This window comes from Rhinolophus sinicus, linkage group LG02 (genome assembly GCF_036562045.2).
Source record: "Rhinolophus sinicus isolate RSC01 linkage group LG02, ASM3656204v1, whole genome shotgun sequence".
Lineage (NCBI taxonomy): Eukaryota > Metazoa > Chordata > Mammalia > Chiroptera > Rhinolophidae > Rhinolophus > Rhinolophus sinicus.
In genome coordinates this window covers 136,447,060-136,519,148 of record NC_133752.1, presented here as the reverse complement: position 1 = coordinate 136,519,148, position 72,089 = coordinate 136,447,060, and the positions used below count along the sequence as shown (strand labels likewise).

The window sequence follows — 72,089 nt, the reverse complement described above, 5'->3', positions numbered from 1 at the left end:
CTTATAAGAACACCAGTCATTGGATTAGGCCAACCTTAATCTAGTATGACCTTATTTCAATTTGATTATATCTTCAAAGACTCTATTTCCAAGAAAGGTCACATAGACAGATACCAGAGGTTAAAATGTCAACATATCTTTTGGGGGTACATAACTCAACTCTCAACAGGCCACACAGGAAACCTCAATACCAAAAGCAGGACTCGTATAGATCATATTCTTTGATCACTATCCAGTAAAATTAGAAATTAATAACAAAAATAGAAAAGAAATACTTGCCAGATGAAAATTTTAGAATATCTCTCAACTCATGAGTAACTCAACATGAAAATTAAATCTAATACTTCAGAATACCTTAAAAATAATGATAAATAAAAGTTTAATGTATCTATAACTCAGAGGAAAATTCATAGCCTAAAACACAAAAATTACTAGACAAAAAAAAAAAAAAAATCTAGAAAGGAACCTCAAAATATGCTAAGGAAAGTAGAAGAAAGCAAATACTGAAGACAAAATTCTAAAAGTAATGAATCAGAAAACAGAAAAGAAATGGGGCTAATAAATACATAAAAAGCTGGTTCTCTGAAATATGAATAAACATTAAAATATATAAAGCATGCATTATGTAATTAGAGTGGGAGAAAATAAAATTGAGAAATAGTCACAGAATAGAATCGTAAGATACTATGGTCAACTTTGTACATATAAATTCAGTGATAAAGAACTGGATGATTTTTAAGAAACTAAAGAGTTCCCAGCTTGATCCTAGAAGAGAGTTACAATCCAACAAATCAATTGCTGTGGCAAAGTATTGAGAACTTCCAAAGTATACCCTTTAAAAGTCACTAAGAACATGTAGTTTTATGGGTAAATTCTATAATAGTTTTAAGAAGCAAGTGACTTCAATATCATTTAAACTGTTCAAGAGCACAGAGAAGAAAGAAAAGTTTCCAAACTATTTCTGTAAAATCATCAAAAACATGAAAACACATCTAACAAAAATGGCACAAAAAAATTAGAGGTAATATTACTTAATGATTGTTCTGCAAAGAAGGAAAACTGCAGTAATAATGAACATTGGAAAATATTCAGCAGCATATTGAAAGAGTAATTTACCCCAAAAAGTGATTATCATTATTATAACCCTCAAGTTCTAAACGTCTTTGAATCTAGGAAAGAATAGTACTATTCCACAATCCCACACCACCATATTTTTTATGAGTGCACATTGATGGTGGAATCAAAATGCGGTTACTCCACTGTGTTCCAATCTGCATGAGAGAAGTTGCCACATCATTACTGTATTTGTTCTCATACTGTATTTGTGTCATACTATTAACCAAACTTTTTGATGGGGGCCCTGTTATGGAATAGCTAAGATCATTGCTCAGGAATCAGTGCTACCTGGTGTCAAAGCCTGGCTCTACCACCATTATCTATGCAACCTCAGGCATATCATGACCTACTCAACCTCCTGAGACATGTTCTTTCTCCCTTCCACGAGAATTATGTTTTTGGTAACTCTGGGCAACTTTTCCTCATCCACTATTCACACTGAATTGATGATTAAAACATAAGAGTTTCCATGTTAGCTTGGGACTTTATTTCCTGGATCGAGACAAGGAAGAATATATGTATTTTTAACAGGATGAAAGGAAATAATTAATTCTTTTCTTCTTGCTACCTCCCCTTCCACCTTCCTCATTTCTTCTTGCTTCTTTCTGTCTCTAAATCTGTGTGTGTCTCTCTGTCTCTTTCTTTCTCTGTGTCTCTTTCTTACACACTTACACACACACACACACACACACTATCCTAAGCAATATATATGTGTCATTTTTCAAGGTGCCTTGCTGGAACAAAATTATTTTTAGAGATAAATTAAGCCATATTCAATGCCTAGATTCAACAGGATCTAGAATTGGTGGAAACTAAGCGTGCATCTGAGGCTAGCTAACCTGCTAAGGTGATTTATAGAAGTGTTTCAGTTAGGACTTTGAGCTCCCTCCTTAAAAGTAACAGATAGCCTTGGGCTGCACAAATTTAGAAATGGCAAGATGAAAATCTCGTACAAGGAAATTTTTTTAATTTCCAATTAGAGCCCCAGGTACAAATATTATATCAAATGTTCTCCCAGATATGAATTTAAGGCAGGACTTTAATCCTAGAATATATGGCATTCCCATGAGCCTAATATATTTTTGTGTGTTGAGGTAAAATAATATTTATGGATTAAATTATTTAAATAAATTATGTAGTAGTTGAAGACCAGGTATATTCAAAGAAACACTGTAAAAAAACTTTCATTGAAAGAAATCTTGAAATGCTAAAGAAATGAATCAAATAGACATTTAAAAATGTTTATGGAAAGCAAAAGAAAAGACAAAAGCAACTCAAGTTTGTGCCAATAATAATAATAATGCCCAACATTTATTTAAGCACATTACATAGATTATCTAATTCGATCTTTATAATAAGTCTGTGTTGGGGTAAATAATCTTAGCATCCACAATGTACAGGCATGGAAACTGAGACTGAGAAGAGTTAAAAACTCATCTGAAGTCACCCATGCGGGAAATGGTGAGACTGGGACCCAACTCTTGCATACTTATTCCAGACAGAACTTGTAAGCGCAGGTTTGGATTTCTGAGTTGGGAGAAATGTTCATCCATCTACATCGTAGAAAACATGAAGTCTGTCAAGCTTAAACTTACTCATCTTTGCCATATCATCCTTTAATGTAGCTATATATGTGCTCATTTATCATATATGTATCTCCTTCGCCACTTCTGTCCATCAACCTAACCCTTGAACATGTGTTCTTGTCTCTTCTCTACTTGATATATCTCCATAACCTCTCTTGTACCTCTATTTTCATTGTCTTCCTCTCCACAATGACTCTTTCTCTTAAATTATAAAGTGTGAAAGCCACTGCCATTACCGGGGAAACAGGTCTCTCTTTCTAGTGACTGTATAATTTCTTGCATTCTATTTACAGCCAAACTTAATGAAATAATAGCCTGTATTCATTTTTTCTGCTTTCTTACTACCCGCTCACCCTCATCCCTTTTATCTGCTCCAGCCTTCACAGACCCTCTAAAATTGCTCTTGGAATCTAATATTACTTTCTATCTGCCTGCATAGTCCAATAAACTTCAGGCCTTATTTCACTTGACACTAAGATACTTGACATCAATGTCAACTCCTTCTTTCTTGATATCCTCGTATCTCTTGACTTCAGTAATACCTCTCTTTCTTCCCTTCTCTGCCTCCTTAGCTGGCCATTCTTCTCACATATTGGAGTCTCTAGGGTTCTATTCTTGAATTTCTCTTCCTACTCAGTGTGTTCTCTATGGATGATCTCTTTTTTATGGTAGTTCCAGGTCTGAATTTTAACGGCATCTGGCCTCACCACCACAATGTTCCAAGAACTACTCAAACAACACAGTCCAAACTGAAACAGTCGCCCCACCCCCACTCCACCCTTAATTTCCAGGCATTCCTTCTGGTTTAATTATATCACAGGAAAGTCAACCTTGATTCTTTCCTCTCTTTTACTCTCTAGTTCTTATTCGTCATGAAATCTTTGTTAATCTCAATTTCTAGATATCTTTGAAACTCATATGCACCTTTCTCTCCTCATTGTCACATTTTACTTTAGGGCTGTACCTGGATTATTGCTACGGCTTATAGTTTATTTTCCTGAACTGTATCACACTTGTTAAACCAACTCAGCATATGATCTCCAGAGTGATACTTCTAATACACAAATCTGATCATGTGTAGTAGGCTAAATAATGGTTTCCCCAAAGATGCCCAAATCCTAATCTCTGAACCCTGTGCATTTGTTACTTTACAAGGAAAAGGGACCTTGCAGATATAATTGAATTAAGGATCTTGATATGGAGAGATTTCCCCTTATTCCTGCATGGGTCCAATGTAATCACAAGGGTCTCTTATAAGAGGGAGGTAAGAGGGTCAAAGTGTGTTCTAGAAGATGTAACAATGGAAACAAGAGGTTACAGTGATGTGAGGAAGAGGTCATGAACTAAGGAATGAAGGTGGACTCTAGAAACTGAAAAAAGCAAAGAAACAGTTTCTTCCCTAGAACTCCCAGGAGTGCTGCCCTGCTGACACCTTCATTTCAGCCCAGTGAGATTGATTTTAGACTTCTGAACTCCACAACAGTAAGATAACAAATTTGGGTTGTCTTAAGCCATTAAGCATGCTGTAAATTTATACAGCAGCCACTGGAAACTAATACATTCATGCCACCCTTCTTTCAAAACTGTCTGGTGAGTCTCACTACCTATAAAGTAAGTTCTTGGCTTCTTAAAGCATATTCAAGAATCTTCATAGTCAAATCACTGGAGACAAATCTTTCCGTCCTCTAAGGACCCTCTACTTATATGAACCAAATTTCCTTTCAAAATTGGCCCACAAGTTCTCATAAAGAATCCTGTGCCACTTCTACATATAAAAATGGGGGGGGAGATATAGTTTAGACATCAAAGTATTAGGAATTGATTGATATAAACAACAGGACAGAATATGTGAATAGCCAAGATATATTTCCACTACAATCACATGAGAAAGAAAATGGTTTGCCATTCTCCAAATCGTTTTATTGTAACAATCCTTGAACTTGTACATGTTGTCTCCTTTCACTGGATATCTTCATCCCCTTTTCTACCTGGTGAACTCCTTCCTACTTATTCTTTAAGACTCAGCTTAATCATCATCTCTACTGTGAATCTTCTTTGACATGCCTGGCAGTCACTTTCTTTGCGCTCCTGTAGTTCTGATCATACATTTACTAGGATATTTTACCCTGTCCTGCTGAATGCTAATAATGATCTACTTATGAATCTGTCTTTCCCATGAGACCGTTTGCTTCTGTGGTAGTCTCCAAAGATGGCCCCTCTTCTGGTGTGTTTGCCCTGACCTAGTCCTCGCTCACATTGAACCTTGGTTGGTTGGTAGATGCCAATGATACGCTGTAGCCAGCTCATACCAGCTCTCAAGAGCCAGCTGTGCACTTCTCTTCCCAATTCTGTGGTCAGTGATGTCACATTGGTAGCTTGAAATCAGGCAAGGTGGGAATATTGACACTAGGAAAGTCAGTAAACAATAAAAATTAGTGGGAGTTTTTGTTTGTTTAGAGAGCTGGTTTCCCAACACACCTCTGATTTTGATTTACAGTAACAAATGCAGTGGAAATGATGCTGTGTCAATTCTGAACTTGGCTTCTAAGAGAACTAGCAGCCTCCATTTCCCCTCTTTTGAAAGCTGATTTTTGCCACTGTGTAGAAAGATCAGTTACCTGATAGATGGGCATTGAACAGGTCCATGTGGAGAGAAAAAAATCCTTGGAAACTATACAGAAAAAAATAGAAAAGCCAAGTCATCCCAGTATCCCAAATAAACCTTCAGCTGATTCCAGCCATAGCCATCATTTCTCTGCAACCACATAAGAGACATCAACCAAGACCAGCGGAAGAACAACCAGGTCACCTATAGAATGATGATAAGTGATAAAGAGTTGCTATTGTTTTAAGCAACTAAGTTTGGGATTGGTTTGGTTAGAACAATAGTAAATTAACCTAAACAGCTTCTCATGTCAAGATCCATATTTCAGTCATCTATGTATCCATAATACCTGGATAGGTACCTAATAAGTAAATGCTGGAGAGAGAGTGAATATTGTCTCCTTTTTCTTCAGTACTTCCTTAAAGCAATACCTACCTAACTATGATGAAAACATATGCCTCGTCATAATAATATAACACTGTATAACAAGTTAGAGAAAGAAAATTAATTCCTAACAAAGATAAATCCTTGCTAGACAAACACCGTGTCCCCTTTCAAAAGTTTACTACCAATACTCCATTCAGATAGCCTTTCAAAATTGGCTAACATGTCTACCTTCTCCCCTGGATAGTATCAAAGTCTCTATTCTTCTACCCGACTTTCTTGAGGGTCCCTCTCCCACGATGACCTCAAGGCAAGTTTCCTGGAGGAAGCAGATGTCTGAGATTTCTGAAATATGTACAAAAGAAAGGCTGTGATTTTGATCTGTTACAGAATGTAGATGTGGTTGTGTAATAGTCCAGTTTCTGCTTCTGTCTATGCAGGTCTTGGTAAATGACAAAATCTTATTTTGAACTCTGAACCTACATCTTTTTTCCACAACAATATCTGTTTCTCTTTTATCTGTATACCATTTGATTATTTCCTAAACTTTCTGCTCCTTTCCTTTGTTCTAGTCTCTTGTTTTTCATGCCTACATATGTTTCCTCTTTTATATGTTATGTTCCCTATCCCTGTAACTTACCTACTATAAATTAGTCATTTTGCAAAATACATTCCACACATTATCTCATATAACCCTCCTATCAACCTCATGAATCAGGCATTATTATTTTAAATTTACAGGTGAGGAGATCTCAGGTCACAAAGGTAAGTAACTGGTTCAAAAATCTCACAGCCAACTGCAGAGCCAGATGTGCAGCTGGGACCAGATGTACCCAGAGCAGTAAGGCTCTAAAACACAAGAAGTAGGAGATCAGGGAAGGACTTAAGTATAAAGTTAACCCCTGTCTTTTAAAAAAGAGGAAATTAAAGAAAACCAGCAGATGCATTTTTTGATTGAATAGTAAACATAGAAACTTGTTAAATATTGTACAGACAGAGTTACCCAAGAAAAAGGAAAATGTTTCTGTTTCCACTTATACTCTGGGGTGTATAAAGAATCTATTTTTCTTTTTCTTAGAACCCTTACTCTGCAGGATCAAAATGAGCAAGTGATGACCACATCATTGAGAAGGTGGATCAAGATATGCTTATAACTGCATTCTTGTGTTTGGCATAAAATTCTACACCACAGCCATTCCTTGGAAGCCAATTCAAAGAATCAAACAAGCAGGCAAGCCCACTGCTAAACTCTGTACCCAGAGCCCCATGGTGTTCTGTATTGGAGCACACTGGTGACTTCCTCTGTACCCAACCTCAGCTACTGTTCCACCACAGTGATAGCAAACTGCCAAAAGTTTTGTCAAACTCACTGCTATGGACTCCACCACTGGCAGAGACCTGGTGTATTGTCATCAGGTGTCCAGGAGAGACAGATAGTCCGACAACTTGATGGAGATATGGATTAGCACCCTGGTGAGCTGCATAACCACCAAATGCTGCAACGCAAGAAATGGGCCCAAAAGCCTTTCAAGAGGGTACAGCTTTGTCTTTGCAATTCATTTTCAAGTGATAATTAAATATTATGGCAAAGTCAATGCACAGACTTTCATGGAATTACAATGTACTTATGAATAATAATGCCATACATATTTGGATGCTTATTACATCCATCATCTCACTCCATCATCACAATACTTCAGCGAGGTTGGTATTCTTATGTCCATATACTAGTAGGAAACCCAGGCTCTGAGATGTTTGGTGTCTCTCCTAGTCACCCATTGATAAGCGAGAGAGTCAGGACATGAACTCCATTCGTTAAAGAAGCAGAATGATATGGTGATTTAAAAAGCAGGATTCTGGACCCAGGCTGCTTACACAAAAATCCCCGCTCTGCCACGTGCTAGTTGTATGACCTTGGTCAAATCTCTGTCCCTCAGTTTTTTCATCTGTAAATGGGGATCATAATAGCATCTACCTCGCAATATTATTATTTTACTTTATTTTATTGTTATTGTAAGGATTGAATTAGTTAATATATATACATCAGTGTCTGACATATGCACTAGGGAGGCATTACCAAGTATTATTATTGATTCCAAATCCACTGTTTTACTTCTACCCCCACCTCCCTACTCTCCCTACTGTGTGTGTGTGTGTGTGTGTGTGTGTGTGTGTGTGTGTGTGTGTGTGTGTTGTTCTAAAATCTGGGATGGAGGTGGAAGGCAGAACCCAGAGAGAAGAGAGGACAGGAGATGGCAGCAGAGAGCTTCTAGCAGGTATACTTAGTCTCTGCCTTGATTGCTGACTAAAAGACTTGTGCAGCTCTCTGAAGGCAGGAGCGTAAAGAGGTTCTAAGCTGTGCAGTCATGTTTTGGGGCTAAATCAATATAACGTTTTCTCCCAACCAGGAAAGAGATGGAGATTCCAACTCATATGATGTAAGTCTTTGCTGAGGCTTCTCAGTCCAGCTACAGTAGAGTCAAATTGAGATCTCCAAAAGCTCTGAAAAACCTAATTGCGATTCAGATCAGAAAGTCAATTTTCTGACCTCTTAAGCTCAATATCTGTGCCCCTATCTTGAACCATTTACCTACTTATATATATGGAAATCTTTGTTGATATAACTGATTATGTCATATCCCTAGACATATAATTCAGTAAGAAGACTTAACATTTTAAGCCTCATCATGCATATTGCTAAACTGCTTTCCAGAAAAGTTTTGCCAATTCACATTGGTTCAGCCATACCCCCTCACAATGGAGTATTATGATTTAAAAAGGGAAAATCTTTGCTAATGTTAGAGGAGCAAATACTATCTGGTTGATTTAAATTGCATTTCTTTTATTACTACTGAAGTCAATATTTTTGGAAGCCATTGGTATTATTTATTTTAACAGTATTTCTTGTGTCTTTAAAACCTTTTTTCTGTTAGGGGACTCTGCTTTATTTAATGATTTATGCAAGATCTTTATATAGTAATAATATTATTCTTTGGTTAGTTGGATGGAAAATGCTTCCCCAGTAAGTTGTTAGCCTATTAATACATTTACTTTTTAAATATTTTTTAACAGAAGCTTTGGAGGTCTTCTTATAAAAATTCCTATATCAAATTGAAGTATTCAAGAAACATGTCACTCATTTATTTTCTTTTGGTCAAAAATATATATTTCTTAAAAGAATACACAGGAATGTAAGTTTTACCAGAATACCAGTTCTTTGAGAAAGGAGATCTAACCTGTTCACTCCCTACTATGTCCCCAGCCCCATAACTGTTCCTGCTACATAGTAGGTGTTCTATTTTTTATATAAATAACTGCATCATTATTTTGCAATTTGCATGAGAGCAGCAAATCTGACTCCCAAAGACTTTCCAGGAACAAAGGACAATTATTGCTGGCATGCAAGATACACAGTGAGAATGCCTGGTTTTCTAGCTAAAGTACATTTTATTGTTGGAATTTTAGAATGCGTAATCTGGGGCTTTTGTTTGCTTTGTATTTCTAATTTTTCCACAACATAGAGAAATGAAAATTCTGCATGTCACCCGAGATCTACCTGATGAAACTACTTTAAAAACGTTACCTGCCCTTCCTCTTCATCTCACCAGTGATTGTCACCACTGTAGTGTAAGCCAGCATCATCCTGACCTGGATTCCTGCAGTGGTGGCCTCTGCATTGATCCCCTGCTTCCTCATTTGACCTCTTCCAATACCGTTTCCTATACAACTGGATCACAAGCATCCTATACCATCAATCTGATCATGACACTCCCTTCCTTAAAACCTTTCATTGCTTCGCAGTGTTTTTAGGATAAAATTTGAAATCCAAACCTCCACATGATCTGATGCAACCCCATTTGGGAAAGTCCCACCCTACCTCCCTATCTGTGCTCCCTGTGCTCAGCCATACTGGCTGCATTCTGGCTCCCTGAGCAGGCCTGGCCCATTCCACTTGGATCCTCCCCACTGGCTGCTGCCTCTGCCCAGATGGCTCTTGCACTTGCCTGTCTGGCCAGCTCCTAGCCATCTAGTCACTTTCTGAGCATCACCTTCCCCATGACCCATCCCTCCCCCAAGCTATATTAGGTCTTAGACTCTTCCAGTATCATGTGCTACACTGTACTTGTGGAACATTCTTCACGGTTTGTGATTTTGTGTAATTCTTTACTTTACGTCTGTCTCCCCAACTAGGTAGTAAGTTCATGGACGCAGGTTTTGGTCTGTTTTGCTCGTCACTATGTCTCTACCACCTACCACAGAGCCTGGCACCTACTTTGCATTCAACAAATATAAGCTGAGTAAATAAATGAATGACAAGCGCCCAAACCATCCTGTCCAGAATCCTTCCTCACTTGTGCCCAGGCCATAAGGAGACTTCGCTTTTTGAATATTTAATTGCATTCTTGTTTATGACACTATTTTGTCCTGGGTGATACATTATGCTGTAATACATAATGTTTCCTGTTTTTAATTTTCTAAGTCTGCTTGTTTTCTCAAATATGGTGTTCTTCTAGGGTAAGATCTGGCCCCGAGCTACTTCTAGAACCTGATTTCCGTCCACGTTCCCCTTCACTGCCTTACAGACACACTGATCTCGCTGGTTCTCAAACACTCTTGGCTTGTCCCTGCCCACGCAACTGAATGTGCTGTTCTCATTTGGAATACTCCTCCCCCAGATATTTGAATGACTACCTGCGAGTTCATTCAGCCTCTGCTCAAAGGTCATCTCCTCACACAGACTTGGCCTCCTCTGTAATAACTGACCCTACTTGATTGTTCTTCCCAGCTCTCATCACTACCTCCCATTACAGTATACATTTACACACTTGCTTATTATCTGGCTTCCTCACCAGAACAAGGTCACATGAAGATATGAGAATCTGTCTGATTCCCACTGTATGTAGTATTGATTATATATCTGGTATATAAATACTTACTGAATCCCAGCTCCAGTGAGAGTCTAAAGCTCCAGCTCAGATCAAAATGAGCATGAGTAGATTTCAGCTGGTTTAAGAAGCTAATCCAAATTTCACTTCAGGATCCTACTTCAGGGGAGGAGACAGGCATTCCTAAATTGATAAACTGCTTCTGATGCAAAGAGACAACTAAAGGCTAGGGAAAAGTTAATGAAAAAGAAGGTAGAGAATAGAAAAGGGGAAAAGTCATTTGACATGGATGAAAGGAGAAAATATCAGAATTTTAAGGATTTGAAAGCCTTTCAGCAGCTACATGTCAGAAAATCAAAGTTCTAAGTTGCTCTTCCCTTTGATAAGCATGGCTCTGAATGACATGCCACCTCCCCATACTGGTAAATGAATTCAGTGCTCATGTATTTGATAAGATACACCACGCAGAGATAGTAATCAAAGGAAACTACAGAAAGCAAATATAAACGAATAAAAGAGAGAGAACTATGGATGTTAATGAAAAATAAGTTAGATGCTAATGTGGGGGCAAGACATTTATAAAAATCCCATAAAGAAAGTGAGAGAATATTTTCTTTGTTAAACATAACTGATATTATATCATAAATGGATCTGTCCAGAGCTCCCAAAAGGAAAAGTGATTGAGATGTTTCCACATTGAAAACCACCCCAAAATCTACCTTTACATTTGTATGTACATAAAAATGTAAATAAGGTGTGGGTGGTAGAGCCTTGTTATAATAAATTGGTAAGAACTGTGGTGAATTGGAAAGGAAGGAGGTTTTCTGTTGTTTGATTGCCTGACTCAGAAAGCGAACCCTGAAACAGTTCTTTCTCTGTACCTGATCACCCCATATGAGATTAGAATTGTGCTGGCAGCTTAGCATTCAATTCTTGGGGAGAAAATAGCTATGTGCATAAAAATATCAAGTATAGTTTCAGAATCTGTGATTATCTGAAACAGGCTAGCTTCCACCACTAGCCATTTAACTAAGTTACATATCCAAAATTTAACTCTTATCCGAAATGAGGTCTTAGATTAACTAAAAATCCAGGTTATAAAAATTACCAAAAAAAAGTTTCCTTTGTTGTTATAAGGTTGGTATTTACATCACAAACCAAGACTTAGAAAAGAGAAAGAAGTATGCATAAAGTCAAATTCAATAACTGAAGAAAATGCAGAATATGGGAAAGTAGAGAAAATACTGTATTAAACATGACTGGTATCTATGCATTTATCTTTTCATTCATCTTACTCTCTGAAAAACCTAGCCATCCATTGATAAAAATCAGAAGCATACACTAATTATTTTAACTCCCTTCTCAACAAACACTCAATGTAAACTAGAAAACTTTTAAATGCCAATAGACTCAAAGCACATAATTTCACTTATGGTTCTAATTTGCGAAGCCCATGAAATTGGATGCAAAGTCTTTTTCATCACTCCCTGGAGCTCCAAAAGCTTTATCAGTCAACATCTTCTCTTTTCCTGCTTCTCCCTTGCTAAAATGAAACTTACTATGCCAAAGGAAAAGAATGCAGATCAAAGGATCAATTCTTTTCTTCACTCATAGTTGAAAATTAGCTATGAAATTTTGCTTACACATGGCTTTTATAATCCCCAGCATGATTTGAAAAAATGGGAAGTGGAATGGTGAAAAAATATACCAGCATCAAAGCCTAAAAATAAAGCCATGTCATAACCCTGGGTCATATTAAAGTTTGAAGGGTGGGCCCTCGGCTCCACACTCCTGACCTCTGGGAGTCTGACAACTCCAAGAAAGAGGTCAAGAACCCAATACCTATTCCAAGACACTACAGAAGGTTACGCTGGCAGACATTCCCAATGTAACAGTAGAGGGCTTTAAGCAAGTTCCCTAAAACCATTTGCAGACTCATCACTGCTGCTTCTGGAAGATTCAGAAACAAGTTCACATTCGCAGCATAGGAAACACGTAGTTGTCCAAGTCCCAATGGACCCAGAAGCCATTTTAAATAGAGAGACATCAGAGACTCAATGGGGGCTGGCTGGTACTGATAGAAGTTCCTGAAAGCTTCTGACACAAGGAGCCGATGGTAGGAGCACATGACAAAAAGACTGGGGGCATCTTCCAAGGCCAGCTGCAGAGGACACTGACAAGGCCCAGAAATGGTCACGGCAGCAATTGTGCCTGGTCAGGCTAGCAACTGACAACACCGGCCTCAGTTCTTCTTTTTCCAGAGCAATTGTCTCAACTGCACTTAGTTAATTATGTAATTACATGGTTAAAGTCTGTCTTCCCAGCTAGATTATAACCCCACACGGTCAGAAACAGTTGCTATCATCTTCATGTTTTCCCCAACACCTAGATTAATATCTAGTCTATGGTAGCTGCTCAATAAATAGTTGTTCAATGGAGGAAAAAGAACAGCAACTACTTTTTAAAATATCTTTGCGATGAAGAATGCAAAAGGCAAGGAGGCTACGAAGAGAAAATAGAAATTGGTAATCTTTCATTACATTCTTCCTGGAGCAGTTTGTCTCAAAATATGATGAAGTTGGAAGCCCCGAAATGGATAAAAGCTTGAGTAATAATAACAACAACAATAATCATTCAAAACTCCAATTTGCATCTTTATAGCTTTTTATCATTCCAAAATAATATCATACACTTATTATTATTTGGTATTCATGCTATAACTGTTCCCATTTTAAGATAATGAGGCTGAACCTCAGGAGATTATACCTTGTCCTGCATCACAAAGCCAATAAAACTGGGGGGCAGGATTCAAACCCAGGTCTCACAATTCCACATCCAGTATTTTTTCCACTTCAACTACATTAAAATAACAAAAATATTAGTAAATGCTGATGTCTGAAATAAATGGGGGGAATATGCATTTTAAGATTAGCAAGCTGCTTTGTCTTCTATACTAGAGATTTAAATGTATCTTTGTGGCAGACAGTCCCTTTGTTCTGGGAAAAGAAAAAGAAAATGAAAAAAAAAAAAAAAACTTGAGAGGTGCTCTGTTGTTGTGCAAATAATGAGTATCCATTCATCTTGGAGAAGATCAGAATGCAGTGAGCGGTCCCTAATACTGATGCTACCTGAATTTACTTTATTTATTGGGTACCTGTGTGTGTTGGTCACTGCTCATGATGAGATACTCTGTGCCATCGGATAGTGTAAACTGGGAGTGTCTTTTAACAAAACTTTATTCCTGCTAATTGCATTTCAGAGAGAGAAATGTTTCCTTCCAGTAAGTATTTTGTCTGCTCTATTTAACCTATATCTTATTTGGGCCTCTTTGCAAAGTAGGGTGTGTTGATGTTTGAGTTCTTTGTAGGAGCTGGGATGTTGGGAGGAAGAGACCTACACCAGGAAGGGCAGGCTTGAACCTCCGTTCATGTCATTGTGCTGAAGACCATGAAAAGGACAGTGACGGGTTTCGGGGCCACATGAGCCAGGCTAGCGTGCAGAGTCCCACTGAAACCTTTATTCAAGAAGAGCCCATTAAGGGGCTGGGTGAAAAAGGTGAAGGGATTCAGAAGTACAAATAGATAGTTACAAAATAGTTACGGAGATTAAAGTACAGGATAGAGATTATAGTCAGTAATATTGTAATAACTATGTATAGTGCCAGGTGGATACTAGACTAGTGAGGGGAATCACTTCATAAATTATATAATTCTCTAACCACTACGCTATACACCTAATATTAATATAAAATAAAATAATATTAAATGCCAACTGTAAGTAAAAAAAAAAAAAAGATCCCAGAGGCTGGGAAGCATTGATGTCTGATTCAGGTGTTCTGATGATTTGCAGAAGCTGGAGGCTACACCTACACCCTGACAAGTAGGGTTAGGGTTTTTCCTTAAGGAAATAGACACGACGCAGTCGGTCATTGTGGACAGATAGTAATTCCTGTACAGAGAGTGTGATCAGGGTGGTAGACTTTAGATAGAATGTGGGGAAGTCTGTTTCCTGTCTCTTGGGGAATTTTGCGTGGTTTTGGATGCATGGGACCTTCTGACAGGTGGGGTGATGAAAAGAAGCTGATCTCTGCTAGGTGAAGGTCAACTGGAAGCTGAGCGATTTTAAGGGCTCTAAGTAAAACCAGTTAGAGGAGGGGTGATTTAAAATTTTACTACGTAGGTGTTTTGTCTCAGTTGTGTTATAGGGAATTACAGAAGGGCCTACCCCACAGTTCAGACCGGCTGGCAAATAGGACAGCACGGGTCACGGGGAGTGTGAGATTGATCCCCAAGGTGACAGGTGTGATCAGAGCAGCCCAGGCCCCAGGGTGTCGCTGGCAGCAGGGAGGAGGACAAGGACCGGGGCTGGGTAGGGTAGAGGGCATGAGAGCCTTCAGAGAGCTCTCAGTGTAGTGGGAGAACAACATAGGCAGGGGGCGCTCATTTCCAGAATTTGGGCCAAAAAGAGAGCAGACAGTTAAAAAATTAAAAAGGTGTCTCTGTTTTGGAATCACACTGGGGAGGCCTCAGACATGTGGGTCAAGCCCTCTGCACCTAACTTCCCTGCCCCTTAGTTTGCATGAGGGCAATGTGCCCATGAAGAAAAGATTTCCATAACTCTAAGATAGTCAACAAAATACAGATGATCAAATGCCCTTCTGAAATACTAAATCATGCAGCTTTGAGTAATTCACTTACCGTCAGCTGTCTCTCCTTCCTACTTACTCTCGCGATGCCTCTAGGACTCTCTGATAGGCTCTGTCTTGAGGCCTATCTGGGTCTCCCCTGAAGCGTGACCCAGTCAAGTCTGCAGCAGCCCATAGAGACCTGCTTCTGCCTCCTGAAGCAAGAGGTGAACTTTGGAACATCCTTGAGCGGGGATCAACCACCTGAAAAAATGAAAGGGACTCAGCTATCCATCACATGTATAAAGATTACAGTCCCTTCATCATGCTCCGAATTTAATCACAATTTGTTGCACATTTTCAGAGCAAAGAAACAAACTTTCGTCTTCTATTTGTACATATGTGTGTGCCAAAAATGAGGAAGAAGTATTAAAAATCACATTTGCTGAACATTAAGAACAATACGTTTATTTCTATTGAAATGGCACTAACCCCTCAGTAGCATTTCATGGTGAAAAACAGATTTGAATGTCATGCTCTACCATGGATGCCCTAGTATCCTCAGGGTAGTTACTTTTTTCTTCCTTTTTTTTAAAATTACAGTTGATATTCAATATTATTTTACGTATAATGCTAAAGTGCAATAAGTCAGACAGAGAAAGACAAATACCATATCATCTATCTCACTTACATGTGGGATCCAAAGAATATAGTAAACAAACAAACAAAACAGAAACAGATTCATACATACAGAGGGTAGTTACTTCTTATCCCTAAGACTCAGCCGCCCTGACTATTAAAATGGGCACGATAATAGTACCTACCTCAGAGGGTGGTTGTAAGGAGTGATTTAATGCACATAAAACATTTAGGAAAATGCCTGGCACATGGTAAGTGCTCAATAAATAAGTCTTCATATTTTAATATTTCTGAAATATTGCTGAATTCAGCTGCTAACAACTGGGGCATCCAAAAAGACAGATTTAGAAAGGAAATAACGAGTTCAATTCTGAACAGGACTTAACTGTGTTTGGACTTCATCAGTTGACACTTCCATCTATTGCTTTTTGGGTAGCACGCTGGAAAATCAACCCCAGTTCACTCTAACACCCACGCCCCAGCAGCTCTCTAAATCACTTGTTCTTAAATGAGTCAGCACACACCCAAGCACCTTGGTCACTCATCTAATGTACACAGGCTGCAGGTTCCGAAACAGACTTCAGCTGCCGCTCCAGTAAACATTTGCTGGCAGCACACCAAGGACGCGGGGGTGGTTAGGTGGGGGGTGGGAGGCTGTGGGGAGGATGACACTGGTATGCATGCACCTTCCCAGGTTTCCTTATGTGCAGAAACTGAGCTGATGGCTATTTGGTCCTGTGTCTGCTATGAAACAAACTGAAAAGGCAAGGGTGATGCACCAACAGTTCGCCCCAGCTGCCTAGAGGAAGCGTCTTCTGCCCACATTCCGCCTTGCTGTAACCAGCGCTCCAAGTCCCACAGTTTCATGACCGCCAACTTCACACAATCAGCTGAGCTATATACAAAACTGTGTCTACCAGCTCCCACCTATGTTTTTTCTCCTTGAGAAACTGAACATATCACTTTTTAAAATTGTGGATGAAGATATCTAACGAGAGTGCTGGGAAGGCCATGGAAGAGGGCTTGGTGGGAAATCAGAAGATCTGCGTTATCTTCGTTGGACATACAGAGGGTGCCAAAACATGTATACATGTTTCAAGAAAGGAAAAAAAACCTGTATTAAAATTGTAATACTCAGTATATACCGATAACGAAAGACGAATACAAGTCATGTGTATACATTTTTTTGGCACCCCCCCCCCCCCCCCCCCAGTATTACTTACCTACCTGCACCTCAGTCTTCTCACAAGGAAAATGAAAATAGTCCATCTGCTTCACAGGTATCACAATTTCATGGTACTTCGAAAAGTTAAAACCAAGAAAGTAAAACGTGAAATCTCAATTAATGGATGCTCAGGCTAGACTGTGCCTTGGTTTTCAAATTTAAGTCTGTTTCTAGCCTTGTATTAAAAACTTTTCTAAAATATATTCACCTGTTGAATAAGTACATTATAATGGCAGTTTTGTTTTGAGGACTTGGGATCTTGAAGTCAGTCAAGGCATTAAATAGTGCATGTCTTGATTTGTATGCAATCATTTGCTATTTCAAAATTAAGTTCTTGAAAAACCTATGGTCATCTTGTTCCCAGTTAAATGTTATACTTCAGCTAATAAAGTTGTTTTGTGTTTGTTATTTTTTTTCTCCCCTGGAATGAAATAGAGCTCAATTCTTCTCTTTCTTGTGCAAAGGTTCTAGTAATAGTAGTACCTCCATCTCCAGTTCCTAAGGGAGTGAGCGGTCCAGAAAGTTCAAAAAGGAGGGTCTGGGGCAGGACTATAAGGTGAAAAGTGATGAAATCGGGTTTCAGAATGAGTTTAGAAAATTTGACTTTAACTAACAAGATGCTATTAAAAAGGATGAATTTTAAAGACCACCATCAGGTTTTTTAAAAACTAATCCATTTTACACATTCTGGACAGAAAGACACTTGGCTTGCCCAGGTTTTAGAGAGAGCGAGAGAGACAGAGAGAGAGAGAGAGAGAGAGAGAGAGAGAGCTCATGTATACTAGATTACCACAGCTTAAAGAACACAGACAAACTAGATCTGTCTCTTCTTTGTCATTTCTTTGTTCAGCCCACTGCTGTCTAAGTTCTGCACCACCACCCCCTGTAATACCTCTGAAACTGTGACTGCCAAAGGTCACAGTGACCACAAAGTGGCAAATCAGTGGACTCGTTTCCAATCTTAGGACTCATCGCCTTTCGACATCACCGACCACACCTCACCCTCTTCCTTTTGCTTCTATGATGCTTCTCTCTTGTTTCTCCTGACACTTGGGCCACCTCTTTTCAGCCTCCTCCTTCTGTTCTTCAGTGTTACCTAGAACTGCAAGTTTCACCCTTGTCTGTCTCCTCTCACGCTGCATATACTTCCCAGTGATCTCAGCTATTCACCTGACTTCAACTACCACCTGGAGCATAAGAAACCCCAAATCTGCAGTCCAGACCTTGAACATCAAACCTAACAGATCCAGCTGCATCCTGGAAATCCACGCCCGATTCTCCCCATCTAGTCATCTCTTAACCCTTCTCTTCTGTCTGCTCCTGTACTCCTGTCTTGTGAAATAGCACCACGATCCAGCCAGTGGCCCAAATCAGAAACCTCAAGACCTCTTCAGATTTTCCCTATCCCTTAAGCTGCTATTTTGAATCAATGACAAAAATTCTGCTCCTAAAATTATTTTCTATCCACTGCCTCACTTGGCTCTATAATTTATATGGGAGCAGGAGGCACCTGCTTCTTATCTCCAGAGTCTAGAAAGATCATCTCTTAGTTTGCCTGCCTCACAGTACGTCATTCAAAGTCTCTTTTCCTGAAAAAGTTCAACTTCTATTAATATATACTAGTCGGAAAAAAACTTCGATCAAAACTATTTTTAAAGAATGTGGGACAAATGTAGATAGGAAAGAATAAAGAATAACTCCTATTCCTTGATTTGAAGGCATCTTGTAGGAATCAACCAATATCAAGAACTTCTCAATAATAAAAGAAGAATGATCACTATTTATTCATTTTTTTTCTTTCCACAAATTTTCACTGACTCTATATTTTATTCTAGGTGTTCTTCTTAGTGCAAATGGGTCAAGCTGGGGTGGGGTAAATAACAGATGATAAACAACTAAATAAATGAGAAAATGAATACCAGATAAGAGTAGGTGCTGCTATACAGACTATAGCAGAGAATAACCTGGAAGCTACTTTACACTGGGAGTCAGGCAAGGTCTCTCTAAGGGGATGTCATGTAAACTGAAACCTGGATGATAAAGAGAAGGCAGTCATGGGAGGATCGAGAGGTTTCCATGCCAAGAGAAATGTTTGCACAAAGTCCCTAAGGCAGAAATGAGTTGGGCCAGTTGGAAAAATAAAGGTTGGAACGCTGTGGGCAAAGGGTGTAATTGGGCCACATGTATCAGAGATCCATAAACTTCAAAATAAGGGGATTTTATTATGCTCACTTAAAAGCTAAGGAAATAAAAGTTAGGAGAAATTTAACTTTATGCAGTGAGAAAGGAAGACCAGATTGTTCTTGGTGGTGTCTCTGACTCCAAAACATGTTGCTTTCTCATGGGAGATGGTTCAAGTAAACACAAGATTTGTGACATTCTTGGAACTTTCTGTGTCAGTCTAACCCCAAACTCTGCCCCTGTTTCAACCTTTCATTGTAACTATAATTGGTTTCTCCTGATCATTTTATAAACAAGGGAAGCTTTTATGAGACCTCTCATATTCAACAAAGTCACTGAGATGTGTGAAACCTGGGAAGACGAATAGTTACAAAATAAGGCTGTTTGTATTTTTTAAAAAACAAAGTTTTGTTTTTGAGTACGAAAATAATATAGGAATATTTAAATTAAAATCATACAGCATATATAAAGGAGAAAAAAATATGCCATGTATCTATTTGTTAAATTGGCTTCTTAAGATTTATAGTTTAGTGATTTTGTTGTATTTATTTATTATTTAATATTATGTGATTTTATATGAGCCCAAGGGCATTACAGATAACAAAAAAATGATATCATCAGCCAGATCAGGAACTACAACAATATCAATACAATGAAGCTTTCCAAATTCCCATCTGCACTGTACTTCTTCTCAGCAGAGATAATCACTATGTTCCATTTGATGTTTGTTACTTCAAGCACTTTTTCATACTTTCACATATTTATATATATACTTGTTCTCAAATGCAAGAAGAGTTTAAGTAGAATAATTGACAATCTGGGGAAGGCCAAGGGAGGGCGAGTGGAACAATGTAAAGCCCCTGGGGGTCCCAGATGTTGAGAAAATGCTCACCGTCTAGGAGGCTCTTTCTCCACAAAGACCATGAGGTGTTCACAGAAAAGACTAACACTGTGCATTATGGAACTCTCATACATTGCTAAGAATTCAAAGTATAGCCACTTCAGTAAATAGTTTGGCCCATTTCTCATGAAGTTAAACACACACCAACCCTATCATCCAACAATCGACTCCTAGGTATCTACCCAGGAAAAATGAAAACCTATGTTCCCACAAAATCTGTACAGAAATATTTATATCAGCTTTAGTCATAATCATCCAAAATTGGAAGCAACACAGAGGTTCTTTACTGGTGAATGGATAAACAAACTGTGGTACGTGCATTCAATGGAATGCCATTTAGCAATGAAAGCAATGAACTATTGACTCCCATACAACATGAATAAATCTTAAAAGCATTTTGCTAAGTAAAAGAAGCCAGATGAAAAGGCTACATACTTATAATTCCATTCTTCTAATGCTCTGAGACTATAGGGATGGGAAACAGAAACGGTTACCAGTCATTGAGGGGGTGAGAGAAGGACAGCCCAGGGAATTGGGGGCCAAGGGAATAGAATGGAAATGTGGTAGAAGATACACAACTCTGTACATTGGGCAAAACCCATAGTTGTACATCACTGAGAGAAAAATTTTCCCTCCATAAATTAAAAACTATCAATGAGGACGTGGGGAAAGAGAGAACTCAGACTGCGTGCATTACATATGAATAGCATAACCACACTGAAGGAAGCTGGAGTAAAAAGGAGCTGATCTAAGGGAAAACAGTGTTTTGACAGATATTGTTAGACTCAAAACAAAAAGAATTTAAACATTGTATTCCAGTTGATGAATTTGTTCCTCACAAGGGTATGGATTTGCAATTGTAAAACTACTACTTTGTTTGTATATTAGGTTTGAACAAAAACAAACATATTACAGATAATGAAAGGAAGATTTCTCACTGTTGGAGAAAAAAAGTTAGAAATAAGGAAAGTGTCAAGACTAGAATATGACTCATGGTATTATTTTTAATATGTATTCAGATAGATACAGAAATATGTATGCATGTGTATACATCGAGAGAAACTAGAATTGGTGATACCTCAGTAGCAATTAGCATACCTAGCACCCAGATCTTGGTTTCTAAATATTATTCTCCAAGAGAAGAGATATAGCCATGGTTGATTCCAGTGCTGGTGTAGAGAAGATAGTGGAGCATCTTGTGGTGCCAGAAAGAAAATGGTTTAACATATATATGTATATATACATACACACACACACACACACACACACACACACACACACACACAGAGGATGCCTAAAAATGTATACACGTTTTAAGAACGGAAAAACTATATTAAAATTGCAACTCTCAATATATACTGATAACAAAAAAGGAATACAAGTCACGTTTGACTTCTGCAATTACAAGAGGTGCTCAAAGTGGTTACCGTCAGTGTAATTTTAATAGTTTTTTCCTTCTTAAAATGTGCATATATTTTTTTGGCACCGTGTGTATGTATGTGTGTGTGTGTGTGTGTGTGTGTGTGTGTGTGCTTAGATGTCTGCATGTTAAAGGGTCCAGCAAGAGAAAACTTGAAAGCGCTCCCATTGGCCAAAGTTAGAAAAACAATAGCAACAAAATAAATGATGCTATTGGATTATAACCCAAAATATAAAATAAGTATTCATGAATCTATACTGATATTAATATATAACTAAAGTAATAGATAAATAGGGGAGAAGAGACAACTTCTGTAGAGAAAAAATTTAACGAATAATTAATAAGCAGAAGGGAAATAAAAAAACATTATTAGAACTTCACAGTAATAATTATCACAGGCAACATCCACTGATGGAAGCTAAAATAAGTGAATCATGAAAGTACTACATGATTGGTAGTTTTCACATGAGGAGAAATCAATATTGACAAACTTTGAAAGTTAAAAAAAAGTAGCTATTAAAGTACCGTATTTATTTATTGGCACTTAAAATATGATTAATAATATTACTAACTTTTCTTGAGCACATACTATTATCAGGTTGGTGCAAAAGTAATTGCAGTTTCAAAGGTTAAAAATAATTGCAAAAACTGCAATTACTTTTGCACCAACCAAATATTTAGTCACCATACTAAGCAGTTCATATGTGTTCACTCAGGTAACCGTCCCAGCAACCCTATCCAATCTGACAAATGAGAAAGAGACTAGGTAACTTTCTTCAGCTCATATGGTTGGTAAATGATATGTCTGTAATTTAAAACCAGACTTTTGCAGATAGATAGATGATAGATATTAGATATTATACATATATGAGAGAGATAATACAGATATATATTAGATATAGATTTAGATGATATAGATATAAATATAGATATAGATTTGCTTATTTTGAATCAGGGTCAAACAAAATAAAAACAACTCCATAAAGAAAACACCAGGATTTTGAAATACTAAGAAGGAGAATGAGGAAATACTGAGAGATCATATCTGACTAGTGGTTTGTCTGTATTTTCTTTGGATAGAGAAAATGATGAGACCAGTGAGATGATGCAGGAAAAATTGAAAATTAAGCTCTAGGTTTCTCACAAAAGTAAGAGTAGCAAGGATGCTTTTTATCTGGCAGGGGAACCCAAAGGCTTTGTTTCGAAGGTGGTCATCCTTTTTGTAAAATTGAAAGTATCATAGAAATCTCAGAGTGGCAAGCAAAGCTGCTGAGAAGCAAGCTGGTGGCTGGAGGTTCATAGAGAGATTGCCACTATCCCCTGAGGTCTCTGGGAAGGTTGGCAGTCGGGGTCACAGTTATTACTGACTATACCAGCGTCTGAGCCATCCGTGTGCATAGTCGTGGTCTTGATAGAATACTTCTTGCCCAATATATTCAGAGAGTAAGGAGATACCCTTCTGAGTTGGATTAAATAGAAATAATAATTCAGTTTGGAGATGAAAGAGGAGTCAACTTAAAATTTCAATTCAAACATATTTTGTTTTCCTATAGTAATAATTTTATTTTATGTCAAATATATACATATATGTATATATACGTACACATGTATTACAAGTACAGGTATTAATTGGCTCTTTAAAGAAATCATTTTAATCTTTTTAGATGTGATAATGGAATTGTGGTTATGCTACAGGAAGACTCCTTATATTTTAGAGATACATATTTATAGATAAATTGATATTGTTTCTGGGATTTGTGGCAAAACATTGTGGGAAGACAGGAGAGGAGAGATTAAACAAGATTGGCTATCAGCCAGTTGTTGTTGAAAGAGGATAATGAATTCATAAGTGTTCAATATACTATAGTGTATACTTCTGCAAACGTTTGAAAGTTTCTATAATAAAAAGCTTTTTAAAGAAATACAGATTTTCAATATATGATACAGATAATTCAATATATGTAATATCAAAGGAATCTCAAATCACACTCCAAAACTAACAGTATTTGTGGAGGAAAGACAGTGGTAGAGCAACAACTTATAACCGTGAAACCTTGAAACCAGAGTGCCAAGAAAAATAATAACAATTTTAATTGTTATTAAAAACAGCAACATCATTTTTAACATTAAATTCATAATAAAGCAAGAAATACTAAGGTAAACATCGGGCCTTATCTTTAAAAATAGTGAAAAGAAATTTGTTGGCAGGATATGTAAGGGAGGGCTGAAGCTGCTTGGCTGTGAGGTGATAGGAAATTGCACAGAGGTCACCACCTCTGGGTGGCCACCACCTCTGGGTGGCCACCATAAATAAAGCTGCAATGAACATCGGAGCACGTATATCTTTACAGATAAATGTTTTCAGATTTTTTGGGTAGATACTCAGGAGAGGGATTGCTGGTCATATGGTAATTTCATTGTTAATTTTTTGAGGAACCTCTATACTGTTTTCCATAGCAGCTGTTCCAATTTACATTCCCACCAACAGTATATGAGGGTTCCTTTTTCTCCACACACCTCCCCAACATTTGTTATTATTTGTCTTGATGACAGCCATTCTAACAAGTGTGAGGTGATATCTCATCGGGGTTTTGATTTGCATTTCCCTAATAGCTAGTGAAGTTGAGCATTTTTTCTTGAATAACCATTTTTATCATACAACTTTATGGTCATTCTCACAGGTCTTTCTCATCTTTTAAAGAAAATGATAGTCATACAGGGTTTTATTGGCACCATTCCTTCTTTAAATGAGAGGGAAGGAAAAGAAAGCTTCCTTTAGAAGGAAAGAAGTTGGCAGAGACTTCTGGATGACAATGATTTATGAATCAAAGAAGCTGCTATTAAAATGAAGCTCTCCCAGGATAACATTGTTCTGTAACACTTGAACTGTCAGTGAACTTTGTGGGAGCCTTACAGTATACATTTGCTTGCCTGCCTTGCCATTAAATTAAAAGTTCCTTCAAGATAGGAATCACTTCTTGGAAGTTTCAACATCACCAGTGTATATAACAATTCTTGGTTATGTAGATGCTCCATAAACTTTTGTTGAATACATGATAACCTAATTTATTTTCTTAGAGGCCTAAATCTAGTTGTAGGGTGATAGTGTCAGTAATTGGATTTGATTGAATTGAATTTGTGGCATTTCCAAAGCTTTATGTCTTGTAGTGGGATTGCCCTGGGCTATAGCTCGTTTTAGACTTTTTTTTTCAGGAATCTTTTTACAGTGTTCACTATACTCCCACTGGAATACACAAAGAGATATTTGTTGAGTATCTTCCTTATGCAGTATGTGGTTGTCACGTGGGGTGTCATGCAAGATCTCAGCTCCCACTCCCCCCACAAGGACGCAGGACATGGTGAGGCCAAAAAGGAACACCCAAGGAGCCATAGGTAGGGGAGTCATACCACTATATTCTCGCTGGCGGCTGGGTTGGAGACACAGGAAGCAGGAGTCACCCGATCCACAACCTGCCGTCCACTTCTCTGTTAACCAACCTCAATTGTTAACTGCAATCCGCGCCTACTAGTTCAGCCACGGCAGTTATATCAGTGGCTAATTGGCTAACCGGTAACAGCTAATGGCCAAGTAGTCACAGCTGATGGTCATCTACTACCCAAGCCAGCACCTTTCCACGTGAGGCTGAGAGCTTGGAAACTGCTCTCTGGGACTCTGTCCCCACAGTGGTAAAACAAATGTATGTGAAATTGGTCCTTACTCCACAAAACGGATAACCCATTTGAGAGATAAAATAGAGAAGAGCACAAGATAGCATAAAATAAAATGCATTATAGACCATGCATCTTATTTAAAATGCTTCGCATAGAAACCTCACCACTTTGTGTATGACCAGATTGATTAGTTACCGGTGAACTGCAATTTATGGGATGAGCAAAAACCCCCCTACCTGCTGTTACAGGGCCTGAAGCTCCTCCCTTATAATATGATTCATTTCGAACTTCAAAATTGACAATCAGGAATATTCCTTGAAAACAATATCCCCAGTATAAATCACTCAATAGCCTGCATGCAATCTGACTCGTTAGGAAAAATTTGCTTATTGGATGTTTTCCAGCTGGGTCAGCCAGGTGGGAGAGTTACAGAACAGGTGAAAGGTATGATGGAAGAAACAAGGAGAACATACTCTAGGCCAAGGAAGAGGGCTGACCTAAGTGAATGATTATACTAGTAGGTCTTGGGTAGACAAAGGGCTTTGAGGTGCAGAACAGGTCGGGGTGTGAGGAAGGAGAATCACAAATAGGAACTGAGAGGGCACAGCATACGTGTTTCTGACTTGACAAATTTACCCAAGGTGCTTGCTTTCTCGCCTAGCTTTAGCTTGCCTCTGGGGCTCTGTGTCCGGTCCTGTGCAGCTCTGTTCGAGACCCTTATGATCATTTCTTCTCTATAGATTGCATTGCTTGCTCTCCTGCAGCTGTGGCTACTGCAATATCTGGCCAAGCTGCTTCCTCTCACCATTGCTTAGAGGTGCCAGGGAGCTGCAGGCCCCAGCAGTGAGCAGAAGGTGGTGACGGTGGTATGGAGGGCACACCCCAGCAGAATAAATGGCTGTTGGCCCTACCTTTGGCTTTGGCCCTGAGACCCTCTCTGCTCACACCTTCTGTCTGGGCTAAGGGCTTCTCTGCTATGCAAGGAAGACCCATTTCCTCATCCTCATGTGTATTTCCAAGATTTGCTGCCCAGACACAACACCACAGTGGGTATCAGAATCCTCTAGTTCCGGACTAGCTGCTCTTTCTCTCCTGCAATATATCCTGGTGGAGAGTATGATTTCTGGAGCCAGGCTCCCTGGGTTTTACCCCTGGCTCTGCCACCTACTACCTGAGCAACCTTGGGTCTCACTTTCCTCATCTGTAAAAGGGAGGTAGTAATAATACCCCTCTCACAGAGCTACATGTGAAGAATTTAGAACCACTTCTAGCACATAGTAGGTACATGTATACATAGTAAGTACAAAATAAGTGTTTGCTTCTGTTGAAATTTATGACAGACACTTTAACATAGGTAGGAAGCAGAGGGCCTGTGGGAAGAACTCTCACATCCTATGCCAATCACTAAAACACTACAGGAAGAACCATGTTTACAACAGAGCTTTATGGTTGTAACGGCCCCTCCCCTTAACTTCCTCTTCCCCTCTGTAAAAGGGGCTCCCTACTTCTCGCTCTCTCTGCATGCACATGGTTCGCCATGTCTACACATAGAGAATTGCAATCTTTTCCTTTTCCTGAAAAATCCTTTTTGGTGATGAAATACCCGGTTGATTTTTGTTTACAATCTACACTACCGTCATTTCCTCTGTGGCTACTCCAATAATCATCCTGCCTACAAGTGTCAATGAAGAAGCTACTTTGTACCCACCAAAGGGCTGGGAATAACACTCCACTAAAATGGAAAATGATAATGCTAAAATAATGACTTTCACTTACGAGTGCTTATTTTGTGCCAGACACTGTGCTAAAGATTTTTAGTGACTTGCGTTATCTTCTTCACTCTCCCAAAGCAACAAGCAGGTGGGGGAGTGGGATGTACTCTGAGCCTCTCCATTTTACATAATCTGCACCAAGTCCCACTCACTCCCCCTGAATTGCAAGGTCTTTCCCAGAGCTGGGAGAGATCTACCTCATCCTACTGCACTGTCCCGCCCGTCCTACTGCCATCCAGTAAAGCACCTATAGCCCTCCTTTACTTGCTCTTGAATCTTCTACCAGTCTGCTTTCCTCTCTCCCCTACCACTCCCATCTAATAATTCTAGATATGGCCTCTCATGTCACTTCTGAGAAGCTATTTCCTGTCGTCTCTTCAAAGACAGTCTCTTTCCCACTGACTGTCTCTAGTGAGAAGCACAGAGCAAACATCTAGTCCTCTTTGTCAGCAGAATCAGGAAAATTCTAGCCACACCTGACATCTCTGCATTGCTGGAACAAAGTCCCTTCATATTTTGTCATTTTGGATGTTATGAAGGGATGTTACTGATTTGGTGAGCAGTATGCGAATTGGTTTTTAACATTAACATTCTGGTCTAGTCTTTGAGATAGGAAAAAGATGAAAAACATGTTTCCACATTTTAGGGTAGAAAACCCAATCTGTGGTTTCCTTGGCAGTGTTATGCCATTCAGAACTTTAAATCATTCAGCCCAATAGGCTGTAATTTTTTTATTTGCTAACCTAGTGTTCAAAAAAAAAAAAAAAAAAAACTGGTTTCCTTAGTAGCATTTGATTTTAATTTTACTGAAACTTGTGTGGTTAAAAACATTCTTATACTAATAGCTATGTGACCTTTAAGATATTTTGCAGGGAAAAAAATGTATCTCATAAGAGTAGAACCTTCTTTCCCAACTCAGCTTCTTCTCACTTCAGAAATGGAGACCCCTGGAAACGATCCTTTCCCTGGCTATGCCCTGGAATCTTCTCCTAGCACCTCTTTTCTCTTCGTCCCACTTCAAGAAGGACTCTGGGTCACTGTCCCATTATGGAAATGGTAGTTTCTGGTCAATAACTATTTCTCTAGGTTTCAGACCTTGCTTGGTTTCTCTGTGTCACTCAATCTGAGCTCTTGGGCAATGGGGATGAACCAGCAACACTGCAGCAGCAACAAACACAAGACATCTTTAAAAGCTAAAAAAAATGACATTCATACAGAAGTCAAACCAGAATTAAATGAGACAATTTATTTCTCTCTGACAGGCACATAGGTTAAAATTGACTAATTTGATGTCCTTGGAAAAATGTGAAGTACCAGGTGTCCCGACGACTTATTGAAATGATATGGACATTTTGGGGGAGGGAGGGTTGTGGTTGTTCAGTGATTCATGATGTGTTCCTCTTTGTTGCTGACTTCTCTGAGTATGTGTTTTCCGCTCTTCTGATTCATCTGCGGTAGCCTGGAGTCAGGGATCAAAATAAAGTAGAAAAAGAACTCAGTAGAAAATAAAGTAGAAAAACAATCATTGCTTGTAACTACATTATAACAAACTGATTTCACTGATGTTATTCCATAAACTGACTGGTGTCACATTGTCCTGTTGTCATATAGACATGGGCACACTTGCATACTGATAACAGCTTTCGGGTCTGGCCTCTTCAATTATGGCCAATTCAACAGCAGTGTGTTAGCCTAAGGAAGCTCACAGTGGGGATTTCCTGACTCCTGAGCCAGAGTTTCCAGCCTGTCATTTTCCAATTGTGCAGCATTTTCTACTCTGGTGATAATTCTTCAACTTAATGATAAAAACAAAAATAGCTATCTCAGTTACCCAAGATTTCTGGTGTCGCCCAACTAACCCAAGAGCAGTTACTCATATTCACGATTCCTTTTCCCGTGATGTTTTCAGTGTCTGGTAACTTCAATGTGTATTACTCAGTGTATAGTACTGTCAATGAATTAAAATGGAATGGGAAATATTTTAAATGTTCTTGCCAAACACATTGGAGTATTAATAATATATCATTGATTAGCAACAAGAGAAAGGCAATGATGTAAAGTTGTGATTTCATACATGCACAGATCTGCAAGTCTCTTTAAAATTCACTTAGTTCAAACAATCTAGGGCTAAATGAGTCACACCCATCTGCTTTCCTCCCCAAGGCCAAAGTAATTTTGGAAATGTACATAGGCTATTTAAATTGTCACAATGATTCCAGAGGTTCTACTGCAATTTCGTGGGTGGAGAGACCAGGGATTTTAGAAGTCCTGCAGTGCATGAGACAGTTCTGTGCAATGAAGAATTGCCCCATGTCCCATGCAACTTACTTACGTTATCTCCCTTAATTTATGCAATGACTCTATAGCTATTACTTGTATCCCCATCTGACAAACTAAATGAAGAGGCTGATTGTCCCTAATTGCTTTAAACTCTCTATCCCTAGAATTGATCATTCTGTTTCAACGAATCCAGATAGTATCCCTCTTTCGATTCCTTTGGCTTCACATAACCACCGGGCATGTAAAGACTCTCTCTAGAGAACTTCACTATATATCAAAGGTGATTCACCACCTAAGGTAGTCAGAAATCATTTTGGACATCAGTAACCTCCTAGAAAAACTCAAAGATTAATTACTCATGTTATTTTCAAGTGGAAAAAATATATTTTTTGTAAAATCGGAGAAAATTTCTTGGAAGTTTATGGAAAGCTCACAAATGTGTTAAAGTAATTTGGAGCCATTATCCAATTGGCATACCTTATCCTTTGTGAGGCGCCGGGAACACTCTTCCTACTTCCCACTTATTTTTAAATCACAAGGTAAAATTTTGTGAGATACAAAAGATTCATTTATTTTTCCTCCCACCAATTTAAAATGTTCCTATTTTCTTAACTGTATGAATATGTGAATAAATAGGCTATACCTTGGTAAGCTTTCCTTTCTTTGCACGTGGTAGGTTTTAGGCATTGAATAATAGGCCCAGAGGGAGCGACCACCACGTCTCCTAGTGTCCATCGGGGCTCGGGGCTCCCTGGTGCCCCTCCACCCTCGGGGAACAAATGTGAATAATAGGCCCAGGTAAATTGTTTTCATGACAGCATATGTATTAGGACAAATATTGAGTCCTATTTGGTTTAACCACAAATAATTGTGGTCTTTGAATGACCTACAGTGGAAACATTTTCTCATTTCCTGGGTGTTTGGAAGCAGCATGGTGTGTCAAAGTGTTTAATTCCATAGTCATGTAAAAATAATGCAAGTTTGAAAAAAAGAAATAAAAATGGCATCTGCTTACCCACATGTATGTTAATATCCAAACATTGTAACTAAAGTGAACTGGGTAATTGCTATATCAGCAATTAGTGAACAACTTCCATTAAATTGATTGGTGCTCTTCTCACTCCTCGTATGAGGTCTGTGCTTGATTGGGTACCCTCACCTTAGCAACAAACTGAGTTTGCTTTTCCCTTGAATCAGCTTACTCCACATTCCCACGTTTGAAGTCTATTCTGCTGAGACTTCTTTGTTTATGTGGTCTCCTCTTCAAAGCTAAAGACAACTCTGACTTCACCAACCTGAGATAAAGTAGGACCACCCACGTAACCATGGAACGCTACTTGCTCCCTTAAATTTGTTTAGCATTTTTTTTAAAGTTTCCCACAATACACAATAGTGGCTCATTTTCCCTGCACCTGAAGGCCTACATTGTAGATCGTTTATTAGCTCTCTATTAGCTCACCAATGGATGATTTAATTTTTTTGAAAGATTTCTGCTAGTCTAGGCAGAATCCTCAGCACACTTGAGCAGCAAAAGGATCAGCCTATTTGTAAAGCCTCGGAAGTAATATGTTTGGATGCTGAGTTGCCCAGGTCCCAGTGAATATGCTAATAACCAGTACTTTCTAGAGAGCAGCACGCTCACTTTCCTAACACTAAAGATTTGCAGGTAATGGTGAATTGAAGAATCTGCTAGTGGGTGTCCCCAGGTAGGATGGATGACAAGAGACAGATTTATAAACATTGCCATGGAGTCTACCAAAATCAGACTTCAGCCCACAAAAGCTTCTACCAGGCAGAAGAATGATCATATTTCTATCCACAATTCTGCTGCTGTTTGCTGTCCTGGGTTGTTTTTTGTTTTTTTGGTTTTTTTTTCCATCTATGCTGCTAAATGTCTTGATGCACTCACAGCAGTATGTGTACATTACATACACATACAGAAATTTCAGTTTTCGTTTTTCATTAATCATTAATATTTTTCTCTTGATTAAAGAGCAAAGTGTATTATTCCTAGTCTTGCATGTTTGCATTCATTGTACTATTTTTCAACTGCTGTGGCAATCAATAAGAAGTATGTCAAAAATACTCATTAAAATATAAACAAATAAATAGAAAACAAAATCATATACTAGTATTTGGTGAGACGTCGACCGATTTTTCTAGCCTGAAAGAGTTAGCTTCCCAGAATCCCTTGTGAAATTCAAGGAAAAGATCCCTTAGAAAAAATGCTATTTGTGTGAGTCTAGGTGATGTGTGGTTACTTTGTTCAAGCAGAATCTGGCTGACCTATAGATAGAGATTCTGGTCTGGGTTAAATGGTTTACTCAGATTCTTTGTAATCCCAGAGCTCACCAATTCCAATCCCTTCACTTTATTTCTCGTTCTCCCTATGCCTTCTAGCCAGGGGAGTCCCTGATGGGTCTCAGGGTTGAGGTAAGACTTCTTCCTCTAGTTCATGATGCTTCCCCTCTCAAGCTGTTTGTCTCTATTATATTTTTTTTTAACGTCCTAGGCTTTTGAAACTCAAGTGAAGATTAGGTTCTCTCTATTTTCCATTGTTACATCACTTCTCTTTGACAACAGCACAGAATGGTCTGTTTCAATGCAAGGGAAAAGGTTCAAAGTCAACAAATACAGAGAAAACAAATCAGTTAAAGATTCAAAACAATTCCACTACACATTCTTAACATGAACCACAAAATCCTTTCCTTTTAAGGCAAGTTTTGTAACAGCGGAAAAGCTTTGAAGAGATTCAAGAAATTAAACTTTAATTGATCATTTAAGCACCAAAGAAACTCAAGGAGTCAAAAAATCTACTATATTTCCTCATCTCATACAGTTTTTGAATCTTGGCACCCAGAATATTACAGGGCTCCTCCCAGGAATTGTGTTAGCTTCATAATATCTCACATTCACATAGAACTTTGCAATTGACAGTAACAAACATTACATCATTGTATCTTCCCCAGTACCTTCTGAGTTAGCCAAGGTCACACAGCTGATGAGTGACCATACCAGATCTTCAAAAATATTTGCTATTTCTGAAAAGTGAGTGCTCCAAGAAGGATCATAACCTCAGTCAGATAGAGTTTTTATCCAAAAGTACCCACTGATTCATTAGGACTTCTTACAAAGCTTTTCACAATTCATGATTCTTTTCCCATGTAAAGAATGCTGTCAGGTCCCAATCTTGGCCCTTTCCAGCTCTCTGGTTTCAGTCTCAGCCTCTCCGTACCCCAGGGCATTGGCCAATCAATACTGATAGGATTTAATAGCCATATCATTTTTACATCCAACAGCTTAGCAGGGGTCTGATGTGACAGAAGAATTCTGATACCCTTTGACCAGCAGGGAGCTGATGTGACAAAGATTTCTGATACCCCTTTGACCTCTCAAACCCCAAGACTCCCTGGCCCTTCACCTTTCCTAGTTGTTCTAGTGCACTTGACCAGAGGTCCTGACCCCCTACACCCACAGGCCAGCTCCCTGCTCAGGACTAGATGCTGCCATGGAGACCCAGCTCACCAGTGGGGGTCCAGTCTTTTATGGACAGATTTCTGAAAATAACACTTGCCACACCAATCCCCAAGGTTTGGATTATAGTCTAGATGCCCCCCCACACGCACACACACACAGCCTTCCTCCCCAAACTGCCATGTCACAGCCGCTGATTGACTTCCAGAATGCTCTGCACCTCCTGACCTGAAGACCTGAAGCTAGGTCAGTTTTACAAGCCGGGTACACCTCAGTCCCAAATTTCACTTCTCTCCGATGAACCCGATACATAAAACCTCACGAAACTTACATATTATCCTAAGTAATAATAAGTGACACCAATGAAATCACAACGAAAACAAAGCAGTATCAACGGCTTCTGACTGACTGACTTCCTTTGCTAATATAGCTTCCTCTCTCCATTCTTCTTCTAGAAGTGGAATAGCTCTCTGATCAAGGAAAATTAAAGAGAACTTGTCATCATGGGAAAGCTAATGACAATGATTCAGTGATTTAGTCAACAAAAATAGCAATAATAATAATAGTTACAATTTACACAGCATTTTCTCTCTCCCAAGCATTTTACATGTGTTTTTAAATTTAATCCTCAGAATGACCTATTTCACAGATGAAAGAAATGAGGCTTGAAGACAGTAAATAACATTCCTAAAGTTTTGCAACTAATGAAATCTAGGTCTAACTGAATTCTGAACAAGGGCTCTTAACTACAGCACATGGTCACTAGTTGCTCGTTAGTATTATTTTGCACAAGTCCATTACACATCCAACAGGGTGGCCATACCCAGGATGTCAATGGCTCTCTGATGTGGCTTTATGTCTGCAGCTCAGATGGTGATAGCACTTTCACCTTTGATCCTCCAACAACATCTGCCTGAAAGAAGACTTGTCATAGGGCTGCCAGATTTTCATTCTAGGTAAGAAGAGCAGGATGAGAAACTTTTGTCCTTATATTTTCTCCTATATGACAAGTTTCAGGACATGTGATCCCAAAATATAGCACCTTGATATTTTGAATATTTCATGCTGAAGGAATTTGAGAAGGCATGTGCAGGAAGGACTTTCTGACCTTCTCCTGAAGCAGATCGTAAAACCCTATACATGGAGGAAAAGGCATCCTTATCTCTGAAGACAAGGAACACAGAAACGAATGTGAACAAGCCTTCCTAAGTTTCCCCCAGTTTACTACACTTAACTCACCTTTGTGCTTGATATTTTCCCAGGATTTTCCACTCTTCACCAAACCTGGAATAAAAACATTCAAGTATAACAGATTCTTCAGGTCTTTATTTTCTATGAAGACTCTTGTGTCACATAAAATTTAAATAAATGTGTATGCTTTTTCTCTTGTTAATCTGTCTTTTGTTAACCAGGGGGTGTTCCTGTCCAGGATTGAGAAAAAAAAATTTTTTTTCTTCCCCTCCCAGCACTCAGATGCCAAATCCATTCTAAAGAAACCAAGATTATCTCAGTCCTCTCCAATTCTTTCAATCATCCATCCATTCAGTGAAACTATTTGATAATATCTAACACATAAAAGTCTTGTTAAAAATAAAAGAAGATAATAAAACTAAAAAAGAAAAAATGTGTTCTTTTTAGTAGCTGGTATAGCGATTTTTTTTTTTTTTTTTTTTAATGGGGAAGCCTGACTTTGTTGGGAATGATTGATAAACCTTAGACTGGAAGCTGAGTCCCAGGAAATGGATTCCATTCCAGTCAAAGTTAAAGGAAAAGGGGAAACCACTCTGTATAATAAAAGAGTGAGGTAATGGGAATTTCCTAGAAGGATATCCTGGTAGAGGAAAGAAACTGGGTACTGTGTGGAGAAAAGAGAAAAATATCAATCCTCTGTGATTGTATAGCTAATGAAAAACTTCAGAAAACAGAACTCTCTTGACAGTGACAGTTGATCTTGCCTTTAACGCTCTAGGAAACCTTTAGAAAGCATTCCAAATTAATCAGTATTAATGTGTTGGTGTGAGTGTGTTATTTTGAGGAGCGAAGTTCTATGTCTGGGTTCGAATATGTCAAAAATAGACCTCACACATCAACGCAGGAGTCAGGGGTCATAGGACAGGTTGATATCTAGGTCACAGTCAGACCACCTGCATCCACATAGCTCACCTAGCAGTACTGAGACCTGAAACCTCCTGGGTCAAGGTGACTGAACGACTTGTTCCAGGAAATTCTTTCCCAGGAAAATAAGACTAAACAGTACATCACTTCAGTGTTTGCTTCAGGAAATTATTGAAAATCAATTTATCTTAAAAAGTTTGCTTAATTGGACAAGCAACCTCCTTCTCAAGACAATATGTTGCCGAGTAAATAGATTATCAAATAACTGCTTATATATCAAGACTTTCTTCAAGAATCTTGCCTTGCTGTTTCAACTAGACCAAAACACATCACACACAAATATCACAAAATTTCCCAAGCTCAATCTCCCTTCATTAAAAGACTCTCCATACATCCCATACCCCATTCCACGTTCTATTAATATCCACCTTTGACTTCTCCTTTCTGAGACATTAGTAAGACTTTGTCAAGATTTCAACCCCTTACTGCAGTAAGTTTAATGAACTTAGCTTTGGTTAGTCAACAATCACTTTCCTCTGGGTCAGTCAAGAGTTGACAATAATAATACAGGGTGTAGTGCAGAGTCTGGCATATACTAAATACTCAATAGACGAGGCAGCATAAAATCTACTTGTATAGCAGTTACAAGAATGATAGTGATAGCAACAAAATATTAGGCAACAAATAACAGGCTATAAAATATCCTGAACTCAACTTAACATTTTCCATCCCAAATATGGTGTAAATGTCTCTTCAAGGAGCCCTTGATTTTCTTTCTTTTTATTTTTCTTTTTTTTTAAGTGAAAAACACCAAAATAGATACTAGAGGTGCATAATGAATTGTTTTAGATGAATACTTAGGACAGGACAGAGCGACTTCAAAGAAATGACCCTTGTACTGAGAGCAGAAAGACTATCGATCTTTTTTTAAGTCATGATTCCATGTTATTTCCAACTTAATTGTTTATTTTCCTTTTCTCATAAGCAAGAGTTTATAATCCAATTTTTCTTTTATTGGTGTTGGTGTGCCATGTTACATATGGTCATTTCGGGCAGGAATGGAAATTGCAGTATCATCCTCCCGAGTTGGCTGCCAAGTCAGCATCATCCAGATGATCCAGCCCATCACTATTAGTCAAGCACCCATCTCCCTCCAAAGGAGCATCAAACTAGTGTCCAAGAAAAGGTCTCATGTAATTAACAGACAAAGCAAGAGAGAGAAAAAAATAACAAGTCTGACATTGAATCTAAATTTTTCATTTTTATGAGTACCCATGCTGATTTGTCGAGGATATTTTTTTTATGTGGACATCCAATTGTTCTCACATTATTTGTTGAAAACACTATTCTTTCTCCACTGAATTGCCTTTACTCCTTTGTCAAAGATCAGTTGACTATATTTATGTGGGTCTCTTTCTAGGCTCTCTATTCTGTTCCATTGATCTATATATGTCTATTCTTTTACCAATACCATGCTGTACTCATTACTATTACCTTATAGTAAGTCTTGAAATCAGGTGTGAGTTCTCCAACTTTGTTCTTCAGGATTGTGTTAGCTATTCTGGGTATTTTCCCTTTTCATATAACCTTTAGAATTAAAATATTTGCCGGGATTTTGATTGGGATGGTGTTGAATCAAGTTAGGAAAAATTGACATCTTAATAATATTGAGTCTTCCAATCCATGAACATAGAATATTTCTCTATTTATTTAGATCTTCTTTGATGTTTTTCATCAGTGCTTCATAGTGTTCCTAATATAGGTCATGTATATAGTTTATTAGCTTTATACTTATTTCATTTTTGAGGTGCTATTATAAATAGTATTATTTTAAATTTCAAAATTGTATTGTTCATTGTTGGTATATAGAAAAGGAACCGACTTTTGCATATTAACCTGTATTCTGCAACCTTACTATACGCACTTACTAGTTCCAGGAGTTTGTTGCTAATTCCTTAAGATTTTCTGCATAGACAATTAGGTCATCTGCGGTTTTATTTCTTCCTTTCCAATCTGTATACATTTTGTCTCCTTCTGTGAATTTGTTAGATTAAATGAAAGATGAAAATTAAGGTTGCAGATGGAACTAAGATTGGTTGTCAGATGATCTCGAGATGAAGAAATTATCCTCGAATATCTGAATAGGCCAATGTAAGCACAGGTTTTTATCAGCAGAAACGGGAGGCAGAAGACAGAGAACTAGGAAGATGGCTGAATGAGAAGAACTCCGCCCATTGTTTCAGGCTTTGAAGATAAAGGAAAGGGGCCATGAGTCAAAGAATGCAGGCAGCCTCTAAAGGTTAACAAAGGCAAGGAAATAGATTCTCTTTTAGAACTTTCAGATCAAACACAGCCCTGCCAACACCTTGATTTTAGCTCACTGAGACTGATTTTGGACTCCCATCCTTCAGACCTGTAAAATAATAAATCTGTGTTGTTTTAAGCCAGCAAGTTTTTGGTAATTTATTACAGCAGCCATAGGAAACTAATAGCACATGTCTTCTGACATGAAGTCCATTGTATTTTTTTTTTTGTTCTCCCATAGGCAAGGTGTATTTTCCCTTTACCTCTTTCAAGATTTTCTTTTTGCTTTTCTGTAGCTTGAATATGATATTATGATATTCCTAGGCATGGTTTTCTGGGAATTTGTTCTGCTTGATGTTCTTGACGATCTGTAATTTTGTTACATTTTTTGATAATGGTCCCCCAGATCTTCGATGTTTCATTCTGAGGTTTTGCTTTCCCTGTCCCCTCCCCCACCTTTTTCTCTGCATTTTTGTTTGGGAAGTTTTTATTTATTTGTCTCCAAGTTTACTGAGTCTGTCTTTATCTGTCTCAAGTCTACTGATAAGCCCATTAAAGGCATTCTTCATTTCTGTTACTGTGTTTTTTATTTATAGCATTTCCTTTTGATTCTTTCTTAGAATTTCCATCTGTCTGTGACATTACCCATATGCTTTTTCATATTGCCTACTTTTTCCACTAGAGCCCTTAACATATTAATTGCAGTTCCTTTAAATTTTCTGCTTGATAATTCCAACATCTGTGTCATATCTGAATTTGGTTCTGATGCTTGCCTTTTCTCTTCAGACTGTGTTATGTATTATATTTACCTTTATATATTACCTTTAATATATTATTTTTAATATATTTACGTACTTAATCAATCCCCCTGTAAGTAACCAATTTCCCATCTACACTAGTATAGTTCCCCTGTCTGAATGCTGTTCTTACTTCACTCTGATTCCCCATGCTGAGCTACCCCCCTCCATGGATGTTCTCCGCATCTTGTGTGAACTCTGACATCCGCCTCCAGGTCATTCTTCCACATGGACAACTTCATCGGTCGCTGCAGTTCAGACTCTCCATGTCAGGCTGCCTCCCTGTGGTAGGCTAACTAATAGTCCCCCCATAGATGCTCACATCCTAATTCCTAGAATTAATGAATGATAATTTATATGGCCAAGGAACTTTTCACAAATGATTAAACTAATAATCTTGAGATGGAGACATTATCCGAATTATCTAAGAGCCCGATGTAATCACAAAGGTCTTTATCAGAAGGAGGCAGAAATGACAGAATAAGAGAGAGAGAGATTGGAAGATGCTATGCTGCTGGCTTTAAAGAAACAAGGGGAGGCCACTAGCTGAGGAATGCAGGTGGCCTCTAGAAGCCAGAAAAGACAAGGAAATACTAGACACTCCCCTACAGTCTCCTGAAGGAATGCACCCATGATGATGCCCTGATTTTACCCACTGAGACTAATTGTGGACTTCTGACCTCCAAAACGATAAGACAACAAAATTTGTACTGTTTTAAGCAACTAAGTTTGTGGTCACTCATTATGACAGCATCAGAAAACTAATATACTCCCCTCTATTCCTTCTTGGACAATCTCCTCATTCTGCTCAGGCTCCGACACCTTTCACATCAGATTTTCCCTCTGCATATACACCTTACTTGGAATTTGACTCCCCATAGTGGCCTACCTTATTCAGATGCACCAAATTGCTTTGATTATATTGTTCCGGATGGGAAAGGATAGAAAAAATGAAAAGATGAACAGAAAAAAACAGGAAAACTCATTGACTATTAATGCTCAAGTTTCAATTGCCTAATCATCAAAATCACCCTGCCAGCAAAGGTGTACCAGCTATTTCTGAGTCACCAATGGTGGGATATTATACTAGAGGGTTCTCCCACTGCATGCCCTAGCTGCTGACCTACTAGCTGCTGACCCTATTGCTCATGAGTCCAGGGCAATAACTGCCCCGACTGGTGCTGTCCCCTAGCTCCTTCCCTAAGTCCCACAAAAAACTCTTCTGAAAGTAAGTTTGTACATAAGGGAGGGAACATACAATATAGAAAAAAATTTATAACTACTGCATAGGCAGACTCAACTCAATTTCTCTTAAAGGGTCTTCTTCCTGTCTCATTCAAGTTTCAATCACTTTACTTAATATGGTCTATATCTCTCCATGTCTCAAAACCTGTGCCAAACTAATACCATTCTCAGAGAGGGGAATGGATTACGTACGTAGCTAGGCCAAGGCTCACCTCCTGGGCCTTCATTTCCCATTTCACGATTAAAGACTTCTCAAGACAATTAACAGTAGAAATTTCCAATCCCTTCCACAGAGGTATGGTCTGATTCTATGGACCAGACAGGATTATCACAGCAGCCCTCCATCTGTAGATATCTTAAAATCTGCATCAACCTTAAATATTAACAAGAGTGGTGACACCGACAGCAGCTCATATCAGTTGCAGTTGTGCCAAGATCAGCCCAATTTCTTGTCAAACTTGCCTCATCAAAGATTCAAAAGTTTTCAAGAACCAAGTCTCACCCACCCTTACTTAGCTATCCAATAATCAAAATAATGCCAAATGGTTATTGTCAAGGATTCTACTTACTCCTTCACATGAACTATTTCACTTAACCCAACTGTCATGGAAGGGTTAAGGGAGATAGTTTAAAGGAAGCCCAGGCACCTAATCCTTTCTGTCCTCACAATTTTGCCACCACTATATGGCCCAAAGCCAGCAGAATTAATCTCGTTACATCCATTTTCCTTGTTTACGTCTGTGATCATAAGAAGCCCCAGACTCACAACACACCCCTACACGCCTTCCCCATCATGATCGCCTCTCTTTCCTACACTCACTGGGTTGTCTGGGATTCACAATCCAGCACTAACCAAACCCATCATGCCTCAACTTCCTCATACTCAAAAGATAAACTGATTCTCTCCTAAGGACACTGCTTCCCCTATATCTCTTTCAAATGGTGGCTGTTTTTCTCTCTTTCATCTTTTGGGCCAGAGATGGGGCAGATATTCTTTCATCCAAACACTTCTTTACCCTCCTTCAGCATCCTTGTATATACTCTTTCCCCTCCTTCACTAGCTTAGAGTTTCTCATCAGTTCACTAACCATTACGAGTACACCCTTGTATATCCCCATGACTTTCTTGTCCTCTCTCCCTCTGTCCTACTTTCTTAGCTAAATTAAAGTCTGCTAAATACTACTCTCTGCCTTCTGTGTATCTTCACCCACAGCTCTATATGGATAGAGACAAACACTCAACTACACCAACTGGTGTCCCTTAACTTCATGACCACTGACCTCAAGTGGACCCTTAAAGCTGCCTGGCAACCCACATCACACTGCCCTGACCCAATCATTCTTCTGCTCCTTCCAAGCCTCCAACACTTTCTTCTTGAACTTCACTCTCAGCTTCCTATTTTCCTGAGGAAACTTTGAACAATCAGTGGAATATTCTCACCACCACATTTACCCACCTACCAACATCAGAATTCACAGAATCTACCTTCCAACCTATTAACAAAGATAAACTTTCTGTGTACCTGCCTAAAGCCATTTCATCGTTTATCCTCAGCTGACCATTCTTACTTACTCATAGAAGCACTCTGCAGTTCTTCCCCCTCTCTCCTACATCATGTATTGCTTTTCTTTTAGTTAAATCATGTCCACGAACACATAAACATGCTGTTTCTTCTCCTATCTTAAAAGCAAAAACCCCAAAAAAACTAAAAATTGTTTTGCTTGCTTTTATCCTGGGAGCTACCCCATTCTTTCCTCTCCTTCACAATATAACTTCTAAAAAGAGTTACCCATGTGTTTTCTCTAATGTCTCTCTTAATCCCATTTCAATCAGGCTTTCACCCTCCATCCATATCAGAGTTGCTCTTCTCCAAGATGACCAATGGCCTCCTCTTGTTAAACCCAGTGATTAGTTCTCAGTCCTCGTCTGACTAGACTTATCTGCACTTGACACGGTTTGTTCCTGAAACACTTTCTTCACTTAGCTATCAGAGGAGTTCATGTTTTGGGTTGTCCTCTTATTTCACTGGCTGTTTCTTTCCAGTCTCCTTTGCTGGTCTCTCCCTAGCCTCTTAATGATGTCATGCTTGAAGACTCAACCATGTGCTTTCCTTCTCTTCAATGTAAACCCATGACCTTCATGAGTTCAATGGCCATTAAGTCTTTAAATACCTTCTTTATGTGCCTCAATTCCCAAATTTATGCCAACTGTCCAAGCTTCTCTCTCAGCTCAAGATTGATCTAGCCAATTGCCTACTCAACATCCCTACTTTGAAGTCTAATGGACTTAATGTTCAAAATTAAACTTCTGATTTTCCTCCCCAAGCCTATTGAGTCCAGTTTCTCCACCTCAGTTAATAACAAGTTCATCTTTTTAGTTGCTGTCACACAGGGTGTCATGCGGGGTCTCTAGTCCCACTCCCTGCACAAGAACGCAGGATATGGCGAGGCCAAAAAGGAACACCCACGGAGCCATAGATAGGGGAGTCATACCACTATAGTCTCGCTGGCAGCTGGGTTGGAGACACAGGGAGCAGGAGCCACACGATCTGCAGACTGCCGTCCGCTTCTCTGCCAACCCCCCTCACTTGCTAGCTGCAATCCATGCTTGCCAGCCACCATCTGCTGCTAGTGTAGCCACAGCAGTTATATTAGTGGCCAGTGGCTCACTGGCTACAGCTGACGGCCAACTAGCCACAGCTGATGGCCATCCGATCACAGTTGATGGCCATTTTTTTCTAGCCAGCACCTTTCCACATGAGGCCGAGAGCCTAGAATCTGCTCTCTGGGACTCTGTCCCCACAGTTGCTCAGCTAAAAAGTTGGAGTTATTCTTGATTCACTTTGCTCCAATCATGCTGGTCTGCTGGCTCTTCTTTTACCATGCAAGGCAAGTCTCTAATTTAAAGCCTTTGAAAGGATGTTTCCCTTGCCTGGAATCCAAATAGCTACCTCCTTTACTTCTTGTAAGTGCTTCCTCAAATGTCATCTCTTCAATGAAGCCAACTACAATTACTCCATTTAAACCTCTAGCCCACCCACTCTACCCCATTTACAGTTTTCCCAATTCCCCCACCTTGCTTTACTTTGTTTCCATAGCACCTATCACTTTCGAACTCACCATGCAATTCACTAACATACTCTGTATTGTTTATTTTCTGTCTCCCCCTTCCTAAATTTTAAATTCCTCAAGGGCAGGGACCCTTGTTTTGTTCACAAAGGTATCTGAAGTGCCTAGAACAGCACCAGGTACATAGTAGGTACCTCAATAAATATTGGTTGACTGAAAAAAATGAACTCTCACCACAATATTGTGAGGAAGGCACAATTATTATTCTTTGTCAGATGAGAAGACTGAAGCTTAGAGAATATAAGTAATTCATTAAAAGTCCCGTTACTTATAATGGCAGGACAAAGATTCCAATCCAAGACTCTCTCCCTAAAGCTCACACTGCCTATTTCACACCCAGTGATGTTTGTCTGAGGTGGACAAGGACATGGGGAATACCAAGATGAGGGATGCAATGGGGAGTTGAGGGAGGAGGTATAAATAAATCTCTGTGTGCCCGGCTAAACAATTTGGACTACCTCCCATAGCAGAAGCTCTGAGGTAAATGGTGACAAAGTTAAATCTATACTTTGAAAAGATAACTCAAACAGCTGCTAAATGGAGCAGTGGAAGCCGATAAATTGCCAGTGGTACCACATTTAATGGGACATAATCCAACTTTTAGATTTCCACAGCTGAAAATGACTTTCCTCCTATAATACATTAGTACGTAGTGCATTTACCATAGTCCTCATTTAGAAAAAGTTAGACACAACATAAATAGTTATGAAATTATACTTTATTCATATATATTAAATATTGATGAACTAAACAAATGAAATACTCTGCATTTGGGTACAGTCACAGTTGTCAGTGATATTCTGAAGCACCAGGCAGGAGATGAGATGCTATGCTTTTATCAGGGGACAAGTCGTATGACCTGACACCTTCAAGTGCTGTGTGACATGCCATGAAAGTAGTGGCTCAGAATGCAGACATGATTTCAAACACACAGTGATTGGATGGCATCATTTAATTTATAAGTGTTCACTTTATCGTCAACTGTACTAAATGCACAACTCATAGCATCTTGTTAGGTTGGCTGCCTAGTTGGCCCCTGAGATAAAGCCTTGTGATCACACAGTCTTGCCTAGTTAGTCAGAAAAAAAAAAAAGGTCAAGTGAAATTGTCACAGGATACAGGAATTATAAATAATACATATATTACTAGATATTCATTTTTATCACATAAAAGTTGCAATTATAAATACTTTGATGAGTTTAAAATATATTCCCCATATAAATAATGTAAAATATTAAATATTAATAAATAGATTTAGATTTTAAAATTCAAATATTGCAGGCAGGATGATGATTATTTTGAGGCTCTCCAGCCACGAAACGGACCCTGACTCCTTTTTCTCTTCCTTTGGTTAGTTTTTGGTGACAGGTCAAGCATCACATTGCTGAGTTCACTTATGGCTTTGCGCTGGACCCTCACATCATTTACCTATTGGGAAAGAACACAGCAAAATTAATTTCGGGCATGCAGGCCATCAGGATATTCTGTTGTTAATGTCATAGTCAATGAAAATGGAAGCATTGCTTTAAAAACATAATTTTTACTGGCAATGTATTACCTTAATATGTAATGGTCTGCAGCAGTTAAGACTAAAATGATAATTAAATTGCTACTTGTGCTGTAACATGGTGGGACACATGATGTATCCTTAAATTTACTGCTATAGAATTCTCAAAATTATATAGTGAAAAGAGCCCTGAAGTGGAATGACAAAATTGTGGGTTTGAATCCTGTGTGTGCAATAACTTTGATTTTGAACCAGTCACTGAGCCTCTGTGAAGTCTCTGTTTGCTCATCCCAACAATGAGGACATTGTTTAGAGGACTTCTAGGCTCTCTACCAATTCAATCACTTTGTATTTTAGTCTTTGCTGTAAGTACCAAATAAGTCACTATAGGTCAATGGTGCTCCCCTTTTATGTGCAGCAGAATAACCTGGAGACCTAAGAAAGAACTCAGAGACCCAGGTGCATGAAATCAGAGGGGGCCTAGGCCAGTGTGTGGTCACTAAGCTCCCCAGGTGATGCTGATATCCATCAAAGTTTGAGAATCACTTATACAGGTTTAGTGCTTTGTAAATTACCAAGTCCAAGACCAATGAATACTATGAGTTTTAATTTTCCCCCAAATTAGGTAAGCATCATCATTTCCATAATGGGATTAAAAATAAAAATGAATCATTTTTATGTGGCAATAATTAATTACTGGTAAAAACATTTAAAATTGAGAATTGCAGCAAATTTCCCTGTACTCTGCCTTCTATTCCAGCAAATTGAACTATTTCCTCACTGTAACCAATAGGAACATTTATATGAACTCATGCTTACTAAAATGAGGACCATTTGCTTTCATCTTGGTTTTGCCACTATGTTTCTTTCTTCCACCTTACCACATTTCTGAGAATGACTAGGGAGATTCTAGGCTGCAGAACTAATCACTAAAAGGCATAACATGCCTTAAATATATTAGCAGTTGAGCAAACGAGGACAATCATTGAGAGCTCACTCAACATTGCCCATATGAAGCAGGACGCTTGGAGTTTCCAGAAGGATAAGACCAAGAGATTTTTTTCAAGGCCCAGTTACAGCAGAGTAGAAAAAAGTTTCTATCAGCTGTGTGTTTGTAAGAGATAAATTTTACTTTCCAGTGTTGAAAGCATCACCAAGAAACTATGAGACTTATCCAGCACTGAACAGCAAGCCAGAGGCAGCACTGAGTTAGGAACAAGTGCTCTTTCAGTCTCAGACTGTGGCAAAGGAGATCTGCTGAACACTGGAAAACACTATCAATGGAAAGTAATTAATTAACATTAATTTTTCCAAGTCACGTTTGCACGATCTAATACATTGGGGACTAGAGAAATACTGAAGAACAAGCACTTATGTCAGTTCCTAGGGGCTGATCTGAAAGGGACAAGAGGCCGACCCAGGTATAGTGAGAGCTGGGTGCAAATCCTGAGAGCACAGGTCACACCAGGACCCCTGCCTTTCTCATGTTTATATCAAAGCCAAACCCAAAGGAATCTGGAGGCCTTTGTTGCCTAGATAAAATTTTGAAAACTGTGACTTGTCTTTATGCTTCAAAGTTATCTTACAGCTTCTAGACTCAAGCTTTAAAGATTCAAGACAATTTCATGAGCTAAAGCTTAGGAGCCTAAGGATTTCTCCAGCTGAGATATTCTAGTATCCAAAAATTGATAAAGCAATTATTTCATAAGATATAAATTCTAACTTTTTTCTTTCCTAAAAGCAAGCAAACAAACACTTGGGCTGCATAATATGAGAGGTTGACCAGAGCCTGGCAGCGCAATGCCCCTAATGCCTCGTCAAAGGCCATAGCTCTCTCCTACCTCATTCTCACTTTCTATATATGCCATCGTAGAGTTTGAGAGCAAAGGAGACCATAGAAGTTAGAAACCAATAGGCTCCCTTTAAAATGAAGAAACTGAGCCAAGCCTATGATTCATCTGAGTTCACACAGTTCCTTGTTAACCAAGCTGGGAGGAGAGCACCAATCTTCTTTCCCCTCCCACTGCTCTTTCCATTAAGACAGGCAGCCTCTCCGTCACACCAACAAGGGGCAATGAGAGAACTGCTTCTCAATACTTCCCTCAACTGATTCACCACTTCCTCCTCACTGGATTTGTGCATTCACCTGTCTGTACAATAGTCATAATGCCAGTATTTTCTCAAATCACAAAATTAATCTCCATAGTGACCTGACAAAATCACCTAAAAGCATGAATGAGCTTAGTAAGGAGGAGTTTGGGCCATGCGTGTATTTCACAATTTGAACAACTGTACCCAGTAGCTAATTTCTACTTTTGGGGAACTAAAGTACTTTTTGAAGAGCCTCTATAATGAAACCAAAGAAAGAATTAATATCCTCTCACCGAAATTTGAATCAGTTTCTTGAAGTCTTCCAATTTACTGCTGCTGCTATTGAAGAACTTAACACTCAGGTCTTCCTTGATCGCTTCCATGCTGCTCTTAATGTGCTGGTTGTCTTTTAAGCTGTCAAAGAGTTTGAAGTAGAAGGAAACAACCTGGCTCTGAATTATTTTTTTGTCACTCTCCTTGGGATGAAAGAACACAAAGAGACGTTAGTCTGAATTTATCCATCAGAAAATAAGCAACAGGAAAATTAGCCAAATAGAAATAATCAGCTTACCTCTCTCCAATTCTTCAAAATATCCAAAAAAAGATGCCCACCATCCGCTACATCTGGATTACTAGCGTTCTGGAAAAAAAAAAAGGAAAAATTGGTTTACAATTAGTCCATGAATTGCCCTAAAAGTGTACTTCAAGTTTTATTGCACTCAGATGCTGACAAGGTTCACAGATTTTCTTTTCAACCCTCTCCTTACTTCTACCAAGTATTCCCAAAAGTTATTATGTTGGACGTAACCAAAGACTACCACGCTATTTTAACTTTCTTATTTTCTAGTATAACCCTTAAATTGCAATATGACAAATAAATTCAACAAGATTGATGATACTTCAATTGTCCCAAATAACTAGTTTTAAAAACGTGTTCTCAAGCCTCGTTAAAAAAAAGAAAGGAAACCAGCAGCCTTCCAACTATAAAATACTGCCCCCTTATGGTAAAGATCTTTATAACATCTACCTGTGTCCTCTTAATACCATATTATGTCAGCTTTAAAAGATAGTTAGTTCCAGCTGTGTGTGTGAGATTTGATTTGATGTTATGAGAATAAAATAGTTTGTGAAGGCTTGAACATATGTATAACAACTATAATTATAATAGCTAAATTTTGAACAAATAATAAAATATTTAAAATGCAAAAACTATTTTAATTAACCATTAAGTAAAATTTTAAAAGAAACTCATATAATGAAACAAACAAAAAATATTTTTGAAAATAAGCCAGATTATAACTCCTACAGAATCTCAGCAAGTGACTGAGTTCAGGGGTAATTCACAGATGACCTAGATGGAGTAGTAGAATTTTAAAACCAGGTGTTTTTTGGAGAAAAACACCTATAAATGATTTTTTTTTAAGCCAAAGCTTTAAGGATCTCACCTTCTTTAATTGATTATTTCAGATTATCATTTTTAATGCTAATCTTGAGTCTTTACTATCACCATCATGGTAGTCTGAGAAATCCGAAACTAAAAGCCAGTCATTTTTTTCAATACAGATACTACTTGACATGACAATTGAATGGATTCTCACCAAAAAATTATCAACATCATCCTGCTTTATACCCATATTATGCGCATCTTGTGAAAGATTTATGAATGACCTCTTAATCTCTATAACAAATTGAGTAGAGGGCTAAAGCAAAATCTAGATCATTTAGTCAAAAACTCATCTAGTCAATAGTCAAAATAACACCAAGCTTTCTCAAGATGACTGTGACGAAAGCCTATCATAGACACAACTCCAAGTCAATGTTCATTCATCTCTCCCACAAGCAAGTATTATTAAAAGGTCATACTCACAATATACGTCCTTAGGTTAGCTATTTCTTTTACAGGTATGGCCTGGCAGTAACAGCCAAAAGAACCGAAAATCACGCAAAGCTGAAAAGCTAAGCTATAACCTGTATAATTCATTGTTTTGGCGAGAGTTAAGCCGAAGTTGATGAAATCAGTAGCTCCTGTACTAAGTTGATCAGATCCGAAGGACTTAGCTGATCTTTCTCCTCTAATAGCCGATCCACAGATGATCAGAAAAAGTACTGCATCTCCTTTTGCTGCTGGTATTTATACCTAATTTGAGTCTCATCAGGATTACGTATTTTCACAAGTTTTTTAAGATGAGATGGTGACAGATAGACAGAGATGCTAGTTAGTTTGTATTAATAACGATGGTTTGTGGCATTTTGGTGTTGTAGTTAGAGTTTCCTTTCAACTCCTTGGGTCTTTTGACGATGAGACAGACCCATTATGCCCACCAGTGCCATTCTTGTGGGATCCTCTGAAAGCACTTTTACTTCACACTATTCAGGGATTGGAATTTTTTTTTTGCACCTCCTCCCTTTGCCCTTGTAAAATGCTGACTCCAAAGTGTTGACAGAGCATATTGATCATTTGTTTGTGGTTGGGAGCAAATGAAAAGGAAATTCTAGGGGCTCTCAATCCTTTACAAAGGGGGTGCCTTTTAAGTTTTTTCTTGCAAATGGCTAGAAAGCAAGGAAAGAGTGTGGCTAAAAGAAAAGCCAATGTGGGGAAGAAGTCCTTCACCAGGGTTAGTACAATATTCTACCACAGCTTGAAATTGCTCTGGGCCAACACTGCCCAATAGAAAGATAAGGCAAGCCAAATAGATAAATTTAAATTTTCTAGTAGCTCCATGAATAAAAGTAAAAAACTAACTAAATAAAAATAATTTGAAAATATATTGTATTTCAACCAGTACGTCCAAAAGAGCATTTCCATATGTATCAATACACCACATTATTATTTCACATTCTTTTTCTCATACCAAATCCTGGCAATCCGGTATGCGTTTTATACCTACAGCACATCTCAATTTAAGACTATTCATATTTCAAATGCTCAGTAGCCACATATGGCTGGGGCTACTGTGCTGAATAGTACAGCTCTAGATGATCAATTGTTCTAAATAATCATTAACAACGGAGAGTTGTTTTTACTTTTTTTATTTCTTTTCCTTCCAAATACAAAGAAATAGGATTCTTCCTCCTCCCTTAGTAATTTATTTATGAGGTAAAACATGTGGGGACGGCACGGAAGGCCCACCACTCTCTGGTTCCAGGCTCTTGCGTTTCAACCTGCACTGTAGGCACGAGAGCATTGTGTTTATGGATGCAACGTTGAACCCTGGAAACTATCTACCTATGTGATTTTGAGCAAGCTCCTTAACTCCTCTGTGACTCAGAAATGGGCCTAATATTAGTATCCCCTTCCAGGCTTCTGTTAAAAATGAAATCACATGGTACATATAAAGTGCTAAAAATTCTGCCTGGCATGTCGTAAGCATTCAATAGTTATCTATTGTTATTTAGGCATGTTACTTGACTAGTCATTCCTATACAAACACACCCTGAACTTATGCTTATGCTATTCCTTTGGCCTTGCGTTCTCTTTCCCCTCATCTGTGCCCCTGAGGGTGGTGCTCATTCATCCAAGCCCAGCCTAAAAGCCGTTATCTCCATCACTTCTCCCAAAATTGTCCGCCTCAAAATTAATCTCACGTCCCCTCTACAGGCCTAGCACTTGGTTTATACTTTAGAGTCCTGGTCCCTCAATCTCACGTTTGAATTAGTTACTCATGTGTTGTCTCCCATTTTAGACTGAGTTCCATAAAATCAGAAATTGTTTCATTGCTTCTCTGACATCCTGTTCTTCCCTAAAAAATTTTAACCTGGAGATCTGCCCACAGACAACACTGAATAAATGAGAATTTGAATGCTCAATGAAGGATTTACTTTGAGGTTTTTTTCCCCTCAAGTTTGGTCTAATTCCAATGTTATCAGCTCTAACTGTAAGAAACTAGTTTTTAATTAAATAAGATTTATGATTATGTTGGAAACATGATGCTATGTTTTTAGCCAAATCCTGCTTCCTGGGATAATTCCGTGTATTATTTTGTGCAAAAAGCCAGAACACTCTTTGAGGAGCTTTCTTCCCAAAGAATAAACAAGATCAAAACGTATCTGCAGGACCAAAGCCTCATGTTAGGCCAGGGAAAAGTGTAGAAAACATGCCACTGCCCACAAAGCTCCAGTGTGGCTCTCCTCAAGGAAAAATATGGCCCAGGCAGTGTGCTTAAGGTGACACAGTGACAAGAAACCCTTATCAAAGCTGAAGACACACTGCAGGCACCCAATACCATCCAGGAAACCACTGGCCAAACTCCAAGTTACTGGAAGAAATATTGCCAATTTTCTGGAAAGGAATAAAAATTGGTTCTGCCCATCTCTTCATTTATCCACTGAAATACGGTGTTGGAGGTAAGGAATTAAGAATAGTGAGATACACAACTGGAAATTACATATTATCTGGGCATTTATAAATTGAGAGTGCCTATTCAAAATAATAGATATATATTATGATTATGTTTACAATATGGCCAGATGTTTAGATTAGTAACTATATGGTTAAAATCCAGGGTCTAATAACTCTTGATGGCATGACCAAGCACATCACAGAATTATGAAATTATAGAGATTATCTATGATCTAATCCCTTACGTTTTAGATTTGTAAATCAAGACCCAAGAAAACAAAGTGCTATGCTGAAATTCATTCAACTGGATAATGCAAAGCTGAGTCTAGAACCAAGGCCATTTCCCTAATACACCTGTCCTCCAATCAATCAGTACCCATTAAGACTATTGTATGTGCCTTAAAACTGTGCTAGATATGCGAATTCAAATAATCACATCTTCTCAGGCTTTGGTTTCCGAGATTTTATTTTTTTCCATAGAATTTGCGAGATAATACTCACTCTTACATTCCTTACAAAATAGTGAGAATGAAAATAAAAGTTTTAAAATTCTTACTAGACATTCAAGCAGGCCCAAATTCATGGACATGAGACCTGCACCATGTATCCCAGACCCCAAACTTGGAACAGCCCACATTTAGTGTAATGCTCTGTTGTTACCTTCTTGAAATTCCTAATAATTTTTTAGAAAGGGGCTCCACTTTCATTTTGCACTGGTTCCTGCAAATTTTGTAACTGGTTCTGCATCTCAGGCTAGAAGTGAATCATATGCTATTAGATTTTCCTCTTTCAACATACAATTCTTTGGTTCAGAATGTTGTCACTACAATAGTATATCCTTTTACAATCTTTTCCTGTCTCGTCAACTTTACCAAAGAAGATATTTCTCTCTCTTTTCTGCTTGTAAAACACCTTAGGTTGCACATGCAAACTAGAGGTTTCACACTTTGTTGGTTCAGCCAACACTGAGACTGCAGAATAATTCACCACCAAGATATCCTTTCAAAGGTTTGCAAACCCACCAGGAGCCAAAGTGTGACCGTATTACTAAACTAAAGGGGCTGAAAACTTTCTTTTTTCTTTTCAGCTAGACTTTCTTTCTGAAAACTGGCTCTGATTATGCATTAAGCGTCAGCAAGATTTTCGATGGTATCTCTTGCTATCCTCAAGTCTTCAGTGAGTAAGTAATCGTAAGACAAAACTTACACCTTGGTTGCCCTTTTTCCTCTGTGATCAGCAGTCATATCCCTAACACTCACAACCAACTTATCTCATCCAGACTTCGGTGTAGATTTCTTCCACCGAGTATGACTCAATATTGGATCCATGCCCCCACGCTATTTTGACTTCCGGAACTCCTGACATCACGCAGGCTGAGCCTACGGAAGAAGAATGACATACAAAATGGAAGTCCACGCGGAGTCAGTTTTTCCCCGTAATTTGACTCATAAAATCCTATATGTTAAAGGAGAGTTTTCTGAATCCCCCTTTTTCTTTCATGCTATCTGGTCAACTTTGAGAGGTGATTCAAAGAATATAGAAAATACTATACTCATGTAGTACAGTCACCGGCTTATAATATTTTTAATTTTATGTCAGATGGGATTGTGCATTGGTAATCTATAATTCATGGTCATGATTTGAAGGTCATATTTTTAATTCTACACGGAATTTTAAAGCACCTGCTAAGTGCCAACTATTATGATTGACCTAGGGTTACCAAAGAAGGATGGGACAGTTGTGTGGTGAGAGTATTTATTGCCTAATTTCAATCAATTAGTAAGTCCTTTTTGAGCACTTACTATATGCCTATAGCTTTAGGGTTTATAAAGACGTTAACACTGAAACAATCTGGCTAGAGCATATATCATCACATTAGTAGCTAGTATTGATGCTTCTGTTCTGGTTACTGAGTAGGTATCAATATTCCACTTATTTTCTCCATGTACATCCTTCCCAGGGGTTTCATATAGTTGCAGAGCATTGATTATTTAGCAGAGGGAAACCCATATATTTGACACATGTATCACATAGTCTCCTCCAATACCCATGGCAAATGTCACTAGTCAGTCACAGCATTCTTTCCTACCCAATTTAGATGTAGCTTCTGAATCCTTTTCAACACTGAAATCTAGAAAGATAATATCAATTAAAGTTTCATTCATCTATTTTCACTCTTGGAGCTAAGGTTTACTATGCTAAGGTTGCTATGCCCTTTACATAGATTTGGTAAATGAATTTTTTCAAATTACAGAGAAGTAAAAGACATGATCTCTTTCTCCAAGAATATTAGTACTTAAAAAAAACAAAATTACAATCCATGAAGTAATATAGGGGAAAGACCTTTGGCCTAAGTGGAAGAAGTCCTAAATTCTGGTCTTAGATCTACTACTAGTATGTGGTAGGATTTTTAGCAAATCCTTTATCTATGCCTTACATCTCAGCTACATCATCTTAGAAAAAAGAGTTGGATCCAATGAATTGTGTTTCCTTTCATTTCTAACAGTCTATGTGTCTATGACTATGATTTATGAAGAATATAAGACATTACTAGAACTGAGTTTACATGAGATAGCGACTCCAACAGACTCTGGAATTCAAAGAGAAATAATTGTCTGAATGATGGAAAAGTTGAAGGATTTCATGAATGACCTGAGTTTTGAATTTAAGTTGAATTTGAGCTTTGAATTTAAATTAAGCCTGGAAATATTTATATAATTTGTAAAGTCAGATAAAGAATAAACCTTTACAGCTTGTACTTAATCCTTCAGGCCATGTGCTTATTTTCCCAATGATCTCAAGTAGTGAGTTGTCCTCCAGGTGGCCCCTGAAATGGCACTAAGCTTTCAAAATATGTGGATTTTTATAAAGGAGACTTACCCTTCATTGTCCCATCATAAAAGTTCCATACAGTAGATTTAGATTTTTCCCAGGCTGCCTCAAGGAGGAAATCTGAATCAATAGCCACCCAATAAATAATAATTTTTTAACCAGAATTTGATAAGCCATTATTCCTGTGTCCTTACTCCTTGAACTAATTCGTAAAGTACCTGAAGCAAATTCCCGTCTATCTGTTTTGAAACTGGAAAGTTTTTACTGATTATAAAATTATGTGGATTTCTTTAAATGAAAAATCAGATAATCCAGAAGAGCAAAAGAAAAGAAAAAAATCACCCCTGATTTCACTATTCATAAGTAAAGAATTAGCATTTTGTCACAAATTCTCTCATATTTTTTTATATACCTAACACAGTGTCTGGCACAAAATTATTCCTTAATAAACTTGTGTGGATTAATTAAATATAAGGAAAAACAGCTCAGTAGTTAAGTCCAAAGGCTCTAGAGTCAGACCACCTGGGTTCCAATCATGACTTTGCTCCTCATTATTTGTTGAGTGGAAGTGAGTTACTTCTCTGTGCTTCAGTTTCCTCATAAATAAAAAGATGACATAAATAATAGTTATCTCAAAGGATTTCATGAGTGTAAGTTAGATTAATATGTGTAATGGTGCAATGCCTGACATATAGTAAGAACTCAATAAATGTGTGGTCAACATTATTAGTGTCTACAAATATCCAGGCTAGTCTTCTTCCTGGCACATGGAATAAAACACTTCACAGCTTCTTGCCATTAAATGGGAACTGGTGAATTTATTTTGAGTCTAAATAATGTGTGTTATTTCTGAGCCAAAGGCTAAGTAAAGCCACTGCAAAGACTTCCAGTTCTCTCTTCCCTTGCTGCAGTGGTGTTGGAGGTCATATGTTTTAAGGATATGAGAAAAGGAAGATCAAGTACATGTGTTTCCTCTACTTTCTTTCAGAACGCTTATAATAATAATAAAGAGATAAAAAGGTAATAAAGCCAGAGAGAGAGAGCGAGAGAGAGAAAGAGAGAAGGAGGAGGAGGAGGAGGAAAAGAGAAATGTCAATACAGTTATGGAAGATGGAAAGAGATGAGCAAATAACAACTGATTTCAACTTGGTTTTTTTTTAATTTTCTTTTCTTTCCTTTTTTTCCCCCTGTTTTTTGTGATAAGTACCCAAGTAAAGGAATTCAAGCAGATGAAAATCACTTCACACTGTAGATCTGCAGAAGATTCAGTAACTGGTCTACCAACAACCGCTGAAACAGGAAGTTTAGGATTGAAAATAGGACACCTGGTTTATATATAGTTACAAGAAGTGGAGTATAGCATTAGGAATAGAGACAGTGGAAATATAACAGCTGTATGTGATGTCAGAGGGGTAGTAGATTGGGGGAGGGGGGTTATCACTTTGTGAGGGATATAAATGATAAATATCTATTACATTGTTTTGTATAACTGAAACTAATAAAAAATAAGAATTTATATATATATATATGTGTGTGTGTGTGTGTTCACACACACACACACACACACACACACACACACACATATGATGCAGTTACATCCCTGCCAGGCCACTACCTGTCTGTCATGCCTGTTTCAAAGTTGGAAGTTTACTTTCCAGAAAGGTTCTAGATATCTAGCACAGCTGAGGAGGAAATTAACTGTCCTGATAAGATTAGGATTTAATTAAAAGTCATCATACTGAACAATGAGACCATTGGCTTCCAAAATACTTACTTCATACTATCTTTATTATTATCTCCAGACAGGTAACTAGAAGATTCACCTTTAGGAAAACTAACCAACTCAAAGGAAAAGATATACTGACATTTGGGGTTTCTCCCAATGAAAACACACCAGTTTCAAGTATCACCCTACTAGAATGTTTGTAATCAGGAAGCTCTATCTAAGCATATAATGTACAGATTCCAACAATAGGACTTCATTAAATATAAAAACATGAATGACCACAAAGCACTTCAGAAAACACTTTAGGGTAAAAGACACGTTAAAAAAATTATACAGAAAAAAAAATAGAGAGAAAGCAGAGTAAATAAAAAACAATACAGTGGGAAAAAAATTTTTAAAAAAGAGAAGATTCGTGAAACAACATTTAGAGAATAAGAATCTTTTAGAATTTAAAACCATAGCAACAGAAGTTTAAAAAGCAATAGAGGAGTTCAAAGATAAAGTTGAAGAAATCTCCAAGAAAGAAGAAAATGATCAAGAACAGGGAAAATATAAAGAAAATTAGGAAAACTAAAGATTTGATTCAGGACGTCTAAATAATAAATAACAGCTCCAGAAAGAGAAAAGACATAATTGAAGGAAGAAAATTATCAAGAAAATCTCCCATAGCTGAAGAATATGAGTTTCCAAAGTAAAAAGCCAAATGAATTCCCAGCCAAATGAGTAAAAAAGACAGATCTCAGGGTAAATTTCAGAGAAATCTGAGATACAGAGAAGATGCTCAAAGTTCAAGAGAGAAAACCAGGTCACATACAAAGGATGAGGAAAGAGAATGTCATTAAACTTCTCAATAACAATTCTGGAAGCTAGATATTGATGGATAAATAGTTCCAATCATCTGAAAATATATGAATAAAATAATGTCCAGACTAGAATTTCATATTCAGTCAAACTATTAATCAACTGTTAGGATAAGGACATTTTTCATTCATACAAAAATACCATAACTTTATTTCCAAGATACTCTTTCTCATGAAGCATCTTGAAAATTGAGAAAGTAACCAAAGTGAAAAATAAATCAAGGAAAAAGACCCGAGAGATGATCCTGTCAAATGGTGGAATAGGTAAACACTGCGCTTCCTCCTCTCACATTACATCAAAATTACAACTAAACTGCAGAAAAACCATCACTGAGAATTTCCTGAAGTCTAGCTGAATCGAAGCCCTACAACTAAGAACACACAGACAAGTCACATTGAGATTGGTAGGAGAGACAGAGACATGAAATAGGCTGGACCCACACCTATGTGTGACCATTAAAAAAATGGGAGGGATATCTTGGCTGCAAAGGTGCCCCCAGAGGAGCAAAGGGTCCCAACCCTACACCAGGCTCCCCAGCCCAAGGTTCCAGTGACAGGGAAAGAAGCTTCCATAACTTCTGGCTGTGAAAACCAGTGGAAATTATGGCTGAGTGAGACAAGAGTGGCTGCAATCTCAGGCTTTCCTTTTAAAGGGCCTGTGCACAGACTCACTTGCTCTGAGCTCTAGCACTGGGGCAGCAGCTCAAAAGGCACCAAAGAATGGGGAAAAACTGAGTTGTCTGGCTTCAGGTTAAGGACTAGAAGGGCAGCTTTCTCCCAGACAGAGGAGCTGACAGAAGCCATTGTTTCTTTGTTGAGCCCTCCCCCCACTCAGTGTGCAAATGCGGTTGGACGCCATATCTGAGTCTCTGTCAACCTGGCTAACACCATTCCTTCTCCCAGCCCTGGTGATTTCTTGAGACCCTGCTCCACCCAACTTTCAGGCACACCCAAGCCAGTGGCTTTTTCATACAAATGGCATGTCTTGGTTCATGCTGTGGACTTTCCTAAAATCTCTCAAAGGTTCACAAAACCCAAACAAGTAGCATCTAGCTTTGACATGTCCCATACCTCCTGCTGAGCAGTCCTAAGCCTGGCACTAGTGACAGCCAGACTTGGTTTACAGCTTGGCCTTTCAAGGGACCTCCAAATCCAGCACAGCAGGTGGCCATCTGTGGATTCCTTTGTGGCTCATTCTAGGTGGCCCAAGGCAGGGCACAGTCTTCAGCTGAGCTTGGCCTGTGGCAGAACCTCTCCCAGGAAGTCCTGGGGATGGCATGCCCAGAGTTCAGCTTTGGACCAAGCCAGAACATCACCTGGTCATCTCCAAGGATGACATACCCAAAAGCAGAATGGGCAGGCACCAGAGCCCTGCTAAAAAAATCATGTTCTGTAGGGTCAGCCCCTGCACCACAGCTCCTCCACTGTAGTCACAATCAAACATCCCAAGGGTCAGTCCCTCCCATTGACATGCAAATAGCAATCAAGGCTCAACTACAATAGGAGGGGACACACAACCCACACAAGGGACACAACTGGAGCACCCAACTCAGGTAATCAGGGAGACTGTACCACTGGGCCCCACAGGACACCTACTACATAAAGTCACCTCTATTAGGACTGGGGGACAGAGCAACCCTACCTAATATATAGAAAGAAACATAGGGAGGCAGCCAAAATGGGATACAAAGAAACATGTCCCAAGTAAAATAGAATAGAGCAGAGCTCCAGAAAAAGAACTACACAAAATGGAGAGAAGCAATCTACCAGATGCAGAGTTCAAAACACCAATTATAAAGACGCTCAGTGATCTCAGAAAGAACTTCAACAACAACAACAACAACAACAACAACAGCAACAAAGGAAAGATAAAAATGGACATAAAAAACATAAAAAAGAACAAGTCAGAAATAAAGAATATAATAACTGAAATGAAGAATACATTAGAGGGAGTCAACAGTAGGTTGAATGAAGCAGAGGACCAAACCAGCAATTTAGAAGATAAAGTAACAGAAAACATCTAATCAAAACAGCACGAAGAAAAAAGAATTTAGAAAATAATAGTTTGTCATCTGGGACAATATCAAGCATACCAACATTCCCATCATAGGCGTACCAGAAGGAGAAGAGAGAGAGTAAGGAATTGAAAACCTATTTCAAATTATAATGACAGAAAACTTCTGTAACCTGGTGAAGGAAATAGACATGCAACCCCAGATAGCCGAGAGTTCCATGCAAGATGAACCCCAAGAGGCCCACACCAAGATACATCAAAATTAAAATGCCAAAGGTTAAAGACATTGAGAAAATCTTAAAAACAGCAAGAGAAAAGCAGTTAGTTACCTAGAAGGACATACAACCAAGATTACTGTACGTAGCAAAGCTGTCATTTAGAATCAAAAGACAGATAAAAAGTTTCCCAAACAAGAAAAAGCTAAAGGAATTCATCAACACCAAATCAGTATTACACAAAATGTCAGAAGGTCTTCTTTAAGAAAAAAAAAATTATCAAAAATATGAATAATAAAATGTCAATAACTACATATCTATCAAAAATTACTTTAAATGTAAATGAATTAAGTGCTCCAATCAAAAGACAGGGTGGCTGAATAGATAAGAAAACAAGACTCTTACATATACTGCCTACAACAGACTCACTTCAAATTGAACAATATACACAGACTGAAAGTAAAAGGATGAAAAAAGATAGTTCATGAAAATGGAAACAAACAAAAAAGCTGTGGTAGCAATACTTATACCAGATGAAATAAACTTTAAAACAAAGGCTATAACAGGAGACAAAAAATGACCCAGTAATCCCACTTCTGGGTATTTATCCAAAGAAACCCAAAATGCTACTTCAAGAGGACGTGTGCATCCATATGTTCATTGCAGCATTGTTTACAATGGCCAAGATGTTGAGGCAGCCTGGGTGTCCATCAGTGGGTGAATGGATAAAGAAGAGGTGGTACATATTTACAATGGAGTATTGTTCGGCCAGGGAAGGGAATGTGTTCTTGCCATCTGTGGCAGCATGGATGGACCTGGAGGATATTGTGCTGAGTGGAGTGTGTCAGACAGAGACAGATGTGATGTGATTTTGCTTATATGTGGAATCTAAAGAACAAAATAAACAAACAAACAAAACAGAAACTCATCAATACAGAGGACATTTTGACGGTTGCCAGATGGGAGAAGGGTTAGGGAGATGCGTGAAAAAGGAGAAGGACTTAAGAAGGACAAATTCATTGTTACAAAGTAGCCATGGGGATGTAGGGTACAGCATAAGGAATACAGTCAATAATATTATAACTATGTATGGTGACATATGGGTACTAGGTTTATCACTGTGATAGATGGGAGGGGGTTTGCGGACAGGGTGAAAAGGGGAAGGGATTAAGAAGTACAAATTGGTAGTTACAAAATAACTATGGGGATGTAAATGAAAGCATAGGGAATATAGTAAATAATATGGTCATAACTATGTATAGTGCCAGGTGGGTACTACACTAGTCAGGGGGATCACTTCTTAAATTATATAAATGTCCAAGCACCAAGCTTTACACCTGAAATTAATATAAAATAATACTGAATATCAACTTTAATTGAAAAATTAAAAAGCGTGGGGAAAAGTGAAGGAAAATAAGAGGTTCAAATTTCTAGATATGAAACAAATAAGTCATGGGGATGTAATGTACAGCATAGGAAATATAGTCAATAATACTGTGATAGCAGGTACGGTGGCAGATGGTTGCTGGACTTATCATGGTGATGATCTTTAGGTATATACATGTTGAAGAACTATAGTGTATACCAGAAATTAATATAACATTATGTTAGCAATATTTTAATAAAAATCCTTTAAAAAATGAAAGGAAAAAGACCTGGGATCCAGGAAACAAAGGACCCATCACAGGTAAAAAGCACGGAGATTTTCCAGCATAGGTACGTAGCCCCAAAAAGATAGTTGTGCAGCAGACCCACAAAGTAACCAGCACTTGTTGGAACTGAAGGACTGAGGAATCCCTGAGGTATATCTCCAAGAAAAAAAAATGCAAGTAATATGTGTTTGCCTATTCTACAAAGAAATTTCTCCCCTATCAGAAATTGGTGTTGGGAGATGGTAAATTCATGATGGGTATATGGAAAACTAAGAAAGCGAACTAAACAACACCGATTATTAACTACAGGAAAAACAAACACTGTGCAACAAAAAAAATGTAAAAATATACAACACATATTGTGCCATATTTACCTAATCATAATAATGTAAACTTTACTCAGCAATAATGAGAAAGAATTAAGGTTTTATATATATAAAGGTTTTATATAAATATAAGCCAGTCACAATTGTCTCTAGTCAAAAGTGTATAGATGCTAACTAAAATGGGAAAAATGTAACGTTTAGTGATACAGAACTAAGAAGAAATTGAGCTAAGAACCAAAGCTAAACAAATTGAAAGTGATTACCTTGGAGAAGTATGTTTAAGAAATGGAAATGGATCAGAGAGCTGCTGGTTTTCTATTGTGAGCTTTATACTATTTGCAAAGTTTTGGAATCCCCAAGACCATCCTCATTTCCAACACCAACTGCAAGTTCAGTAGTCCCCAGGCCACCCCCAGATTCAATAGTTTGCTAGAAGGACTCACAGAAGTCAGAAAAGGCAATATATTCATGGTTATAGTCTATTACAGAAAAAAAAAAAAAATAGAGATTAAAACCAGCAGAGGGAAGAGGCACACAGGGCAGGGTCCAGAAGAGTTCCATGCTCAGATCTTCTGTTGTCCTCTCCCAGTGGAAGCATGAACAGTACAAACTTTTCCCAGTAACAATGTGTGACAACATGCATGGAGTATTGTCAACCAGGAAATATCACCCACGCCTTAGTGTCCACAGTTTGTATTGGGGCCTGGTTGCCTAGACATAGTTGACTGCCCGCATACGTAACCTTAGTCAACAGCCCTTCCAGAGGTCAAGTTGATACCTATGGCCCAAGGCCCCCAGCTAAGCAATGATACTCTTATCAGGCATGAGTCCAAGGGCTTAGAGGTTACCTCTCAGCAGTAAAGGAAAAGGTCACATCTCTCTTTGGACAAAGTCAATTCATTACTGCACAGTATTGTTTGATTTTTTTTCTTTTTATTTATATAATTTGTTCTGCTGTAATGTGTTGATATAATTACTTCATAGCCAACTGACAAATAAGAGGACTATATTGGCAAAACGCAGAATTCGTTTTGATTCATACTAGATTTTTCCCAGCATGTTAATGCTTTAAGACATTCAAATACAAGTTTTCTCACCATTAGGAGAAAGCCTTAGCAATATTTGAAGACCTTAAGGAAAAAATCAAAAAGTTAACAGAAGTGTTTTGACTTTAATGCAAGTAGTGGTTGGTTTTGTGGATTCGAGAATTGCTAAGCTTTCCATGATCTGGGAAGCAGCAAGTGCAGATGAAGAAGCTGAAAAGACTTCCCTGCTGGTTAAAAATAATGGATTAATTAAAATGGTTGCACCTCAGATGGGCTTTTTAATTGGGGTGAAAATGGTCTCCATCAAAGGCAAATGTCCTTGGGTCCCACATCTCACAGGAGACTGCTGCAGCCCAAGTTGAAAGACTACGAAAGACAATGCTGGTACTTTTATTAAAATGTTTGTTGTTTTTGTTAATGCTCTGATTGTAAGTTTTAGAGGTATTAGACGGACTGACTCAAACCTAGATGTCCACAGAACATCGGCCCTGTTATTTTCAGGTTAAGATTTTGCAGGACATGAGGTTTTCAACAGATGTATTAAAGCAGCCATGCCTGTACATGTATTACATTGATACAAGTAGATATTATTTTTAAAACTATTGCTTAAATGTAGTCAGTATTGCTATTTTGTTGTCTTCCAAAGGGTGAGCCTCACCTATATGCTACAATTTCTCAAATTAGTTGAGGCCATTACAAGTCAAACTAGTATGTAAATTGAAGGCTTCTACCCTCAATGTGAAGACTACAAAGTCTCAGAAAATCTCAATAAAGCTGTATTTAGCCTCAGGGAAATGGAGCTTAAGGATAAGAGGTTTTGTAGCCAAGTATTTCTTCCAATAAAAATAATGGTACCTAACACCGTGTTTCCCTGAAAATAAGACCTAGCCGGACAATCAGCTCTAATGTGTCTTTTGGAGCAAAAATTAGTATAAGACCCAGTCTTGTTTTACTATAAGACCCAGTCTTTATAATATAATATAATAATATTATATAAGACTGGGTCTTATATAAATTTTTGCTCCAAAAGACGCATTAGAGCTGATGGTCCAGCTAGGTCTTATTTTCAGGGAAACGACAGTAAGTAATAGCTATCCATGGTAAGTACTTATGTGCATCACCTCATTTAATTATGACAACCATCTAAGGAAGATAACCTTTTGCATTCTTTAGAGGAGAAAAATGAGGCTTCTGAAGAGATTAAATGAGTTGTCCAAAGTCACTGAGCCAGGTATGGCTGAATCCCCTGCTTGTGCTCTTAACCCTCTGCTCTAACCAAGCTAGCTAGCACTTGGTCATGAATGGCTACTGCTCTCTACTTTTGTCCTGAAAGCTTGATGTATTTAATATATCATTTAGGGTAGTTTGTCAAACATTAAAACAACTCAAATTTTAGTTAAAAGATAATTATTTGTAGGTATATGGAGGAGCTAGTGGATGGATGGCAAAGCTGAAGAACCATGTGCAAAACAGATAAGCTGAACCTGGCAATGCCAGAATGTCTCAGCCCCAAACTGCTCAACCTTCCTGTAGAGCACTGAATGAATGAATCAGTAAACTCTGAATGAATCAGTAAGCTCTGATGCTTTTGTTCCTATCTTTGCCTCCCCGCTCCAGAATCAAACCCTGAGTCATATTGGCTGATGTTGGGTCAGTTGACTGTCACTTGGCAGTCAATCTTATATAGTGATTAGGAAAAAAAGAAATCTGGTAGAAGGATATGCCTGGTACTCCTATGGATTTTGTAACGGGAGCACAGGAAACCCAAATTTACTAGCCTGATTGCACATATTGAGGATGATGAGATTCTCCAAAAGAAAACAAGGAGTGCCACTTGGAAGGGGGAAGACATTTGGTTGTCAAAAGAGAAAAACGACCTTTACAGGGACTTTCTGCACATCGGATGGAATGGCAAAACCTTCAGTGGAATTTATGAAATGTCTTTCTTTTTAACATTCTAGGACAATCCTTGAACCTTTTAACACTTGAATGAGCAGTAACAGACTCATCACTGCAGTGATGGCTCAGAGACTGAATCAGCTTATGTACATTCCACCTGGGGAGATTTGGAGGGCTGACATGGGCTTGAGATTCACCAAACCTGTTTCCTCTTCCTGGCACAAAGCTCATCTACATTTCCCACCTTTCCTCTCAGTGATATGCAGATACATGACTGAGTCCTAGCCCTTGGAATGTGAGTTGGAAGTGACATTTACCACTCTCCATGTGCAATCTTCCATGTTCCTTCTCTGTTTACCAGCCCAATACAAATGCACACAATAACCTCACAGTCCAAGAATTGAAGATGGTGGAGCCACAGAATGAAATGATCCTGGTCCTGCTAGGAGGAAAGATACCTGCTGCTCTGATACATACATTTTGAACTTTACATGACAAAGAAATAAACTTTTATAAGGTTTTACCGATTATACATTTTAGGGGCATTCACATTGCCTTAATTAATATAGCTGCTGAAGCCCCATATCTTGACTACAGCTTTTATTTAAATAAAGAAATGTGTGTATTTTGTATTTTAAAATAAAATTGTAAATGCATTTTAAAGACTTTAATGAAAACACTGTCACTGCCTACTCAGATGTATATTCCTCTTTAAACCCATTCTCTGAATATTTACTGTATCATTGAAATATGTTTGTTCATATACTTTCCTCTTAGGATTACCTTCTTAAGATTTGGGGGGTTTTTTTTGTTTGTTTGTTTTCAATTTGAAAAGCTTGTAAGGTCATTCTGCTTATTTGCTTCTCATCAAACTTTCTAATTTTGTTTATTCATATCCTGATATATTTCTTTTTTTCTTGCTTTTGTTTGCTTCCTTGCGTATTTTAACTATAATTTCCCTAGTTCCACAAAGATTTGAAGTGACTGACATTTCAAAGTTTTGCCTATGACTTTGAAAAGTAATGGGTACCATAATGCCAAGTAAGAAAAACAAAGTTCTCATATCTTTCCTTCTTCAAATAATCTTGCTTCTTTTCAATTATAGCAGACTTATTATTCCAAACATCTCTCAGCATATATGAATGTCTTTCATTAAGATTCAACATCCCTCAACTTGATGATATGTGATTTGCCCCTTTTGAAAATTTGAAACATCATTTGCTAATTAGAATCACTGATAATGATTTATATGCTGGTCACATTTATGATTTTATTAGGAAACCTATTAAGCAAGCAAACAAACAAAAAGCATGCCCTGCAACCTCTCAGATTACCTTCTCCCTAAAGAGAAAAAAGAAAAAGTCCGTCACAGGAGGGGAAATCAATGACATATTAGAAAACATTCATTCGGTCTATACTTCCATTAGGAAAGTGAGAAGACTCAAGACGGAAATATTTCTTCATGCCAGGTTGATTCTGAAAAGGTATTTTTCTAGTCTACTTTTTCAGAAAGACTAGCTCCACTGTTCTACTGTGGTTGGGGGTTTCCCCCGACGTGCCTTCCATCTCTTGGCAATAAGCAGTGACTTTGCGGGTTAGATTTTCTTTTCAGTCACCTGATAGGATTTCCCAGGACAAAGGTGTCAAGCCAATTTGACCTGACTTCCCCTCTCCTTCCTGTGGGTCACCCTGAGAAAGAAGGAAATTGCTCTTATCCCCCACCTGGCCTGATGTCATACTTCCTCTCTCTTCAGCAGTGTCTTGAGACACTCACAGACGCTTCCGCCTCTGCAAGAGGGTGAAGGCCATTTAGTAACAGCATTGAGGGCAGTGTTCTGTGTCACTGAGTCAGGGTGCTCTTTGACTTCCTCTTAGTTGAAGAACTGTAAGAAAACCACCTGCAGAGCTCCCAGGGTTCAATAATTTGTTTTGCATCTTCCCTTATCTCAGGCGACCAGACCACTGCCACAGCAGCAGCATCTGAAGCCAAGGAGTAGACACTGCAAAAGTGTATAAATCCACATGAAGCTGAGTGCTCTGAATAACCTGACCTGAAGTGTTTCTCATAAAAGCAAACAAGCCAAGTTATCCTCATATGCCTGTCTCACTCACTAGATTGTAAGGTCCTAGACAGGAGACACTGTATCTCTGTCTGCTTTGTCTATCTCAAAGTGCCCAGCTCAGTACCTGGCACGAGTATCCAATAATTGCTGACCACCAGCCTGGAGGATGAAGCCCGCAAGGCCACATGGCCAGGGCTGCAAGCCCAAAGAAATCTCAAATTTTGGGGGCAATTGAGTGCCAGTTCCACATAGGTAACAGGGTAATACCTCATTACACATGCTGATTTTAGCTTTATACTATGCCTACCCTCTGTTGTCCTAAGAGCTATGTTCCCATCAATTACAGAGGGTGTTGCTACTGGTCATTCACTATTAAATACTAACGACAAACCACTTTCACGGACAACTGACTGACGAGGGACTTCAAGCAAGCTTTCATGTCATAACTGCTCCTATTTCCTTGAGATTATAGTTATCTCAAATGTGATTAGTTTTCTACTATATATAATATATATAGTATATATTATATACTATATATTCTATATACTATATGTTTTATATACTATGCATTCTATATTATATTCTATAATATATACATATATGTGTAATTCATTGTACATACTTGCATGATAGCATGGCATTATTAAAAATTATTATTTTGATTTCAATATAGTATCATAGCTAAGAGCACATAGAAGCCAGACTGAGTTTGAGCCCTGGCACCATCTTTTCTTAGCTGTGTGAACCTGAGAAAGTTTCTTAAACTCTCTGAATTTAGCTGATAATAATGGCATCCACCTCAGAGTGTTTTTGTGAGAATCCAAAAGGTTACATGTGAAGTTCTTGGAACAATGCTTGGCATATAATAAGCACTATATGTGTTCACTATTTTTATTTTAGTTTCATGTTGTTGTTGTTTTCACTTGTAAACTGATATACAATAAGCAGTACTTATACATTTATTTCTAATTTATTTCTTCATGTTAGATGGAGATTTTTATATAGAGAAACTGTTTTAGGTTGGGTTACACCAGAAGCAAGGGTCATTTAGGTGGCGACGCCAAGAAGTACAGGCTGGGAGTGGGAGGTGAGTCGGAGGAGGGAGGAAGTCCAGACAGCAGGTTAACAAACAGGAACCACCGTGGGCAACTGCAACTCAACCCATAGACCTCTGGGTGACGGTGCAAAACACACCTCAAAGATGTCCCACCCAAGTCGTAAGGAAGCCAGGGTGTTTATCCTCCAACTCTCTTCATCATTGTCTGAGGGCTGTTCCTTGCACTACAGCCTTATCCAAATGCCCACAGAGAAAAGCCCTCAGGCCAAAAACGGTAAGTTGCTCAGTTCAGTGCAGTGGGTAAGGACAGTAAGAGAGGCTGTTGAGAAGATGTGGGCACAGCACTGGCAACAGCTACTGTGGTGAATTCTGTTAAGACTTCCTTAATTTTCCCTAATAATTTATTTTTTCATTTTCATTATACCCGTTATTTCTCGATAATAGTGATAGTACACTGACAAGTTGCATTTGTCAGGACTCTCTGGGTAGCAAGTGCTGGAAGTCCCAGCCACATTTTTAGTCAGAGAAGTGTTTATTGGAAGGACCTGAAACATCACAGGTAACAGAGGGAGAACCTCAGGGACAGTTGAAACCAAAGACGCCAGTGTTGACAGGAGTTGTCTCTCTGGCCCTCATCTCTGCTTCTCTTGGCAAGACAGTTTCAATCTTGCCTACCACAGAGTGGCATCCTCCCCTCGGAGGGAAACATGGCTGTCAAGACATTCCTCCAAAGTTTCATATTTCACAGATTTTCACCCCCAAAGATGGTCTCACTTTATCAATTCTAGTTTGAAACATGGTACTAATTCATCAAATACTTGTTGATGTGCTAGACATTGTTCTGGGGATACAACAATAATTTTTTTTTAAAAAGAGACAAAACCTCTCTCCCTGTGAATCTTACATTTTGCTGCAGGATATTGACAATACATAAACAAACACACAGTTATATAATATAATGTCCGGTCAAAATTGTTGCTTGAAAAGTAAAGTAAAAGAAGGGGAAAGTACGATTTTGTTTTATTGTGGTAAAATACACAAAACGTACTATCTTAACTATTTTTAAGTGTACAGTTTATTGCTATTAAGTACATTCATATTGTTGTGCAACCATCACCAACATCCATCTTCAGAGTGCTTTTCATCTTGCAAAACTGAAACTCTGTACCCATTAAACGATAACTCCCATGACCCCCTCCCTCTAGCCCCTAGCAACCACCATTCTACTTTGTCTACTTTGCTTTTTTTCATTCATCTCCCCCCTTTCCCTCACGCCCCAGCTTCCGCTAACCACCATTCTACTCTCAGTTACTATAAGTTTGGCTTTTTTTTTTTTTTTAATTTCACATGTAAGTGAGATCATGCAATATTTGCCTTTCTGTGTCTGGCTTATTTCACTTAGCATGATGTCCTCCAGGTTTATCCATGTTGTCACAGATGGCAAGATTTCCTTTTTTTTTAAAGCTGAATAATATGCTATTATATAGGTATAGATATAGATGTAGAAATAAATGTAGATATCACATATCTCTATATACCACATTTTATTTATCTACTCATCCATCAATGGATATTTAGATTGTTTCCACATCTTGGCTGTTGCAATTGACACTGCAGTAAATGAGGGATAACACTATTTTAAATAAGAGGATCAGAGACGGCTTTTCTGAAGAAAGGACATTTGAGCAGAGACCTGAATGGAGGGAGAGAGTGAGTCATGGAAATGACTGGGAGGAGAGTTTTCCAGGCACGGAGAAGAGCAAACTAGGAAGACCCACGACGGGAGTATCGTTAGCCAGGGCTGAATTACAGCAAGAAGTTATTGTGACTGGACCTGAGGAGCAGGTGGAGAGGTTGAAGAGGTAGCCAGGGTCCAAATCATGCAGCCACAGAAAGAATTTTGCATTTTATTCTAGAGGTAATGGGGTAGTCTCTGCTGGGTTTTGAGCAAGAACGTGAAATAATCTGACATACATATTATTAGGATCGTGTGGCTGGTTAAAGCAAATTAGGCTCCAGTGAGGCAGAGGGAAAAATGAGAGACCAATTAGGGAGCTACTGTAGTCATCCAGAAAACTCCAAGTGACAGGACAAACCTGAATCAAGCGCCCACCTCAGAAGGAAGTAACTGTGGAGTCATGTAAAAATATGGTGATTCCCCCCAATTAATCACATATACAGTACAAGCCAGGTTATATAGAAGGAGGAAAGAAGCTGGGCAAATAGTAGGCGTCCATCACATAAATTTAATTCACAAATTACATCACAAAAAGTGGTTATTTAAAACTTAGATGCATGCCCTGTTAACACAGGATCATATTTCAACATTAGTGTGTAAATGAAATATGTTACTGCAGCTTTGAAATTTCTGGGTTTTGAACATAGGTATGTATCCTCTTAAAATCAAACAACTATAAAAATATTGTTTTGATGATAGCATCCTTATCCTTTAAATGTACATGCTATAATGTAACTGGTAATTCTTGTGTTTTGTAACCTAGTATATAAAAATTCACAGCATTCGCAGAACTAGGTTAAAAAACAAACAGTAAGCTCAAAATTCTTACTAAGTGTACTGGAAAAAAAGTTCAAAATTAGATTTTTTTTTTCATTCATTACCAAATAGCATGCCAAAATCAAGACTTAAAAAGCACTCTTGTAGGTAAGCAGATTTTCTACAGCATTTATCAAGTATGACACATTTATTATATAGTTGTATATATTCTTCATCCTTCCAACTCCATTTTACTCTACAATTGTGTTCCTTTGTTCATAGAACACTAATTATCTTATTTTTGTACTAGCACTAAAGTATTTTAGAGATCCACTTATAATTCTTTTAATATCCACATTATCATTAACCTTTGAATAAAGTAACCATTGTCTCTCTGAATGTAGGCTACATGATTTCTTATCCCCACCTTTCTGTGCACATTTGCTTCATTATTTTTCTTCTGGCATATTTTTCTGCTTCTCCCCTCACACGACAAAAGATGGCTACCTCACAGCTCTAGAGTTTTTACTTGTCTTATGGTTCCAGCCAGAGGCAGACTCAACTATCTCTGAATCTTAAATCACAATTTTCAATGGAATTAACCGATGCATCTGGACTGCCTGTTGTCAGACTTGCAGAACCCACATGCATTTTAAGCTCTCTCTGCCTTGTGATGCAATGAAGCCAGAAGGCACATTTCCCAGAATCCTCTTCTGTGCATATTTCCTGTTTAAAGTGAGCCAATTAAGGCACATGCACAGATATAGAAGGCAAAAGAGAGGCAAGGCCATTCTTCTTTAAAGATAATGTTTGTAAACCAAATTACACTATCTTATATTTAATAGAGTTCACTGAAATGTGGGCACATGGACAGATGTGAGATTCAAAGCAGCTTCTGGGCAAGCTTCCTGAGAATTTCCTACATCAATTCTGCTGACTGAGATGGTCCAGAGAAGCCTCCTAGACATTCTTGAGATTCACAGCTGCTTCAGGGCCAGTCTTAAAAACCACAAACCTCCATGCTGCAGGCTGACATTGTCAGTGGCAGCTTGCCTGACCACAGTTCCAACAATGATTGAATCAAGCTCTAATTCCTTTTACTAAAACCTTGCATACACGAAATACCTGAAGCAGCTTCTATTTTCCTGACCAAACCCTGACTGTTACACCTGAGAAAACCAACAAACATGGCTGCCAGGTGCAGGGTGGATCTCAAAGGGGGCGGTTGTGGGTGGGGAATATTCATGCAAATGAGTTTACTGCAGCTGTCTGACAGTCACCTCGAACATAGTCTATCTACCCTAAGCTTCCTCTTTTGGTATTTTCTTTCCATGGTGGTGGCATTGTCTCTACTTAGAAACCTCCTACATATAATTAGTCTCTTAGGTCTGCTAATTTTATCTCCTAACCTAATATTTCTAGCTTCTTGCCCATCCTTTGAAACAGCTTTGTTTTCTTTTCTAAACCCCAACAGCTGCCTAACAAGCTGCTAATTTCTGCTTGTGGTCCTCTCAACTCCACTTTCTGAACAGAGATTCTTCTCTCAAAGGTGACTGAGTATGGTCTGTCTTTCTTCAAATAAGAACTACTCATCATTGCAGCTTCTTTAATGTGATGCAGGAGACCATCCCTTGGCTTTTTCCCCCTGTCCATCCTCATCTCGGCATTCTCTGACTCACATTTTAAGCTCTAACATCATTACACTTATTTCAGTTCCCAGTTCATACTGAACCCTCTGTCATCTGATGACTCCTACTTTTTAAGACTCAACTTGAATATCACCTTTTCCAGGAAGCTTTCATTGACTCACTCAGGTTGAATGCAATTCTCTTCCTCTGTAATCTCTTATTATATGGTGCATATCTTCATTGTTTTATCTATCATATTATCATTTTGTTTATATGTGTCTTTTTTCCGCTAAGCTAGGAGGTTCTTCAAGACAAGGAAGGGTTTATTTGGTAACTATTTCATTCCTAATCCTTTCTCTTTACCACTATATTTTTTTCCTATGGATGCTATAACAAATCACTACAAACTAGATGGCTTAAACAACAAAAATTTATTCCCTCACAGTTCTGGAGGCTGGAAGCCCAAAGTCAAGCGTAAGCAGGGTCTTGATTTCTCTCTGAAAACTCTGGGGTAGACTCCTTCCTTGCCTCTTCTAGCTTCTGGTGGTTGCTACCAATCCTGGGTTTTCCTTAGCTTGTCGCAACCCAACTCCAGTCTCTGCCTCCCTCCTCCCATGGCCGACTTTCTTCTGGGTGTAACTGTGTTGAAATGTCCCTATTCTTAAAAGGACACTAATGATTGTATTAAGGCACACCCTAATTCAATATGACTTCATCTTAAACTATGTCTGCAATGAACATATTTTCTAATAAGATCACATTCACAGGTTCCAGGTGGATATAAATTTTGGAGGGACATTATTCAACCCAGTACAACATGTTGGTTTCCCCACCAGTTATGTTTTATAAAGTAGTAGTGACATCACCTCTCCTCTAATTAGAAATTATAATGACAAATATTGTCTAATATTTAACAAATGCTTACTATATACCAGTTGTATGTATTAACTCATTTAATCCTCTGACAATTCTATGAAGTAAATATTATTTTTATTTCCATTTTGCAGATGATCAAACAGTCACAGAGAGTCAACACAGGGAAAATATCCCCATTACACAGAAGGGACATAATCAAGAGAATAGCAGACCCTTTGTATTTTCATAACTTAGAAGGGAAAAGCTGCCATAGCCCTGGAATGGATCTTGGGGCAGAGGAGGGTCGTTGAGTACATGAGGGGACAGATGCTGGAACCAGTTCTTAGGATGTGCTTCTGGGGCTAGGAGGCATGAGAGGTGGCTTGTGTGCAGACTGAAAGAGCTGAGCATTAAGAGCAGCAAGGTTGGGAGCTGGAGTTGGGGCACCCTGGGCAGGGAGACTGAAATCATTTGCCCTGGAGTGCTTCAGTAGCCTGTGCAAAGATTTGTGCCAGCCTCACCCTTCATACACAGGGCCACTCTTCGGTGATAGCACCAAGTGGCAACAGAGGAAATGGCCATCAAGGACCATTTCATTGTGCAACTACCTTTTAGATATATAAGCCTGCAAGATTTTTGTAAGGGGAAGTTTGAAAAACCTGTAAGAAGGAAATACTGAATTTCTTGCTCTAAGATGAGTACATTTATAATTCAGTGTAACACCCAATAAATAGCATCCCTCTATCCTTCCTTGTTCTGTGCCAGTTGAAAAATAAGACAAACGATGACACAAATGGAAGAGCAAGATACTATTTTTGATTGAGCCAATATTAATGAATATGGCTCAAATCTGTGGGCAAGTGGGCATCCTAAAACTGGACCTCAGAATTAGAGACACACAGCCAGCCATGTTGCAGAGCATGGACACCCTGCCTCTAAGCCCCTAGGGAAGCAGAACAGAACCTACTTACTCCCAGGAGGAAAAGAAGGTTACTCCCAGGAGGAAAAGAAGAGAGAAGAGGAAGGGGCTGGGATGTGTATACATTGTTTGTCCTCCCAAACATGGCAACCAGATGATACACTCTGCCACCAGTGCAGACTGAGTAAGAGGATAGAGACCAGAAATGTTAT

General features: G+C 38.5%; 1 protein-coding gene across 1 annotated transcript; it reads right to left on the bottom strand.

Annotated features, from left to right (window-relative positions):
- Window positions 1–43,099: 43,099 nt before the first annotated feature.
- Window positions 43,100–48,030, bottom strand: IFNG (interferon gamma). Its single transcript, XM_019748932.2, has 4 exons — window positions 47,820–48,030; window positions 46,524–46,592; window positions 46,246–46,428; window positions 43,100–43,782 (listed from the first exon to the last, which is right to left on the bottom strand). The coding sequence occupies exons 1-4, from the start codon at window positions 47,931–47,933 to the stop codon at window positions 43,648–43,650; spliced, it is 501 nt and encodes a 166-aa protein (XP_019604491.2). The 5' UTR covers window positions 47,934–48,030; the 3' UTR covers window positions 43,100–43,647.
- Window positions 48,031–72,089: the final 24,059 nt, after the last annotated feature.

Excerpts from the sequence above, each read along its gene's own strand:
- IFNG (XM_019748932.2), bottom strand. The coding sequence starts at position 47,933 with ATGAATTATACAGGTTATAGCTTAGCTTTTCAGCTTTGCGTGATTTTC. Across the intron at positions 46,429-46,523 it reads TTTTGAAGAATTGGAGAGAG|GAGAGTGACAAAAAAATAAT; the intron begins GTAAGCTGATTA and ends TTTCATCCCAAG. Across the intron at positions 43,783-46,245 it reads AGAAACTGATTCAAATTTCG|GTAAATGATGTGAGGGTCCA; the intron begins GTGAGAGGATAT and ends CTTTCCCAATAG.